Source organism: Lepidochelys olivacea (genome assembly GCF_965140295.1).
Source record: "Lepidochelys olivacea isolate rLepOli2 genome assembly, chromosome: 1".
Lineage (NCBI taxonomy): Eukaryota > Metazoa > Chordata > Testudines > Cheloniidae > Lepidochelys > Lepidochelys olivacea.
This window is the reverse complement of record NC_140411.1, coordinates 193761198-193821652: the sequence shown is the minus strand read 5'-3', so window position 1 is coordinate 193821652 and position 60455 is coordinate 193761198. Positions and strand designations below refer to the sequence as shown.

The 60455-nt window shown below is 41.8% G+C and overlaps 2 protein-coding genes across 2 annotated transcripts; both read left to right on the top strand.

Annotated features, from left to right (window-relative positions):
* Positions 1 to 1238: 1238 nt before the first annotated feature.
* LOC311519658 (suppressor of tumorigenicity 14 protein homolog) lies at positions 1239 to 29470 on the top strand (the record flags this gene model as incomplete). The annotated part of the gene is made up of 18 exons (XM_084626390.1): positions 1239 to 1322; positions 1514 to 1682; positions 2297 to 2421; positions 3448 to 3515; positions 4728 to 4924; positions 5028 to 5066; positions 7239 to 7458; positions 8811 to 8953; positions 11480 to 11577; positions 13836 to 13948; positions 14934 to 15067; positions 15760 to 15864; positions 16232 to 16339; positions 21619 to 21738; positions 23650 to 23833; positions 25456 to 25727; positions 27666 to 27802; positions 29312 to 29470. 18 exons carry the CDS (start codon positions 1239 to 1241, stop codon positions 29468 to 29470), a joined length of 2475 nt encoding a protein of 824 aa, XP_084482516.1.
* Positions 29471 to 34463: 4993 nt separating this feature from the next.
* On the top strand, positions 34464 to 50280 carry LOC311525553 (TPA-induced transmembrane protein). Its single transcript, XM_084637789.1, has 7 exons — positions 34464 to 34681; positions 41580 to 41706; positions 42765 to 42895; positions 43811 to 43881; positions 46877 to 47076; positions 48549 to 48704; positions 50231 to 50280. Coding segments are annotated over exons 1-6 (657 nt in total). The 5' UTR covers positions 34464 to 34555; the 3' UTR covers positions 48551 to 48704; positions 50231 to 50280.
* Positions 50281 to 60455: the final 10175 nt, after the last annotated feature.

Genomic DNA, 60455 nt, shown 5'->3' with positions numbered 1-60455 from the left:
GCAAGGATCTTGCTGAACTTTAGTAGGGTGGTCAAGTATTGTTTTGCATTCAACCAGCTATATGCCTGATCTGTAGACCATACTTATGCAAAAGTCATTAAAAATCCATGTACATTTTTGCTAAGTAATGACTGCAGCAAATTGGGTACTATAAACTAGAAACAAGGCTTCTCATGCATTTTTCTTTGTGAGTATCGTTTAGTTTATTTAGGGCTAACACTATTTAAAAAAAAAGAAAATCTAAGAGGCCTTCTTCCCTAATGCATTTCTTCTATCTCAAAGTTTCTTCTAACTTAAGTCAGACAAATACCAGTCAATCAGCGAGCCAGGTATAAAATGGGAGTAGGTGGAAAGGGGAGGAGGACTTGAAAGAGAAACGTTTGTGTGGTTCTTTTTTGCATTCCTGAGTCATGAGAGGGACTAGATTGCATTCAAGCAAATTCCTTCTGCATTCTATCACTTTTGGATTTACTTTTTCCCTGAATTGACTTTAGTACCAGGACCTTTAATATTTTAAGCACCCTACGCTCACGGGCGCTGGAATGGTTTGTATAGTGGGGGTGCTGTGAGCCATTGAACCAAACTGTAAACCCTGTATGTGATGTGAACCACTCCAAGCCAGAGGGTGCTGCTGCACCCCCAGCACCTGCTAGTTTCAGCATCTCTGCCTCCATTTTCTTTATTGACATGCGGAATTTCATTTCAGTTGCAGTAAATCAATTTACTCCAAAAAGGTAAACTTGAACACTAAGAAAAGTATTGTTAGTACTTCTGTTCTGTGCCATAGGCACTACATTGTTGTTCAGAATTGTAGAAGTCCATTTTCCTCAGAAATGGTGCGCCACAGATTCCTGTGAATATCTCCAGGGTTTCTATCAGGTGTTCAACAGAAGCTGCTGCATTTAAATCAGCTTGGATTTAATTTGTTTTTGATCATTTATTGAACACACACTGTTTGGAAAAGTAACTGAAAGTTTCTCTAGCTCATGTATTTCTAAGGGAGAGGAATAACAGATCTATCATTCCTTTGGAGGGATCTATTAAGCCTGTGTGGAAAACAAAGAGTTACAGCAGTGATGACTCTTCCTTCCCACCTACCTTGAACGCAGACTGGCTCTCTCTTTAAGCAGTATGCCGAAGGTGAAATGAGAGAGGCAGTAGGAAAAAGTGCACCTTATTCAAGTTCCTTTCAGGATTTTGATGTTTCGAATTGTCAGAAGCAAGTCTTTTGAAGCATAATGATGCAGTCTTTCCCCTCCAAACGGATCCCTGTGGTATACAACATACCCGCTCCCAGTGATTCTGAACATGGATCTGGACAGGTAAGAGATTGCAACTAAGCTTTATTGCACAAAGCACAATAAACATGTTTTACTCTTGGGGATGTAGCTGGCTGTGTTCACGTTTGGAAAACAGCTCATAAATGAAGCAAGAGTTATAAATTGGACAAGGAAAACAGCACCTGATTTGTTGTCTGAGATATTGATATTTTCCACTTGTTTTTCTTTGACAGAGTCCAAATCTTCCTCATCTCCAGTCTCCTCAAAAAGAAATCTCATGTGTGCAACATTCTTTCTTCAAACAGATGAATCTGCATTTCTGGAGAAGATGGCTTCTAGGAATGTTACCTCTGATTTCTTTAGCAGTCACTGTACTCGTGTTGGTCCTGTACTGTTCATTATGTAAGTGCCATTCCTCAATAACCCCATTTATTTTTCAATACCCATTTAAGTGCTGAATCCATTCCGTGTTTGGACAGGCACAACTTAAAAAGTAGGCTGATGAGTTAATGTTAATTCAACTATGTGTTGATTAGCAGGAGTTCGAGACTCATGACGGTGTGGACTGTGCTTGGACACTTGGTAGATTCCATAATCAGTAGGGCTACAATTAAGGGAGTTAGTGCCCGCATGCCACTGCAATTCAGTCATCTTTGCAGTGGGATTTGGATCCTATAGAAACTCGCCCTTTTCAAATCCCAGCCTAAACTCATCCAATTTCTATCCTTGTGAGCCAGTAATGTTGGAAACTTTGATTTTTAGCAAATTGAATGTATAGCTAGAAATCCAACACCTGGGTGCTGCCTACTCCCCTACAAATACAGTGTTATTCTATATTAAGTATTATCCTCGGCCACTGAATGGCAATAGTTTGATTAATTAACATGCCTTATTTTCACATAATTCTGTTGAGTAACATCAAGATTAAATCAATTCTTTCACAAGCATCTGGTTCTTGAATGTTTGGAGCAAGGCTAGGCTATTACCCTTGCTAATGCATGATCCTGTTTCTGTAGCTCCAGCATTCTCCTTTATCTATATTGGTGGAAGTGTAGAAATACCTAACTTGACCTATACAAGTGACCTCACTGATCCAAAGTCACAGAAATTTATAAGGCAAGCAGAAGCAATCCAGAACTATGTAAGTACTCACAGGTGACATAACCTATAACTCGAAAATATTTTATCACTTGTTTCGTTGAAATCCTTTCTTCAAAATTCAAAGGTATAGTAGAAAGCTGAGGTTTGAGTCATGGGTATTTGTTCTTTTCTTTCAAAGTAATAAAATCAAGGATTAGTCTGGGAGAGAGTCAAGTTACAAAGCTTAAGACAAGTGCCCTCTTTAAGACAGGGCAAGTGGATGGGAGACAATTAAACTTGTTACACTGCCACAGTGCATTAGGAATGTAACTAGCCAAATTCAACCTTGTTGTCTTACACTAAATAGCAATATTTGTTGTTGTTTTTTTAAAAAAGGGTAGTTCAAAGCTGAAAGCATTCAGCTTTTGTAAAAGAACTATAAGTGATTTTTTTTTTCAGCCTAGATACCCTGTATTGATTTGTTGCTGCTTGGGTGTGGTTTTTTTAATTACAGTTTTAAATTATTGCACAAACTCTTTTTTGGTTCCCCACTCCTCACCAGCACAACAATGCTTGCTTTCTTGCGCTTCTCATACAAGTTTGTATTTGTGAGATCAATGCTGTTTCCTGGGTCCATGCTAACAGAGGGCTTTAAGCACAAAGCCGCCCTCTGTTAGCCTGTATTTCCCAACAGAGTTAATCTTGTGTCTCAAAACTGCTTTGTGCATGGCCGACATGAGTTGTCCGTGACTGGATTATAAACCAGAAATGTCACAGAGTTTAAATAATTAAAACACATAATCTAGTTTTGAATTTTTTTATATTTCCTTACACACACACTTTTTTTTCTTGGCTAAAGAAGAGTTCATTGCAACTTTGTTCAAACTGAAATGGAAGTTGAAATGTGTACATTGCTTACCATTCTTACCTGACTCGAAACGCTTTATACTATGTAGTCACTTTCAAATGCAATTTACTGGTGAAGTGTTTATGGCATGATTCTTCAAAAAGTTTGTGATTAGCTGACAATCAAATTTAACAATTTCTTTTGTTCTTATATTTAGCTTTCTAATTATTTAACTGTCAGTTTTCAGAACTATACGAGTCTTCTACGTTAGGGAGATATTACTTGAAATCTGTTGTTGCTGCGTTTAGGTAAGTCCTTTTCTAGATGTACTAAATAAAGTGTGTGTGTGTGTGTGTGTGTGTGTGTGCGTGTGTTTTGCGGTGTGTGTTGTTTTTAATGGCTTTCCTGGGAGGGATATGTAGAATTTTATAATATGGGAAATAAAGCCAAGTACTGTAGCATACTTAAAACCAAGGGGTAAATGCTATGAGATAAATACTTAAGGTTTTTGCTTTCAATACTTTGTTTGTTACTGAGGAAAACTATTAGACAAAATCCAAGTTTGTTGGTTGTGGATTGGTTTCATGCTGGTTGAAGGGATTGCTTTTAAGTATATCCACCTACTTCAGATCTTATAAAGTAGTTTTCAACAGACATTTTTCTTTCTCTTCCACTCTTTTGAATAACCTGTTTATGTAAGATGCCTTCCAATGCAACACCTTTTCTGACGTCCTAAAACAAAATATACAGGGGTACATTCTGGTGGGGCACTGTACCTGCCAGGAAAACCAGCACACAGAGTAGAATGGTCCTACAGTCATTTCCATCTGTAATTTTTTGAAAGACTGAGCTACTGGCCATTTTGGGATGGAGTCTAGCGATCACGAGGCATGATCATCTGCCTTTTTGTGCATATAAATCGGTTGATCCAGCCATGGCTTCTTCATGTACATATGCACACAGACTATTTTTCCTCTTCATACAAATAATTTGAACAAGGGACTGTGTGGTTCTCTGGCTGGGCAGAATATGGATATACTTTTGTGGTGGCATTTTTCAAAAGGCAAATGAAACTTGACTTCATAGTATTACAGGAGTTTTACCATTGACTTCAATGGGAGCAGACAAGGCAATTCAAAGTTTATCAAAAAGCCACCACATAGGTGGCCCTTAGGAAAAATTGCTCTAGAGTTTGAATACATGATGGCAAATAAAATAAAAAAGTAATTATGAGTCTATAGAACAGTTTAAAAGGATTTCTCCTCAAGGGAATTGTTCTCAGCATTCATGCTTCACTGTTTTAGTGATGGATCTGTCTGTATCCAACTTCTGTCGGTCTAGTCTATGGGAAAAGAGGAACTTTGCAAGAAGAGGGCTTTGTACCTTTATATACAGCAGTAGCAAAACAGTTGTGCAGAAAGTTAATATTGACATATGCTAGCTGAGACTACAGAACTAATCAAAATCAAACTGAAAATGACAACTGAAATCCATTTATAATGTACTGTTTCCCCCCACAGCGAAGGAGAAGATGGTCTCCGAGCTTACTACTGGAATACATTCTGGGCACCACAAGAGATAGTGCACTCTTTCAAAAAACTAACCTCACTGAAACATAAGGAAATAATCAGAAAACATACACTTCAGACTACTAATTCTTCTGCTGAATCCTTTCCTGTGGAAGAGGATTTTGATCTCTTAACAATGGAGCTTTTTGGTAACAACCTAACTGTTGTTTGTTTGTTTGTTTTTTAAAGTCTTAACTCCTTCAGGTTGTGTTTTGCTCACATAGCTGACAAATGTCCCTTTTTTAATTTAAGTTTCAGATTCTTCAGACTATGATGTGACACTGAAGTCAGGTAATTGCTATTCTTAAATACACAACTTTACTACTTGCAAAACTAAGTGTTCTTTAACAATAAAACAGTGGCAGCACCATGTTAATAATAATTATTAATTATATTTATTCTGGTAATGTTTAAGGGCCTAGTGAGAATTGGGTCCCATTACGGTAAGCTCTGTACTAAGACAGAAGTAGACAGTCCCTGCCCTGAAGAGTTTACACATTAAATACGGTAAATTCCTGATGATCCGAATAGCATGGGAGACGTGGATTTTGTTTGGATAGTTGGGAGTTCAGATAATTGAGAGTGCAGGAGCCATTCAGCAGCGGGGTGGCCTCCTCCACAGTAAGGGGTTCCTCCTCCTCCTCCACCTTGCAGTCCTGGACGGGGTCTCTGCTCTGCCTGCCTTATTCACTCCTGTGACAACGGGGCTGCAGAGGGCTTACTGCACTGTCACAGGAGCTGTTCAGCAGCAGGGTGGCCTCCCCCACAACTAGGGGTGGATTTTCTTCACAGTCCTGGCTGGGGGAAGGGGAAGTGGGTGGGATGTCTCTGACCTATTATCCGGACCTCTGTGTTATCCAGATTGCTTCCTTCTGCCCCACCATGAGATGCAGGCTGCAGAGGACAAGTATCTCATGCTGTGGGCCAACAAAGGGATTCAGGTAATGCAGAGGTACAGATAATTGGATGAACAGGAGTATACTGTAATAGACTAAGTGAGAGAGTATTTTTTATAATTGCTGGTCAAAACTTTCTCGCATGTTCAGCTTTTAAAGCCATATTTAGCAACCCGAATACAAAGGTGTAGATGAGAGCCAGCAGCTCCCAGTGACTTGTACTGGGAGTTGGAGCTGCTCAGCACCGAAAAATCAAACCACTTATATATTGCTTAAATATATACTGAAGAACTTAACTCTAGGCAGCCAGTTTAGAAAATTTTGGCCGTTACAATTAGCGATCCTTTTGTATGTTATTTTCTACACTGATGGTATCCCCAAGTTCTTTATAGTGTCAAGAATAGTAGAGGGAGAGAAATGAAGAGGCATAGACAAGGTTTTTACAGCGGAGAGTTCAAATGATATGGCAAGAGCTGAAGAAATGGCTTGTCAGGCTAATGGAATGTGAGATGAGTGGGGAGCTGGTGGAGTTCTGGGAAGAATGTGAAATAATGGGCAGCCAGTATTTGTGAGAAGGCAGGTTGCAGCAGCCTCTGTATATGTTGGGTTGATGGCAGGGATAGTGGGGACACAGACTTGCAATAATCAAACACTGCAGATGTCGGTGTGGATAGAGTTTCCGCCTTGGTGGAGTCAAGGTAATGCCATAAACGAACAATGCACCAGCAGTAGTCTGAAGATTTGCAAAAGAAAGAGAAGAGTGCAGGCAGAGTCAAATAAAAGGTGAGAGACCAGAGGGAGCTATTGGATGCGGATCTGTAACTGAAGGGTCTCTTGTCTTGGAGAAGCACTTTTGTGTCTGGAGACTTGTACCTGAAAGATATTTAGATGATGGCAGAGTATCTCTTCTGAGCCAACATAAGCCCCAACTGACTGAAGGAAACGACGAAAACAATCCACTGGGGGCTAAACCTAAGGCACATGTGCTTTCAGCCTTGCAGTGAGATCAGTTATGTTGTGTTAGGTTTCATGTGGTGAGTTTTGGAGGGTCACATACAAAGTTATTGAGTTATGGAAAAAAAGCCCTAATTTGGGGGGTTTCATCTTTTGTGTGCACTTTGGTTGCCGTGATAATTGTTTAGTTGGTTAGAACGGATTGTGGCCTAATTGCACTTGCTAATGCTAAAAGTAATGAGTGCTGCTTTGGTCTGAATTAACTCTAGCACTGCAGTTAGCATTCGTGAAAGATGTCGGATTAACAGAAGTAGAAATTTGGCTTTATATTCACAGGCCAGGTACACAGAGCTCCCTTTACCATACCACTGTGCTTCAGCTTTGTCCCAAAGGGGGTCACCTCTGGGTATGAGAATGAATCACAGCATGGCTTCAGTGTATATTCAGTCCTTGTCCTCTCTGCTGAGACTGACAAGAATGCCAGCTGGGGTGGTCTTTGAGTGATGTGGACAACTGCTCACAAGGATCTGGACAGAGATTTCCCCAGTTAATTTCTTATTTACCCTTTTGTCTACATTTTTTCAGACACTGATCTAGTTTGTCTTTTGTATAGCGGTATCCTTCGACTTGTATGCAAAGCCAGGTAACAACAGGACTTTAACTTTGCTGAATCCCAAGAAATCTTTTTATCAATGGAGGCTGCGTGTTCCTTCTAACTATATTGTGAGACTTGTAGTCCTTACTCTGCATGGTGTCACTCCAGGGAGTTGTGCATCGCACAGATTATCTGCATATGATTTTCTTCTTCCTCTTCAGAACAAGATCATTACAAGGTATGATTATAAAGGAAAGCTACTTTTTTCTCTGGCAAAACACACACCAAATCTTATCTGTATGCATCACCTACCTGACCTTTCATGAACACATTTTTATTTTTTCTAAAAAGGAGGCTTGCATGGCTCAAAGGATTGGTAATGAAACATACAGGCTTTAAAAGGCTAGGTCAAGATCCAGCCTGGTTTAGCAGTGACCAGAACTCAGTACCATGTGAGGTCTCTTTGGTAACCTACCTGAAATAAGTATGTAGTCTTCTTGCAGTTCCTATCAAAGAGATATCTGGACTCATAAGTATCTGCTAATATTTGGCGTTCACATTCACCTTTGTTTATGCACTCAGCAAGGAGGCCAGGGGTTGAAAAGGGCACAGACTGGTTGACTCATTGCCTAGTAGTAGTCCCTCATTCCCTCCAAATCAGCACTGAGACACACAGGGTGAGCACTGTGGAGAACTCTGTGTCACTACTGTCCATGCTGTATCCATTCTGTGGGTAGAGATCAATTTCAAGGGCTGTCAACCCATCGTGTTTTACAAGCAGTAATTCGACTATTTAGAAAGCAATGAAGAAATGTGTTGGCTTGAATTCAGTTGATGTTAGTATCAAGAGGCTTGTGATATTGTCAGTTAAAGCTTCATGTCAGAGAAGACATTTTAATTTCAATTACATGTATTTATCTCGTACAAAGTACCTTGAACTCACCTGGGCACTCATGTTTGCCAACAGGAGTCTCAAAAATAGGAGCTGATACACGGGGAGAAATTAAGTATATACAAAGGAAAGAGAGACTCTCTCCAATCCCACTATCTGCAATGTACAATTCAAGTGCGGGAAATACTTTTTTTCACTTGTTTTGATGTTTCTATTGGGTACTAATAATCTGTCACACTTGTTCACTGACCGAATGTGTGTTTCTGTCTACCCCACAAAATTCAGGGGACTGTCACTCTGTTTGTACAGCACCTAACACAATGCAGTCCCAGCCTAGTTGTCTTCTAGGTACTATCACTATGTACAGGCTTAACATATCTGATGGCTTTGTAAAACTGCAAATCTCTATGTACCTATTAGCAGCATCCTTTTGGCAGTGAGACTGCATCTCTTAAAACTACCCCAGACCCTCACTTTGAGTAAATGAAATCTAAGATTGGGAAACTACAGGTCAATGTATTGGGCTCTCAAATGACAAACAGTTCACTGATGGGATGTGTCTAGGGGAGTTATGTCAAAGCAAGTGTCTAGGGGAGTTATGTCAAAGTTCAGCTTAATGTATTGGAAGAAATGCAGTCTAATTTCAGAGAAGGACAGGAATACAGAATGTTATCTAATTCAGTCTGTATATATTTCAGATGGTGTGGAGTACCAGGGGCCTGGAGTCCTCCTGTCATACGGTTAACTTCATCGAGTAATGTTATGCTGGTCACCTTCTCACTGGACAGAAGAAAAGAAAGTAACATGCTAAAAGCATACTTCCAAGCTATTCCTAAAGTTGGTATGTACTCAAATCAATTATGTATTTGAGGTAGGCAAGGTCATACTTTAGCCACTACTAATTTAGGACATTACTTCTTGGAGGTTATTGTTTCTGGAAAAAAGAAATTTCCATTCTGATCTCCCTGAAGATGATTTCAGGTAGCTGAGCAGAAGATGAGATTTGAGATCCTTCCATTTGGTAGGATTAATCTTCCTCTCTGGTTACTACTAGACCATCTCTCCAAATGGTTGCATTTGCCCCAGCTCAAACTCATTAAATGTCATATTTACTCTTCACATATACTACTCCCAAGAGAGCACATTGGCAATCTCAGTAAAGAGGCACAAGGCTCCCATACAATCTTGCCTCTCTTGGTACTCCTGCCAGCTCCAGTATGAGGCACACTGGTAGAGTGTGGATGGGGTAAGCTCGCAATTCTGTCTGGTTAGCGTGGAATACTTTGAGTTGCCATGGTTGAGTCACCTGCATTTTGCTGCAGACACTTCTGAAGTTAAACTAATACCAATAATTATTTACTCGCTTGCCATTACTGAATATTTCCCCCTTCTTCTGATACATAAGGGATCATTGGTATTAATGGACAGGATTAATGTCCAACGTCTTTTGTCCCTATGGAGTAAATTATGTGGAATAGCCCCTATGAAGCTAAATTTTCAAAGGTGACAGGTAATTTTGAGCACATCGGTTTTTGCATGCCCAACTTCATACCCTCAGTGGTCTTACTTTACGTAAATGCTCAGCAGCACCTGTCTTTTGAAAATCGGACCCCTTCAAGATTGCCCAAGGTGGGCACCCAAAATTACTAGACACACAAATTTTGCCATAGAAATGAATGCAATTTTAAATGTAATACATAAATGCAATTACTCATGGTTTCTTAATTCTCACACTGCTATACTGCCTCAAGAAAACAGTCAATAGGAATTGCGGGGCAGGGACTGGATGATTACAAGTATTGTCAGTAGGAAGTGGAGCTTTGCAGTCACCAGTTCAAGTGCAGCACAAGTCTTAAAGATACACAAACTGTTTGACTTACATGAAATGAATTGAAGATCTCCGTCTACTTTTTAATGATTCAGCATTAACATCATAAAAATGCCATCTTCATTCTATGGCAAGCTCCTCAGAGAGGTCAATGACCATTTGGAGAGGTTGTTTCTGCATATCAGTGTTGAGGTACATTCACACGTGTGGTGTGTGTCTGTGAATGCCTCTTTGCAGGCCACTGTGTTTACAAAGAGTGCACTGGGGGATTTTCCATTCTTGTATCCTCTTCTGTAGAATGTTTGCTCTTTCCTCCCACAGTGAAGTTGCAAATGAGAGTGTTAGGTCAAACAGCTTCTCTTTTTATTTGACTACAGTTGTTCTTTGCTGATGTGTGGGTTGATCTTTCCTTGTTACTCCTTCTATACATAGCCCACAGATGGAACCAGAAAGGAATAAAACCTGTGAATGTAGTCTGCTATAGTAATAGTGAAAAATTTCATGCAAGAGTATTTCCCATTACTACTAAAATATACCTTCTGTTTAATTTGTCAAAAAAACTCTATTATCTTCATGAAGTAAATCAATAGGTGGCCTCCCTACTGAAATGAACAAAGCGTGTCTTGGGGTATAACTGCAGAAATATTATTCTTGGAAAGAAGGAGGAAGCAGTACCAATATTTGCTATGCACAACCATATTGTATTCAACCATATTGTATTCAACCATATTGACACTTAGCAAAGTCAGGGGCCTGAGTCTACTTTTACTTAAACCAGTTTGACACCAGTGTCAGTCATTGACTTCAGTGATATGATTGCAGACTTATGTTTGTTGTACTGAGTGAGGAATTTTGCCTTGTCTTAATAATACATTAGTATAATTTCTCATTTGTGTTGCACCTCTGGTTCTAAGGGCCTCCCAAAGCATGCAAGTCTATATACTATTCTGACTTCTGTTCAGCACTTGTGTAACCCTGCTGAAGACAAGAGAGAGCAAAACTTTGAACCACTATACATACCAGGAGAAGGGAGGGGATGAGGCAGTGTGGTAGATACAAGAGGGAGGAAATGTTCACTTCACCTGCCACTGAAAGACTTCTGCTGCTGGGGTAGATGCACATATACAACAGTTAAAGACACAAAACTATCGTATCCAATATGAAACAACAAAATGGATGTTCAACAAGTACTTTGTAACAGGAAGCAAAGTATATTTGGTTACTCTTATCATGGATATCTAATATACCCTTACTTAGCTAATACTGGAGAACAGCACTTGGATTCACCTACTGCTCTCATTTGAAAGTTAATTGTTGTAATTATATCTAGAAATAGGAGATGTGATAAGAAATCCCAGAATGATCACAACGTAGGATAGTTATTCTCTGGGAACATAGGATGAAGTGAGATGGCAAGTGTCATGGCCCATTCTCCTATCTCTAGTCTATACTTAGAGAAGGAACAGAGAGTGAATTAAATACTCCTCTTAAGTGCCATTTATGTAACAGTGTAGATTTATTGGTATTTTTCTCTTCCAGTCTGTGGTGGGCGTTACATCTCTTGGAATGGGACAGTGAGCTCCCCTTATTATCCAAGCTACTATCCACCAAACATTGACTGCAGCTGGCTAATCAGAGTAAGTGTGTGCAAATAGTAGTGATTTCATTAAGTTTTCATTTTACATACCAGAAGTAAAAATGGGAGAACGTGTCTTCCATTATGGATGAAACAAGGGAATCCATGCCAAGAACCCTGCTAGCAACCATTGTGCATTAATATGGCAGCTGATTGCATGTTTTCATCTGTGCTGCAGACTAGGCTTTAGGTACCTCTGCAAGTGGGGCAAGAGATGACAAATTAGCCTGTGGTAGCGACAAAATACTGGACCAGAAGGCCTATTAGTTTGTTCTAACTTGGCAGATCCTATTATTACCCTCTTGGCCTAAGCAGTGAGTGGTTATTTGGGGCCTTGCTGGATCATTTCCACTAGGAAGAGAAATGGATGATACAAGACACATATTACTTTGGTACAATCCTGTTCCTTTCCAAAGGATGCACACAGTCCTGTTTGCTTGAACATAGTAGAAACAAACAGGAAGAAGCTTTCTTGTTCAGAAATCTAAGTCTGCTTTTCCTAAAGATGTGCGCAAAAGAAACTCTGCCTCTCGGCTTCCTCACAGGGCCATGTAAACTTCTGCTTCTCCCACTACCTGCAGGCTTTCTTGGAGCTTTCTGCCTGTGGTTACAGCAATGCGTGGCTTTCTATGTCAATCAATGCCTTTTCCCCTATGTTTGCAATCAGTCCCAGGGAAACTTTGCAGTCCACTGACCTTAGCTTCTAATAGGCTTTGCCATGCAGCCCCATTGCCTTGGGCAGTGGATTACTATTATTTCTGGCTATCATTACATAAAGGCCTGAAACTGTCTGTAGATCAGACTTCTGCTTGATGGCAGCCATTAACACTTGACAGTATAACACTATAATCTATGCATAGGGCCCTACCAAATTCATGGCTGTAAAAAACACATGACGGACCGTGAAATCTGGTCTCCCCTGTGAAATCTGCCAGGGAGGGGCAGGGTTGGGGGTGCCTCAGCTGGGGATCCTACCAGGCTCCAGCTGCTAGTCCTGGCAGGGCTGGGGAGGGATGGGACTTCCTTTTGTCCTGCGGAGGCTGCTCCTGGGGCAGGGTCAGACCCATCTCCAGAAACCTTCCCACAGCTGCGGGAAGCTCCGCACCTCCACCCCACTTCCTGCCCCCATTGCTCCCCAGCCAGGTCACTGTACAGGTTGCTCCCCAGGGGTCATTACAGGGAGCAGCTCCCAGGGGTGGGTCTGACCCGGCTGGGATTAGCAGCTGGAGCCCAGCACATAGTAGGAGCCCCCCGGCTGGAGCACCCCTAGCCAACAGTGCCAGAACTGGGGGACTGAGGGCCATGCCCTCCCTTTTTAACATGGGCATAGTTTTGGGAGGAAGGGGCAATGTTGCCCCCCCAAATTGCAAGCCTCGGGCAGGCACGCAGCCCCTGCCAGTGCCTCTCTGACCCTGCCCAAGGCTTGCAGTTTAGAGGGGGGAGGCATGGCTCCTGGCCCCCCCTGGAAATGGCACTTGTGTCTCCCCACTTCTACAAAGGTTCCGGCACCCTTGCCCCATACTTGCTCCTCCCCGGCTCCAGACCCAGGGCTTCATGGTTAAAGGGGCCTTGGGCTGGCAGTGTTTGGGTGGGGGAACCACAGTGCCCCCCAACAACAGGGCCCTGGACTGTCACCCCACCCAGAAGGCTGGCCCTGCCCCCCCCAATACCATGTGACCCTCGTTCTGCACTGCCTGCTGCCCAGCTCTAAAGGCAGCGCCTCGATCAGCAGCAGCACAGAAGTAAGGGTGGCGATACCACGACCCTCCTACAATAGCCTTGCAATACCCCCACAACCCTCTCTTGGGAGGGCACTCCCAAGGTTAGAACACTGTGACATTTCAGATGTGAAATTGACTTTTTTTTAAAAGCCTATAGCTGTGAAATTGACCAAAATGGACCACTAATTTGGTAGGGCCCTATCTGTACACCAATATTGTTAACTGTAAAGGTTTAGGAGGAAAATTTCAAAGACACAAATGGCAGTTGGGCTTCCAGCTCCCTAACGGACCAAAGCAGTTGGGTGCCTAGCTGCAATTTGTGCCTGAGGAAATCTCCTTTTTATTACATACCTTTCTTGCCTATTGCTGGGAGCAGGTGGTGGTGGAGGTATTTTCTTTTATAATCTGATGACGGGAATGTGATTGATGAATGGCTGTCCACTTGATTGTGAGGTAATAGAACAGAATGTATTAACCATATGTAAACTCCTTGGTTTGGATTGGTTTTTGTTTATTTTCTTTAACACTTTGCTTGTAGGCACCCCTGCCTGGGTATAAGTTGTCGCTAAAAGTCCTTGTCATACAAATTCAAGAGAAGTCTCCAGGGTCCAATAAATGCGATAAGGACTGGTTAGAAATTGATGGAGTTAGGTGAGTTAAAACACTGCTCACTATTTTATTTGACATTGACATTCATTGGTGATACTCAGCGAGGACGCAATTTGTCATTCTACAAAACGTTCTGTACTCTAATCTTGGATTTCTCCAGCTACTTCCAGTGCAGAAACATACAACTTTGCAGACATTGAGACATCTTTATTCAGGCTTTCAAAGGATGTATTTTTCCTAATTATGCCATGCAGCGAACAGGTCAAATAGTTGTCACCAATGGTAATAAAAGCCTCATGCCCATTTCACATCAATAAAAAAATACTTAATCTATACATTTCATGACAAAGGTTGGTGGTTCAAGAGATGTTGAGTGCAGGATCTTGCATTGTTTTACTGGAGATGTGAATTCTTGGCTACCATCTTGAACTAGCTTCTTTTCTAGGGAGTGAGATCCTTTGCCATTTTAAAGCTTTGTTTTCAGTTTCCAATGTCTCTTTAATGATTGCTCTTTGCCTTGGTTATTGAAAACAAAATTAGAAGTGGCCAGTCATTCATCCTTCAGAAGGAAAAAAACCAAGGTGGCAGTACAATGTTTGGAACCACGTCTAGGAAGTGAAAATGCTGGGTTTGCAAAACGGAGCTGAAAACCTTTAAACAAGCTTTCTTAGTTTTCCAAAGGCAGAGGATGTGGTTGCAATATTGACCTTCTTGCTATATTTTTAGAACTTTAGGCTTCCAGTCTCAGTGAGAACCAGGAAATTCATTACATGCAAAATAGTTTTGGGGAAAAAAAAAGTTACACACACTGTATTTTCAACCTCCAAAGATAAGTTTTGGGAGCACATGTTTAATGTAAAGGTTTATCCGAACCTTATCACCCTCTTTACATGTTAGTAGTTTTGTACCTGTAATAATAGTAAGGGTAGCTGAGCTGGCAAGATACAGTAAAGTAACACATACAAAAAGTGTTAAGACTTGGTGAAGGTGAACTGTAGTTGTAATTATTCTGTTCTACACTTGACAGATATTGTAAAGCTATTGCTGAAAGCAACAGAAACAAGGAATATGGCTATTCAGTTGCGATTAATTTCCATTCAGATGAACTGGTCACGCAGAGAGGGTTTTATATTGAATATAAAGCTTTCAGTCACGTGGACCGTAAGTGAATACAAGCGCACTTTAATTTTTAAGGGGTCCATGTTATAGCTTTGGGGGAAACCTTGCTTCATAGGCCTACGTTCCACACTCTAACTCATAGTAATTGTGGAATGAACAGGAGTTGTCCTTCAACCTGATTGGTTGCTGATCCTGCCTGTCTGGTCCAGAGGTGAGGGGAAAAGAGTCTCTGCTGACTTGATCTAGGCATAGAGAGCAAATTTTCAGGTAAACAGTATTAAACCTTGTCCCTAAGAATCTAGAGGCTGGCGTGCTCCAGTTATTATGCGAGGGCACTCGTGTTACTAACAAATTTTTCTAGTAATGATAACCTACAGGTTTCAGTCTTAGTGTTGCTGTCCAGTTGGAGATTCTTGGTCTATTTAAATCATTAAACATCTGCATTATTAGTGCTCACAGCAAACAGAACTGTGTGGCCTCCACCTCTTTAATGACAATGATAAGAAGGTTAATACTAATTTAAATTCTCCTTTCTATCCATTCATTTAAATTCACGTAAATCAGAGTGCCTGTTAAAATCACTTACCTTTTAAAAAAACAAGAAGAAGAAGAAGAAAGATGGCATTTGCCTTAGTTGAATTTTATAGAACAAAAATAAATGAGGTACTACTGTCCTCAATGCATATTTGGTCCCTAACACCATTTTCATTACTTCTATTCTTTATTTCTTCTAGCATGTCCTCGACAATTTAAATGTACAGACAGAACATGCATTCCTTTAAACAATCAGTGTGATGGCTGGAAAGACTGCTCAGATGGCAGTGATGAATTAGACTGTGGTAAGTTTATTCAATTTCTATTTTTAAAAACAGTCCTTCAGCAAGGCACTTGGAGGGCTATAAAATGCTTTTTTTTAAAATGTGCAATCAGAGGGAATAATACTTGAAATAATACCCTTCAATAATACCATATAACCCTGCACCTACCAAAAATAAAATACATATTGCATAAGAACCAGACCTTCCAAGAAACAGTCAATAATGTTTAACATATTTATTCCAGAGCTTCCTGTGACAGGACTAAAATCATGGGAAGGATAATCTTAGCCTACTTCAGAATATTGTGTTCTTGAGTGTTTTCAGATCCTTGGATGAATGATGCTGTGACTGGGAAGTGCCACCAAAATTATAGATCTCTCTTCTTCAGGCTGTAGTCCAGAGGAGTCTAACTGTGGTGATGGGAAGTGTAAACACCGTTCAAAGACATGCAAAGGGGACGACAGTTGCGGAGAGGATAGTGATGAAAATGATTGCCGTAAGTGTGTTGAAAAATAGTTTAGAATATCGGTGGGGAGTCGGGGGATAGGGATATGTTCATTTTCTTACTGTCTAAAGTTTTTGTGAATCATCTGATAAATAGATGGAATAGCCTGCATTGTTATATGTGTGGTGTGAGGATAATTAGAACTTTCATATGCATGCATCATGTTATGCTTTTTAGACTATTAGCATGTGTTGATCACACTACGTGCTCTCCATTTTGTTACATAACAACTGAACCTTAGATTGACTGGGTGAACCGGATGGTTTTGGATACCGATGAGGGTAGAGATGAACTTGCTGGAGGAACAGAAAAGAGTGATGGTATTTATACATGTGGGAATAAAGACTGTTGGAGAATCAAAGGTGTCAGCGATGGAAGAGAGTGATTTACCATCATATCTATGGCTCTGTCAGTGCCGGAATGTTCCTTGAAAAAGTGCAGGAGAGTTTGAGGTTCCGAAGATGAAATTGAAACTAAGTCAATGTCTTTGCTGAAAAAAACAAAATGTTTCTTGCTTGAGTGTTTTCCCCTGTCCCAAGCCCCTGGGAAAAAAATAGTATTTGCATAATCTGGGAGGTTGAGTCCTTCATAGAATGTAGCCATCACAACGATGCATGCTCTGTGACTAGGGAAAAGGAACTACCAGCAGGTCAGGTAATACCTCAGGGAATCCACAGTCCACTTGATAGCCAGAGCTTTCTTCTCAATAATAGAATATGTTATCATGGGGTACAACTTTCTGCTTAAATATCGGATTGGGTGCTCTTTGCCTTCAAAGTCCTCGGAGAGCACCACTTCCAGGCTGGCCTCTGGCAAATGAATTACTGCTGGGAGAAGTCTGCATTGGCGAGGTTAGGCACCTAGACCAGCCATGCCTTCAGACTGTTAAAAGCTTCATCTCATCAATCATCTCACCAGACCTTTTTGGTGTCTCTGCCTTTTAGTAGATCATTCAGGGGAGCCGCAATCAATGCAAAGGTGGAGATGAACCAGTAATAATATCCTTCCAGACTGAGGAAGCAGCGTATCTGTCTTCTGAGCCAACATGTGGGGCATGAATTTAATATGTGGACTTTAGCTAGCACCAGTGTCTCGAGGCCTCCTCTCAACTGATACCCTGAGTAAGACACTTCTGTCACGGCCAACTTACACTTGGCAGGATTAGCTCTGAGGCTGGCCTCCTGTAGGGAACCAGAACCCCTCTTAGGGTGGTCATCCCACATACGACTATGGCTACAGTGTTGTCAAGGTAAGCCCCAGCGTATTGGTGGTGGTGTCCAAGGATTCAATTCATAAAGTGCTGGAAAGTTGTTGCCACCCCCCTTGGAGACCAAATGGCATGGTTTTAAAATGGAAATGGCCAAAGGCGGTTGAGAACACATTCTCTTCCTGGGAGAATGGAGACCAGGGGATCTGCCAATAGCTTTTTGTAAGCTCATCCATGCTGAGGTATCACGCCAGGCCCAACCACTCTAACAGCTCAGCCACCTTTGTCATTGGGTAAGTGTAAAACTTTGTGATGGAATTGACTATAGAAAAGCTTGCCCCCGTGTATTGTCGAGGTCTTCCCCTCTCCGTGCAGGTAGCTTGGGTCACTGGGCTGGTATTTGTACACGTTTTCTGTCATGCCTGGGGTTCAGTATCTGCTGGCAGGCATCCAGCACCATGAGTGGCCCTAGTTGGCTAGCGGACAGAGGTTGCACAGTCCCATATCTAATGACCCATCAGCTGCACCATGTGATGCTGGAGCACCCAGTCCAGGCCCCTTGCTGGAAGTCTGGATACAAACTCTGCATCCTGGACTGGCTCAGAGCTCTCGCCTGGGCGCAGCTACCACCAGCAATGCTCTGTAATCAGTGCACCACCACCAGGCACCCGCCCCCTTGTGGTACATCTCTGCTTTAAAGTGCTGCCAATGGGCATCTTCACGAATAGCCGGGTAATCGAAAACAGTGGTCTTCACCCAACTGTAGTCTCTGTCCGGTTCTGGGTCAAGGTTGCAGAAGGCCAGCTGTGCCTGTCCCATCCTGTAGGGAGCTAAAACTAAGTCCCAAAGTTCCAGAGACCATAGAGAGACCAGCGCCACCCTCTCAACAGTGGTTCGGAATGCCTCAGGATTGTTGTTAGGACCCATCTTAGTTAACGTCACAGCTGACAGAGCTCCCTCTAGGGGATTGGGTGCTGCGGGGCCTCCCTGTGCAGCAGTTGTGGGGTGGGTCTTAACTGTTGCAGAAAGTCCCTCTGGAATTTGTGCTGCTGGACACAACCTCCTGCAACAACTGCTGCTGGGACATCCAATGCTGCAACGTTGGCTGCTGGAATTGCTGTTGCTAGTTGGCTTGCTGCTATTGCCATTCTGCTATCCATTTACACCAGTGCTCAGGGTCTATCACAGCTGAAGTCCCCTCTCAAAGGGCTGGTGTGGAACCTGTTTCTGTCTCAGGGTCTTGTATCAGGCGCAAGGCTTCATGCCTGCCTTCTCCCTTGGTTGTGGTCAGCCGACCCTCAGCCTGGGCTTGGTTTTAGTGTCATTGAGTCTCTTGTCCCTGGGTCCCCTATGGGAGCCCCACTGCTGTGGAATCTCACTCCTCCCACCGGGAGTTTAGGTTACTCCTGGGGTATTCTCAGCATCTAATTACAGTTCACTTACCCAGGTCCCTGGGTCCTGCCACAGGTAGTAGGCAGGAAGCAGCCTTCTAGGGCTCCTTGCCTGTATCATGCTCATATTGTCAGTCTGCCCCAACCAAAAGGGGTTAAAGGGAAGGCGGAAAGGCTAGCCAGAGCCATGGGCTGGGTTCCCCTTGATACTGGCAGTCCCTAGCAGTGTGAGCAAACTCCTCCTGCCCCCCATTCTGTGGTCACTTTACCCATTTTGAGCTCCCCTTCTCCAGGTGGAGCATGTCCTTCAGGCATGCCTAACTGGCACTAGCCTTTCTACCAGTGGGATAGGGGTGTATTTTATCACAGGAGCCACCATAAAGAGATACAGATCATTAGAAGAGAGTCACTTGTTTCTGTTGTAAATTAAAGATCACAGACTCTCTGCAGGCAGGATGTTTATTTAGAGGGAAATGCTAGAGGCCTCAATTATGGTTGGGTAAATTTCTTTTTGTTTGTTTGTTTTTTTACGTATCTGATTTGCAATCTGTGTATAAGACTATTAATCTGAAGTAAATTGTTAGTTTAAAACTGCTTTGTGAGAAACTAGCTATAAAATATAGCTTTTTTTTTTTAACTTACCAAAGTAAGCCTAGTCTCAGAATCCAAATGTGTCTCTGGTGTCCTTCAGTAATGTGGAGGAAGCTTTAGAATATAAAATAAGTACATTAACAGTATACCGTTTTGGCTTATAAGAATGTGTGAGAGTAACATCTTCGATGCAAGTCGTGCTTTCTGGAATGGGATTCCACAGTATAATCAAATGAAATCACATGTCTCCAGACAACTCACTGTTTCATTGATGTGAAACTTATTACTTTACCCTCTCTCTATCTCTCTCTCTATATATATATATCCATCCGAGTTGCTAGATGTGCACAAAAATATGTGTATCCATTATTTGAAAAAGTTTCCCTAGAGAACTAGTAGAAATCCTATTTTTAATGCATTAAAATCTGGACTAGACAAAGCACTCAAGTATAGTACAGGGAACAATGCTATTCTGACTTAAGGCCAGAATGAGCAAGATGATGAAATCAGGTATTTTCCATCTCCAACTTCTGTGGGTTTTTTGTTTTTGTTTTTTGACTGGAAGAGCTGTGTAGTATGAAGGCAGATGGACAGTTAAATATCTAATGAATGACAGACAGTGGCTGATTTTGAAATATCTACTTTGTTCTCTTACTTGCCATAGGTTTTCTGTTAGTTTTTCAGGACAGTTGAATACCCACAATATGACATACTAGCCTTTCCGTTGATACATAATATAAAAGGAATGTCTAGGAACTTGGCTCCATTCAGCAATGCAAAGCAGTACAGCGACAAGCTTTTTGGACAGTAAAACAGCAAGAGGCATTGACTACTTTAATTGTCATTACCACACAAATACAATACCTACAAAAATGCCACAATTTGGGGCATAGGAATGGATAAGAACTTGTAAACAAATGTCATTTAGTATACTGATCAATAAAGTTTAGGATCTTTATAAACACTAACAATCTGATGGTGTAGAAATAGCTCTACTTACATGTTATATTCCTTCCTCCTAATCTCTGTTTTCCTGTAGATTGTGAATTGCTTGGGGCAGAGGCTGTACTCTCTTGTCTGTCTGCAAATAGCTCAGTATACTTGGGATGTTACCATAAAACAATAATAATAATAAATAAATGCATGATGCTGAGGTTTCTGGAAGGATTTTCAAGTAATAAATTGTAATAGATTTCTAAAAATGTACCTGGAAAAGGAGGTGGTATCATAAAAGGAAGTCATTTACTCAAATTTGAAACCCCCAAAGCCCCTTTTATGGTGATGAACTGCCACGTAATTGGACAACAGGCTGATCAGATGTTGGAAGTATTCGGAATGCTGAAAGTATTGGTGATGCAATAAAAGTAATAGAGTGCCTTAAAGCTACATAATTTAGAGGTAAAGCAGGGTGGCTTTGTTTTGGCAACGTAGGCCACTTCATTCTTGAATGACAGCAGCCACATGGGACTAATGCACTTTGCACTTTGACTTTTGCACATTAACTTCATATGGTGACTTAAATGTCTTGAGTGTCCCCATACAGACATGACCTTAGAGGTCATGACCTTCAATGCCCTTGTCCAAATCATATTTATAAATAATGTGACAAAGCTTCCTCTCCGCCTCGGTGGGTCCTATGCTTCCGTTTAGCAGCGGGCTGGGGTATTCCTCTTTTCCCTCAGAACTTTCCCCCATGCCCCTGGGTTTACTGTCCACACTCTGTCAGAGCAGGGTTCCTCCCAGCCTTCCTGATTGGGGAGTTGCAGGGTGTGTGTGTGTGTGTGTGAAGGGGAGTCTCTCGGTCTCTGGTAGCCCCTCCAGACGTGGTGGCAACAGACCAGACACCTGGTTCAGTCTCTCCCCTATGGCAGGGTCTCTTCCCTCAGACCTCTGTGGCCCAGAAGGGCTGTCCGCCCTGTTGGGCAGGGATTCTCCTACCCTTCGCCTCTATACCTCCGTGGCTCCTCTCGTAATGCTTGTCAGCATCTGCACTGCACTGCACTGCCCAGCTCTCCAGTAGCTTGCCTTCCTCCGTCCGCTCCTATACTCCATTTTTTCACCTCAGTTATGTTTTCTTTCAGCCTATAAAAGTTGTTCCTCATATGCATATAAATGCCTGAATGGAAAATGCCCCACAAAACCAAACCCAGAATGTGATGGAATAAGAGACTGTGGAGATGGATCTGATGAAATGAACTGTGGTATGTGAAGTTTAATTCATTTGAAATACATTTTAAATGAAAGTTAATTCATGAGTGAATTATTGCAGCAAACTTAAATATATATTTATGTATTTGGCTCAAAAATTGGGTCAAATTTAGTATACATTTAAAAAGAAAAGATAGGATTTATAAAACCACATATGAATAAAAATAATTCCTTGATAATATTTGTATGAAAACATTTCCTTTACATGTTTCTCTGCTTTATCATCAACCCAAACACAATAATCTTGGGCCAATTGAGGACGCCGAGAAAGTGACAATTAGTTAAAATACTGCACTAAGTGAAACTGACGTGTCGAAGCCAAGTGAAGTTAAAAAAAAAATTAAGAAGTCACATATGCGGTGAAAAGTAAATTTAATATTTAAACTTTGTTTTAAGTTAGATCTTACCTGTAATACCTGTAAGAATAGTTTGTTTAGTATTATCAAGAGCGTCCACTTTGTACCTTAGCTTGGATAGAACACTGGAGCAGGATCAGTAGACATGAATTCAATGAGACCTCAGGAGGTCATCTGGTCCAACCCCCTGCTCAAAGCAGGACCAATCCCAACTAAATCATCCCAGCCAGCGCTTTGTCAAGCCGGGCCTTAAAAACCTCTAAGGATGGAGATTCCACCACCTCTCCAGGTAACCCATTCTGGTGCTTCACCACCCTCCTAGTGAAATAGTTTTCCCTAATATCCAACCTAGATCTCCCCTGCTGCAACTTGAGACCATTGCTTCTTGTTCTGCCATCCGCCACCACCAAGAACAGCCGAGCTCCATCCCCTTTGGAACCCCCCTTCAGGTAGTTGAAGGCTGATATCAAATCCCCCCTCACTCTTCTCTTCGGCAGACTAAATAAGCCCAGTTCCCTCTGCCTCTCCTCGTAAGTCATGTGCCCCAGCACCCTAATAATTTTTGTTGCCCTCCGCTGGACTCTCTCCAATGCGTCCACATCCTTGCTGTAGTGGGGGGCCCAAAACTGGATGCAGTACTCTAGATGTGGCCTCACCAGTGCCAAATAGAGGGGAATAATCACTTCCCTCAATCTGCTGGCAATGCTCCTACTAATGCAGCCCAATATGCCATTAGCCTTCTTAGTAACAAGGGCACACTGTAGCAGTGCATGGGATTCTTCTGTCCTACGTGCAGGACTCTGCACTTGACCTTGTTGAACCTCATCAGATTTCTTTTGGCCCAATCTTCCAATTTGTCTAGTACCCTCTGTATCCTATCCCTACCCTCCAGCGTATCTACCTCTCCCCCCAGCTTAGTGTCACCCGTGAACTTGCTGAGGGTGCAATCCATCCCATCATCCAGATCATTAATGAAGATGTTGAACAAAACCGGCCCCAGGATTGACACCTAGGGCACTCTGCTTGATACCGGCTACCAACTAGACATTGAGCCATTGATAGCTACACGTTGAGCCCGACAATTTAGCCAGCTTTCTATCCACCTTATAGTCCATTCATCCAATCCATACTTTTTTAACTTGCTGGCAAGAATACTGTGGGAGACCATATCAAAAGCTTTGCTAAAGTCGAGATATATCACGTCCACCACTTTCCCCATATCCACAGAGCCAGTTATCTCAGAAAACAATCAGGTTGGTCAGGCATGATTTGCCCTTGGTGAATCCATGTTGACTGTTCCTGATCACCGTCCTCTCCTCCAAGTGCTTCAAAATGGATTCCTTGAGGACCTGTCCCTGCCTTGCAGTCACTTCATCTCATGTGTAACATGGGAATGATGATACTTAACATTCCTTTGTGAAGCATTTTGGGATCGGCAGCTAGAAGAACAAAGTATAAGAGGCAAGTATTAATAAACCTAAGTAAAATGACTCAGTGCCTTATGTGTATTAAATTCTTAATCCTCCCATTCAAAACTTTCTTTATTAGCTTGTGGAAGAATCCTGTTAAAAAAATCTAGAATTGTTGGAGGTGAAGATGCAAGATCTGGAAAGTGGCCTTGGCAAGCAAGCTTGCAGATGGGAATGTATGGCCATATTTGTGGTGCATCTGTTGTTTCAAATAGGTGGCTGTTATCTGCTGCTCATTGTTTTCTGGACTCTGATTCTATAAGGTAAGTACAGGTTGTACAATCCAGAGTACACACAGTTTAGTTTAACAGTTTTAGTTTCATTAATTTATGTATCCATGTTGCTGGCATAGTGGCTTTGAATGCATAGTTCTGTGCATATGGTCTAATTGGTATGTTTTGTAGACCCAGAGCACACTTCATCCAATAATCAAAAGTATAAAGTATCCAGAATAATTATTGTTAGCCTCTAAAGTACTCCTTTTCTTTTTGCGAATACAGACTAACACGGCTGCTACTCTGAAACCTATACCACCACTGTAACCAGAAAGTAAATCCTGCTTTTGAACCATGGAGTTAATTGTGAACACAGCTTAAAAAAATGTTTCCAAAATAATACTCCTAACCATTAAGATTAGAGCACCGCTAACAGTGGAAAAGTATGGAAACTGGCTGGTGTTAGGGGCTGGTGGTGTAGTGAAGACAGGCATGGTGATGCATAATATCCTGCAAAGTGTCATCAAGATTACTCATGTGTTGTATCCTGGAGGGATTTGGAAGGCTGGACTTCCTGAACTGTAGATGGATCCCAAGTACCCATTCTATGTTTAAAATGCCATCCTCCTATCAAGCTAATGAGTGAGTGGTAGCCCATCAGTGCAATGTTAGGAGGAAGCTGTAGTCCCTCCTGGTTTTAATTGGATGGTTAGGTGAAATACCTGAAGTTTAGGACTCAGAACTCCTGGGTTCTGTTCACAACAAGAGTCATAGTGAGGGATAAAAATGGCAATATTCCATTCAGACTCCATCTGCATTATCTGAGCAGCTGGAAGTTCTGCCAAAATAAGTAGTGAAACAGTTGGCAATGTTGATGTTTAGGAACCTTGATTTTTCAGATTTGTACAATGTAATTACTGCAATTATGTTCAGAAAAAGGGTAGCTATACATCTAACTGGCCACTTGGAAGCACAATTACCCACTTTGCATAAAAAAAAATCAGACAAAATAGGCATAGATTATCAGCTGCAATTATGAATAACGTGCCTTTAAAGTATTATTAGGTTTCAGAGTCAACACTTCATTGAGATGAATATGAGCAATTGTTGCTTATGTGTTTGAGTTATTGTTCCTGTTGGTTTGCTGGCTGGTGCAGCAGTGACAATGGTGGTATTAGTTCTCAATCAGAAGGAACAGAAACTTTATTTCTTAAGAAAGCTTAAAGGATGGGGCTCACCATATAATTGGAACTGTAGCAATCATTACTGGCTCAATCTGACTGGGAATCCCAGCCCTGCCACTAACTCGGTGAGACCCGCGTAAGTCACTTAACATATCTGTGCCTCCGTTCTCCACATTAGTCACATGGGGATAACTCGCCTATCCTGTAAAGTCCTTCAAGATCCTTAGATGAAAAGTGCAAAGTATTAGTCATATTACTCCCAGAAAGCATCCCTTTGGAAACCATGAACAAAAACGCAAACTAATATTCTACTTAAAATAAAAATGAGATGTATCTGTCCTACTGATTTCATATTGTGCCCCTTGGGCCCCCCTCTCTCCCCGACTTTGGTATTTCTCACAAAATATTGTGAATACCTCTTAAACAACAACCTGGCATGATGATGTTTATCCGATGGGCATTTTATAAATATTGTCTGTTTTGCAGATACTCTGTGCCTTCTGGCTGGAAAGCGTATATGGGCATAAGGATCATTAACAAAAACAGCAATCATGTAGCTATGAGATCAATCAAAAGGATTATTGTCCATCCACGGTATGACCAATATATCTCAGACTATGACATTGCCCTGTTGGAAATGGAGACACCAGTATTCTTCAGTGAGCTGGTACAGCCCATTTGTTTACCCAGCAGTCCTAGAGTATTTTTTTATGGAACTGTCTGCTATGTAACTGGCTGGGGAGCCCTAAAAGAAAATAGTATGTTCATTTCCTGGATATGTTTCTTGCAAGTTTGACTCTAATTTTAAACTGTAAGAGTGATGTGATTATGCTAAAAACAAATATAATCACGGTTTACTTAGCACAGTGGTTTTCAAACTTTTTGTGTTGGTGACCCCTTTCATGCAGCAAGCTGCTGACTGTGAAGCCCCTTAGAAATTAAAAACGGGGGTGTGTCTAATTTAATGGCGGCAGGGCGGGGGGTCAGGGCTGTCAACCCCAAGGAGTTGACAGCTCACGACTGCCATGGAACCACCTTGCGACCCGCTGAGAACCCCTGACTTGGTTGGTCTTTTAAAAGCTAGAATATTCCTTCTTTGTCAAAGCAACTTCAGTGGTTTGGCTCAGGTGCAGCTGAACATCTGTGGAGTTTCTTAATGTGGGCATGTAGAAATAGTTTAGGTCTATTAGGAGTCCTACCATTAGGCACTGAAGACTGTCATAGGCCATTAGAAAGATAATTACCCTGGATTAGCACTTGTTTCTCACATGTACGACTCATTTAATTTCTGCAGTACTTCGAAAACAATTCTATAGATAGAGAAATAGGAAAAAAGTTGAGACTAGCACAAACTAGGAAGTAGTCTATATCTGATCCAGAATTAGAACTCAAGTGCTTCAAGCTCGCAGTTTTTTAAATTAATCTCTTAAATTGCATTATGATCTAAGACAGTGGTGGGCAACCTGCAGCCTGTCAGGGTATTCCGCTGATAATCTGCAGGCACGGCCACCCGCAGCTCCCAGTGGCCACGGTTTGCTGTTCCTGGCTAATGGGAGCTGCGGGAAGTGGTGCGGGCTGCAGGGACATGCTGGTCACTACTTCCCATAGCTCACATTGGCCGGGAATGGTGAACCGCAGCCACTGGGAGCTGCGGGCAGCCGTGCCTGCGGATGGTCAATGTAAACAAACTGTCTCATGGCCTGCCAGCAGATTACCCTGATGGGCCGTAGGCTGCCCACCACTAATCTAAGGTTTTACATTGGACCCAAATTTATCTACCAGGGTATCTTTGGCTTTCTTAACATACCTTTCATCTAACATCTGAACCCAAGACTGGTTATTTATACCTAAATATACTTTAAGTGAAGTTATAATATAAAAACAGCTATTATACAGTGTCCATTTTTCAATAAAAATTGAGATATATATAATTTCAACTTAATTTGAAACTGTGAAATTAAAATATTTGAACACCTTCCCCTCTGATAATTTCAGTTCCCCCCCCCCCAAAGCCCTAAAAAGGTCCTAAAGACCAGGTTGCTAGTACAAATTGTGGGACAGATGAAAGATATTGATGGTGAAACAGTTGACACTCACACCAGTCTGGTATTCTGCAGGGTGCCAAATATGGCCCATGATGCAATTTAGCAATCAGCTACTATCATTGGGAATTATAACTAATCAAAGCAGGATTGTTTTTATCCACATCTTCCTTCCCGATTCCCTCTCTGCTAGGAGCAGCAGTGGGTTGCCAAATACTAGGACCTGAATGGGGCTTTTGGGTACAATTTCAATACAAATAACACAGAAATATTAAAAAGCCCAAGTGAGGGCAAAGCATGTAACAAAACCAAAAACCTGTTAAATTTTGGAATGGGTGTCACATGTTGTACTGATAATTCCTGCAGATCTCCATGCCATCCCCTGCTTCAAGGTTTGGCTAATCATTATCAAAGCAAGAACTAAGGAAATGCAAGAAGGCAACAATGGCAGAGGGTTGTAAACTTTCCTGCCCTCCTTATATGAAAGCAGCATTAGTGACAGACATTCAAAAGCTGTGGGGAAGGGCAATTTAAACTACAGTACATAGTAATCCTTCGGCTCGGTAGATTCTAAACACATTCCTCCCTTCTGATGTATCTGCTTTTTCCTCAGAACTGTAAAACCGGCATATGTTACATTTTATATTGTTCTAGGTTACCTTGCCAAAACACTGCAAGAAGCTAAAGTGAAAATAATTAATCAAAGTATTTGCAACAAGCTATATGATGATCTGATTACATCTCGAATGCTGTGTGCTGGAAATCTTAATGGTGGCATTGATGCATGCCAGGTAAAAGTGAAAACTGTAGGAAAACTACCACTATGTATTTCCTTTGTATATCAGGATTGTTTGGCTTTAATGCAGTAATGGAGCACAGTGTTTTGGGAATGTGGTTAATTAGTAACATGACATAAGGATCTCAGAAGCAGGGAGGTAAGTTTGACAGGCAATACTTGCATCCTTTGAAACATGGGCGGCAGATGAACCCCAGGCTCGCGGAGGCTAGCCCCTGGCCCGGCCTGCTCCTTCTGCCTGAGTCCTGCCCCTCCTGCCAAAGCCCAGAGGCCACCCCCAGCCCTGGAGCACCAGGCAGGTGAGCGGGCGGTGTGCCCTGGAGCGCCGGGTGGGTGGGCGGCGCAGCCCCCTCCCCCAGCCCCAGAGCGCAGGCTGGTCCCCATTAACTGCAGCCCCAGTCTGGGGCGCTGGCCACTAGGAGAAGAGTCCCCTGCAGCACCGCACGGAGAAGCAGGAACGGGCCTGGGGATGGAGCATGGGTGGGGCCACGCAAGGCTATTTGGGGAGGCTCAGCCTTCCCCTGCCTTTGATATCCGCTGCCCATGCTTTGAAACAAATGCTGCCTTTCAAAACAATAGGTAAGATCCAGTCTGTTGAGATTGTTTTGCCATAAGAGGGCTTCTATTGGTTTTGGCTGAACAGGGATATAGCGATCAAGGAGTTTGAGTTAGGGTTCTTTGTGGAATCTTAAGGATGAATTTCTTATTCTTGAACTCATGGGCTAGTCAAGGTGGAATTCCCTCTTTTCATCTCTTTCTACTGTCCCTGCACTGCCCTATGGCCAGCTGCTTGTTCAATGGGATGATTCGGAGAAGAGAGGTAAGTCACCATTCATCTTCTTCTCTTCTCCTTTGCATCCCCTTGTTGTTGCCATTGTGTTCCATTTGGGTTTGGCAGAATTAGATTTTCATTTTTTTAAATAATTTTGATGGGTTATATTGATGTTTGTTTTAAGCATTTTTTATTTTTATCAATTTTAAATGCTCAGACTTAGGGACATTATGGGTGGAGGGTGTCGGACAATAATTGTGTAATGACAGTAGATCCTGAGATTCAAAAAGTTAAAACTTTCTAGTAGTTAAAAAACAAATTGTCAACATCACACATCAAAACACACAAAGTAAATATCCTTAAATCAAACTCTCTAATAAATTCTCAAGCAGCATTTTTCTTTCTTTGCCTAGCTGTAAATTTTAATGATTATTGTTGGAAATATTTTTTGTCAGTTTGTGGTGTATATGGTAAAACTAACATTTACTAGCCTTCACTAATAAAAATCTAATCCTCCCTAGCAGAGTTCTATTAATTTGCATTCTTTGGTCGTCTTGGTTGTAATGAAATGTCACAACGTGAATTGGATGCATGAACAAATGTACAGCCACTGTCCAGAAATAGAAAATATAATAATTTGGGGAGAGTGTCTTTTGTCCATATGTTACCTAATCTTCGTATTACAGTGCAATGTGTTTTGTTCTAATGACTGAACTGTATCCTTTGCTTTAGGGTGATTCTGGAGGTCCATTGGCCTGCGTAGGAAAGGGAAATAGATGGTATCTTGCCGGCATTGTCAGCTGGGGTGAAGGATGTGCTCGGCGTAACCGCCCTGGTGTATATACAAAGGTGACAGAGCTTTATGACTGGATTCGTCAGTACACAAACTGATGTGCTTAGAAGAAAACAAAAGTCACTATTTTTACCGGAGTAATCCATGAAATATGTTTTTCTGATATCATAAGGAAACACTGTAGATGTTTGTGCTGAAGTTCATAAATATAAATATAAATATTTAAAAATTGTAATTAACTTCTCTGCACATTTCAGGAACAGTTTGAACTGAAAGTAATTGTTTCTCCATCTTCATTGTCCATTTCTGGTGATGAAGACAAACAGGGCTGAATGAAGTAAGAATGGAGTGGAACCTTGGGCCAAATTCTAACCAAACCTTATTGGATATTTGGATCATTCCTTTCCTCTCCCCTCCTCTCCAGCCCCAGCACATATAAATATATACATGCACTCTCTATATGCAATGTATTGGGGTTTCAGACAGGATCAAGGGCCCACTTCTCACATCTGGTCAAAATATACAAACTGCAAGTCAGGGTGGTGTGCAAAAGTGGGTTAAAGCTCTCCTTTGCTCATGGTGCTGCTATGCAGGACTGCTGCCTCCTGTGCTGTGTTTAGAGGAGGTCTCAGACTGTTCTACCTTAATACGGTTTTTAATAGCCGGAAGAGGCCAAAAACATAGTTCAGGTTTGTTGTGATGTAGGGGCACCACAAACTCTCTCCCGCTTTGGTAGCCACGCTCCCTTTCCTTGTTAAGTTAGCAGCAGGGAGGGTGTTTGGCATTCAAGACCAAAGATAACACTAAGCTCTATGCCAATGTTGGGGGGAGGGATAGCTCAGTGGTCTGAGCATTGGCCTGCTAAATCCTTGAGGGGGCCATTTAGGGATCTGGGTCAAAAATTGGGGATTGGTCCTGCTATGAGCAGGTGGTTGGACTAGGTGACCTCCTGAGGTCCCTTCCAACCCTGAGATTCTATGATTCTCGTGATGCTCCCTGGGGTGGTTAAGACAAGCATACAGGGGAGCTGGAACAATTTTTATAGTGGGGGTGCTGAGAGTTCTTGAACCAAACTGTAAACCCTGTATAGAATGGAAACCACTTCAAGCCAGGGGTTGTGGCAGCACCCTCAGGTATCCCTAGGCCAGCGCCTATGTAAAGGTGATCAAATTCCATCAGTAGTGTAGCATAAATCAGTCATATTAAACCTGAAGTTCTGGCCCTAGACTTGCAAGGACTTAAATACCATTATTGGTGTCTTTGGAGTGACGGTATTTTAGAACAGGTGAAAATGCTGTTAAAGGATTTAACATGCTATTAAAAGGAGCTCAGTTCAGTTAATCTAAAGGGAACTGCACCTATTAGATGGAGAGAGAATTCTTTTTCAGTCTGGTACAAACAAAACTTCACACGCACAAGCTCCCTAGCTGCTATCAAATGTTAAACTATATAATCACAACACAGTCTCATAAGCTGATTATACTTTGTGAGAACAAACCTATTGCTAGCTACTTATGGTAATAGCCTTATTCAAATTAACTCTTTCGTGGGTGTCAGACTGCAATAAGAGGCTCATCTTGAATTATCTCCTATACAAAGAAAGCCAGGAGCTTGACCTTAGGATATTCCAAACTAAAACAATTGGAGTACATTTTAATAGGAATCTACACTTTTTTGGATGATTATCTTGTAGTCAAAACAGCTTGAGGTTCACCTGGATCTATAGCACTTGTTAGGCTGCAATTATTCTATCTGCTTAGGGCTGTAGTACACCCAGCCTCTAAGGTACTAGTAGTGTGTCAGGGATACTGCAACTGGCAGGTAAGGGATGAGGTGCTTCAGTTGCTAGGCCTTGTCATGCTAGCCCTGGCGTGTCCCAAGAACCCTTCAGACACTTGGAGAAAGGAAAGGGGCATTTTACTCGGGCTGGCAGGAGAGGGAAAGGTTGCAAATACCCTAGGTATAGTGGCTTAAACAGTTAGAGCTCAAAGTGAAACTATAGTGGTTCTTATTTGGGCCCACTAAACAGCTTTTCAGGCCTAGTGCCCAGGGTGCTTTCTCCAGTCCAGTTTTCTTTTAAAAGCTAATAAGACTGTGCAGAGTTCCAGGCCTGGATCAGTTAGTGGTGTGGCTCGTTAGAACCCTTTATGCTGGCTCCCGGCCCAGCCTCTGCTGCATCCACACGTACCTGAACCTGGCTGCAATGTCCATCAGTCACTGTTCCATATGTGGTTTCCCAGCTCCTGCTGCAGCCTGCTCTGAACACAGTTACCTGGCAGTTTCCCTCTGACATCAGCTTCTCTGCTGCCCCACTTCCCCAAGTGCCAGCTTACTTCCTGGGTCAGGGTTTCTCATAGTTTCTGCCCCTTTTCCCTACTGGCCCACAGAAGGTGATGAGCCTGCCTGAATGTCCATCCCAGGGGGTTATAGATCAGTGGGGAGGGGGTTCCTTCTTAGCAGACTGATCACAAGTTTTTCTCGTTGCTTGGTATCAGTAGATAGATCCTGACTGAGACTTCCAAAGCTGTCTAGGGGATTTAAAGCACCTGTATCATTAAAATGAATGGAAGATATGTCTAACCCCGCTAGACAGCTTTAACTGTCTCCCCTTCTAGAACTTGTAGTTTTAGGTTTTCAGACCTGAGGTAACATGATGATGGCGGCAGTTGGCGACATGGCTGCCACTCCCTGCCACGCTCACAAATGCACAGCTTGCTTATGGTTCGATGAACGTGCCCCTCATAGTGTGGCCAGCTCTTGTGATTTGTTTTTTCTTTGTCATGAGTGATGGGATTTTGGCTGGGCTGGAGCTAGTCTCACAATGATGCAAGTAACTCAAGCCCTCTAGTGTATTTGAGCCCTCTGCTTGGTTATTTTTCCTCAAGAGGTGGGCAAATGGGGCAGGCAGCCAACCAGAGCTGCCACAGGAAGAGCGCTGTCTCCTCCTCCCCTCTGCAGCAACCCAAAGCCCTCCTCATAAGAGGGGCATGGGGAGGAGGTAGCAGAAAGAGCCCAGCAGCTCAGGGCAAGTCCACTGCTCTTCCCTCCTCCCCTCTGCAGCACCTGGCCTTGGGGGATGGAAAGGAGCAGCGGGGCTGGGGAAACTGAAGAACCCTGGATCTGTCCCTCCAGCCTGAAAGTGGGAAAGAGGACCCCTTTGGAGCCCCCCCACACCTGGGAGACGGGGATGAAGAACCCCGGAGGAGAAGAGGGGAGGCCGGGTTGCTCTGATGTGGGATTTAGGGGCGGGGGCTACGAGGGACTGAAGTGATTCAGAGGCTAGGGGCAGAATGAATTGCTGGGCAGGGGGTTGGCTGGTGTGGGGATGAGCGCTCCTGCAGCAACAGCCAAAATCTACTTATCTAATAAATTTGGAAGAGTGGGCCCCGGTAATTGTGGCTCTCTCTCTTGGGGGTGGGGATGGGAAAGCATTCAAAAATCAAGACTGAAACCACTATGTAATCTTTTCTCTTTTTTTTAAACCCTCATACTTTGAGTCTAACTCATGATTTGTAATCTCTCTTGAGGTTGGCAATACTACCCTCACTTATTTTTAGCTCACTTTCGTAGTCTGACTCATTGTACAGTACATCGGGGAAGGCGTTCTGTAAATTACACTTAGGTACAGGAATGAATTTTATTGTTGTCTGCATGTTACATAATTCATGTATTTAAGATTCATTTTTTTAATATAATTCTCTCATTAAAATGTGTGTTACTTTCTCCAGGTTTTTTAATTGAATGTAAAAGCACTGTCTATTCTAAACTCGAAAGACATTAAAATTCTAAAAGTATTTTATTAATGTACAGGTTTTTCTTGAATCGTCATTCACTTCCTCCTTTTAAATAAAATGTGGAGACTAAGTATTTATGAGCTTTATTGCACTACTGAAATAAAGTAATTCACCCTGAATTATTAGTATGCTTAGAATTGCAGTCACAGCTTTTAAGCTGCAGATGAGTTAAAATCAACTGAAGTTTCCTGATTATTTAAATAAAGTTGAACTGAGACGCGCTTAACCTGCCAAGGTTTGAGTTTGTTTTATATTGATAAGACTCTGAATATCATCACCAGAGAATGACGTTGCATTCCTACAGTTTTAGATAAGACGTGAGCCTTGGCCACAAAGTTCAGATCCAGTTCTCAAAGTCCCTTACACTAGGAAGGTGGGGTCTCAAAACCTGGGTTTTAGTTCAGCCCATTACATATAAGTGTGTGTGTATGCGAGAGGTAAACCACGAAGTACGCATCTGGATGCATATTTCAGGAGTTAGTGTGCAGGTCTAACTTATTAGTTGTGAATGAACTAATGTTGGCCTTGACAGGTAAGTGAAATAGGAATGACATTTTCACAAAGCTTACACCAGGTTCATGATTGCAGATCTTAACATCTGAAAGTGTATTGCTGAGTTTTCCTACTTTTCTAGGAACTGCTGGCTTAAGAGCAAAAGGAGCTCATATCCATCAGGAATATTCTGAGACCTCTCCAGGAGCCTCTGGGTCAGGCAATCACTACATGAAACAAAGCCATGAACGCAGGTGCCAGAGTTTTAGGGTAGTTCAGAACTGAACTTGACAGTTCAGACCTACTTTCTCTACTGACCCATTTGGTTTCTTTTCTTTGGGAAAAGTGCTGTATAAATATCAGCTTGCTTTAGTTCCTTTGTATTGTAAAGGTATAGTGGTATTCAGAATGTGACAGGGGGCTGGCTTGCTTGCTTGCTTGCCCTGTCGGAAAACACAGTCTTCTCTTCCGAGACGAAGATAGATTGCTTCATCTGCTGACTTTGTTGTTTTAGCAAGCACCATGTTGCCTCAGGTTCACTTAGCTGCTTATGCTGGCTAAGGGCTGGTGTGGTAAGGTAACCAAACTGGAAAATCTAGTATGACACAACTTGAGAATGAACATTTGTGTTTCAAAAGTACAGGCAAATCAATACTTCCGCCTCATTCCATTTCTTTTTCAGAGGATACAGTCCCAGTCCACTCCTTGCTCCATGGAATTTCCCTTGTTTACCCAACATACTGAGATCACTTGCTTGTAAATTATGCTGACCCTGGCTGCTGACATATCAGATCTTGTCCCTGAACAGACACCAATATTATTGCAGCATAAACAGGAAGGAAGTGTATCTTGTTGGTATTTGCCATAAAGTCAAAATTCCTCACAGAAGTGGAAGCGATGAATGGTTGTGTTCCTGAACATGAATGTCAGGCTATTGAATTACAGGGGGGGAGAGAACTTGAGGAGGAAAATGAGGCGGACCATAATAAACCTCTTAATCCTGAAGCATCTATCACAAATAAGGTAGGACTCATATTCATTCACTTTCTACTTATAAGCATGTTACCTAAACATTGTACAGTGATTGAAATAACTGAGGAGCATTCTGGTGGAATAAGTTGCTTTATTGTAAAATTTATTTTACATCTTTTTTGTTGTTGTTGACTTATAGTTAAATGTCAGAAATACTAAGGTTAAAAGCAGATTTCTTTTCCTCCGCTGTTAATGACATCTGACTGAAACAGGATATTTAAAATCTAACTCATTTACCATTTTTAATGCTGTTTGTTCATTTCATTTTTTGGAGTGAAATGCTAATCACACTTGTAATTTTACAAGTTTCGCTTTCAGTTTGTCATGATATCAGTATTGCAATGGATGAATTGCAGTCACTAAAGGGAGATGTTAAAATGCAAATTTAAAAGCTTTTCATTTGGAAAAGAATTAAAATGTCAGGAAAACACTACTACTAATATTAGGATTTGTTTCTGTTTAAAAAAGTTTCTTCCTTTCCACAATCTAACCTTTGGGCCAAAACTATTTAGCACTTCTCCTTTAATATATAAGTAAGTGTGTAGTGTGATCAAAGGAAGCAACGGCAGATATAAATTCTGTATTCTAGATCATTAACATCACCAGCAGAGGGATATTGTCAGCTATTGTAAACTTCTTTAACTTTGCTAAAACGAGAGTAGGATTGTTAATAACAATGCTTGTAACTTGTGAGTGCGAACGATTATTAATTTGTATGATGAGCATGTTACATATACACATAGTAGGATGACTCCTGCCCCAAAAAGCTTAGTCAAATACATGAAAAGAAGTAGTATCACCATTCTGCAGATGGAGAATTCAGACGCAGTCACATTCAGTGGTTTGCCCAAGACCACAAAGGAAGTCTGTGGCAGAGCCAAAAATTTAATCCAGTTTCCTAAAACCCAGTCTAGGGATTTACCCACCAGACTCTTGTGGTTAGTTTTTGTTTAGAAGTGTGTGTCTGTCTGCACTGGCAAATCAGGCGTTGAGCTATCGACGAGATCTAAAGCGTGATTGAAAATGATCTTGAACATGGTTACTCCCGGTTTCTTCTTCTGCCTCACTCCTGTTGCACAGTAATCAACCCTACAGCACTGCCCAACACGTCTGTGAAACTATTCATTGTTTTCAGGCGCTACCTTTCCCCCGAGCTCTCTGACATATTGATTTTTCTTATCTAAGTAAAGAGGGTGTTTGTTCAGTTCTAGGGAGGAATCCAGGATTTGAATGTGTACTTTACATCAAGTCAGTTAAAACTTCTTTACTCAGCATTCTGTAATGGTCTGAGCACAAGGCTGGAAACCTGAGCTGAAATCCGTGCCTTCATGTCTGTAGCCTTGGGAAGTGTCTGTCTCGGTTTCCTTACCCATAAAATGGGTATTGTGCCTTCTGATTACACAGAAGTGTTGTGAGAAATAACGTGATACACTAGCGTCAAGCGTTAAATTAAAAGCTAGAAAATCCCTGTTTCTTTTTTTTAAACACAACATTACTATTAATTTTACTATAAACCTCATGTGTTTAAATATCCAAACAAAAATAGTACATCCTACACATGTGCCTTACTCACTGTCTCCTTTGCCAACCTCCTGCAACCTGCCCTCAAAAGTGAAAACCTAAATGTACAATAATCAAATGGTTCTTGTCTGTCTCTCCATATTTTCTTCATTTTTTTAATGTAGACATCAACACCTTAACATTAGCAATGCCCTAGTTAACAATGTAAATGATTTCTACTTCACCCCACAATCCAAAAAACAACCCCCTCAAAACTTCTTTCTGCTATTTGCTATGACAGTTTGTATATAAGGGCTATGTGGACTGATATTATAAACTTCATAGGTGTGGATGTTTTTGTAAAGTTCTCCATGAATACTTTAACACCCGGAGGAATCTATAAACTTCATAAACCAAGTGGTCTGGTCCAAGAAACTTTGAAATGACGCTGGGTATTACAGTATAATGTTTTAGTTTTGATTCGAGAATAGGAAGTCTGTAAGTGCAGCCTGACAGTTTTGGGTTCAGAAGTTCCACTGAATAAAACTCCATACATAAATTTAATCCCCTTGAAGAACTGTGTACCATTAGGAAGATGTTCTGTTACCCAGGTACTATTATACACAGGTAGCTTGCAAGGTCTGGAGGGGCAGCCTGTTCCTTACTAAGTGTCACAAGTTCCTGGGTAGTCTGCCCCTGCTGAGACCCTTTTCCAGTCACCAGATTGAACTCCTTTCAAGGAATAGGCCTATCCCTCTACCTCTCTTTGTGTATTTCTCGCTGAGTCTTTAGGTTATAGCCCCTAACTAATTCAGCAGGTCACAGTCATAGAGTTTAAGGCCAGAAGGGACCACCAGATCATCTAGTCTGGCATCCTGTATTTCACCAACACCAACCAGCCCATAAACACCACCCAGGACCTCTGCATTAAATCCAGCCATCAAAACTAGACCAATGTGTGTCAGCCCACAGAAAAATAGACTATTATGTGCCAGAGGCAGAGAATAGGAGGGACCAATGTGCACAAGTGCCTACCGCCCCTGCAGTGGCAGGGAAATGATTAAATGAGATTTAGCTAGATAATCCTGATGACTAACTCTGACCCATGCACTACAGAGGAAGGTGTAAAAATCTGAAGGTCACTGCCAATCTGACCTGGGGGAAAACCTGACCTGCCAGTTTTCCTTGGGAGCCTGACACAGAATGCATTGGCAGTGCTACAGAAACGACGTCTTGCACAAAAGGCATAATTTATTTTGCTCAGAAGATACGCAGCACTTAGAGAGCTGGAGTCAAAACAAGAGATGTGCACACCTATTCCCTCACCTACGCTTAGCCTCTTTATCCTCAGCTTAGTCAGGTCTCATTTCCCACCTCTGAGCTGGGAGAACCAGCTGACTGCTTGCATCCTTCTCCTTCTGTCTGTGTATGTGTCTGTCCAGGCTGCCAGGTTTTTCACTCACACATAAGAGTCTAAGAATGGCCATACTGGGTCAGACCAATGGTTGAGAGGGAATGAACAGCACAGGGCAATTAGTGAGAGATCCATCATCCAGGCCTAGTTTCTGGCAGTCAGAGGCTTAGGGAAACCCAGCACATGGGGTTGCATCTCCATTTATGGACCTATCCTGCAGAACTTTAACTCTTTTTTGATCCCGGTTATATTTTTTTGCCTTCACAGCATTGCCCAGCAGTGAGTTCCACAGGTGGACTGTGCATTGTGTCAAGAAGTACTCCCTTCTGTTTGTTTTAAACCTGCTGTGCATGAATTTCATAGGGTGACCTCTGGTTCTTGTGTGTTGGGTTTATGTAAATAAAACTTCCTTCTTTACTTTCTCCCCACCAGTCACCATTTTATAGGCCTTTATCATATCCCAATCTTTTTTTCTGAATCTCCCCACATACAGAAGCTGTTCCATATCCCTACACATTTCTGCTCCCTATCTCCATCCTTTGTCCAATTCTAATGTTCCTTTTTTGAGATGGGGCACCCAGAACCGCACGCAGTATTCAAGTCTTCAGATATCCTGGCTGTTTTCTCGGCCCACCCCTTCTATGTAGTCCATGAGCTGTTTGACTCCTCTTTGAGTCTAGACTTCGCCTTGGGAGGAGTAAAACATTTTGGTCTGGATGGAGCCAGCTAAGTAACTTCTCCGTTCAATTGATGGCCCATCCATTATTATCTTAACTTGTTTAAAGCTGGGTACCTGAGGGGCGGTCTTAGAATTGTAGAAGATTAGGATTGGAAGAAACCTCAGGAGGTCATCTGGTCCAACCCCCTGCTCAAAGCAGGACCAACACCAACTAAATCATCCCAGCCAGAGTTTTGTCAAGCCGGGCCTTAAAAACCTCTAAGGATGGAGATTCCACCACCTTCTATAGTGGGGGGCCCAAAACTGGACACACTACTCCAGATGTGGCCTCACCAGTGCCAAATAGAGGGAAATAATCACTTCCCTTGATCTGCTGGCTCCTACTAATGCAGCCCAATATACCATTAGCCTTCTTGGCAACAAGGGCACATTGTTGACTCATATGTAGCTTCTCATCCACTGTAATCCCAAGGTCCTTTTATGTAGGACTGCCGCTTAGCCAGTCAGTCACCAGCCTGTAGCAGTGCATGGGATTCTTCCATCCTAAGTGCAGGACTCTGCACTTGTCCTTGTTGAACCTCATCAGATTTCTTTTGGCCCAATCCTTCAATTTATCTAGGTCACTCTGGACCCTATCCCTACCCTCCAGCATATCTACCTCTCCCCCCAGCTTAGTGTCATCCGCGAACTTGCTGAGGGTGCAATCCATCCCATCTACCAGATCATTAATGAAGATGTTGAACAAAACTGACCCCTGGGGCAGTGCGCTGATACTGGCTGCCAACTAGACATCGAGACATTGATCGCTACCCATTGAGCCCCACAATCTATCCAGCTTTCTATCCACCTTATAGTGTATTCATCCAATCCATACTTTTTTAACTTGTTGGCAAGAATGCTGTGGGAGACCATATCAAAAGCTTTAGTAAAGTCAAGATATATCATGTCCACCGCTTTCCCCATATCCACAGAGCCAGTTATCTCAAAAAACAATCAGGTTGGTCAGGCATGATTTGCCCTTGGTGAATCCATGTTGACTGTTCCTGTACACCTTCCTCTCCTCCAAGTGCTTCAAAATGGTTCCCTGAGGACCTGCTCCATGATTTTTCCAGGGGCTGAGGTGAGGCTGACTGGTCTGTAGTTCCCCGGATTCTCCTTCTTCCCTTTTTAAAAGATGGGCACTATAGTTTCCTTTTTCCAATCGTCTGGGACCTCCTCCAGTCTCCACAAGTTTTCAAAGATAATGGCCAAAGTCTCTGCAATCACATCAGCCAACTCCCTCAGATGCATTAGATCCAGGCCTATGGACTTGTGCATTTCCAGCTTTTCTAAATAATCCTTAACCTGTTCTTTCACCACTGAAGGCTGTTCGCCTCCTCCCCATACTGTGCTGCCCAGTGCAGCCATCTGGGAGCTGACCTTGTCTGTGAAGACAGAGGCAAAAAAAGCATCGAGTACTTCAGCTTTTTCCACATCATCTGTCACTAGGTTGCCTCCCCCTTTCCGTAAGGTTCCCACGCTTTCTTTGACCGTTGTCTTGTTGCTAACATATCTGTCGAAACCCTCCTTGTTACTCTTCACATCCCTTGCTAGCTGCAACTACAGTTGTACTTTAGCCTTCCTGATTACACTGTTGCATGCTCGAGCAATATTTATATACTCCTCCCTAGTCATCTGTCCAGATTTCCACTTCTTGTAAGCTTCCTTTTTGTGTTTAAGCTCACCGAAGATTTCTCTGTTAAGCCAAGCTGGTCGCCTGCCATATTTGCTATTCTTTCTGCACATGTGGATGGTTCATTCTTGCACTCTCAATAAGGCTTCTTTAAAATACAACCAACTCTCCTGGACTCCTTTCCCCCTCATATTAGCCTCCCAGGAGATCCTGCCCATCAGTTCCCTGAGGGAGTCAGAGTCTGCTTTTCTGAAGTCCAGGGTTCGTATTTTGCTGCTCTCTTAGATGTCATTCTTTTCCCTTTCTTAGTGAGTTCTGTAGCAGCCCCTTGACAGCCTCCTTTGCCTGAGCTCTGGGGATTCAGTCAGGCACCAATATGCAACTGAACAGGGAAATGGAATCACACATAATATTCATAAATAGTATATTTTTCCAGTTCTTCTCACTAAGAACAGAGACCCATCCTGCAGACCTTGTAAGCTCCATTAGGCAGGTTACAAGGTCTGAAAGATCTAAGCTCCATGTTGGGTTCTGAGAACCACTCATGAGACTCTAGATACTTAAGCCTTTTTGCACTGTTTCAAGAAACTTGGCTCTTGTCTAAATATGAAATTTGTAACAGGTTAATTAAAGTGGGTTAGTTAAACTGGTGAAAATCCCGTGTGTGTAGAGACTTTGGTTTAAGATGTGGCTTGTTTTGGTTTATTTTAAACCTATTCCTAATTGATTTAAGTTTAGTGAAAGTAAGTCTGATTGATTGAAACCTCAGTAAGTGTGTTCACACTGTTTTTTGCAGCAGTTTAGCAGAATCAGTTTAAAATTATACCTTAAACTGAAGAGATGCAACTGTGCCTAGAATCAAGCCCTTGCAAATAATATAGACGCAAATCTCCAAGGAAAAACTCAGTTGATAGTCAACTAGATTATACACAACCACTTGGTTTCATCATTGAGTTAAAATTGCATCATTTCTACAGTCTTCACTTATCAGAGCAGATTGATTCAAAAGTAGACAAGGTTTTACTGCTCTACCACTGTGTAACCTTAGGCAAGTCAATTTACCGACTGATATTAATTATAACTAATGCTGGTTTACTTAGGCCACGTCTACACTACCCGCCGGATCGGCGGGTAGTGATCGATCTATTGGGGATCAATTTATCTCGTCCAGTGTAGATGCGATAAATCGATCCCCGATCGCTCTGCCGTCGACTCCGGAACTCCACCACTGCAAGAGGCGGAAGCGGAGTTGACGGGGGAGCAGTGGCCGTCGATCCTGTGCTGCGAGGATGCGAAGTAAGTGATTCCAAGTTGATCTAAGATACGTCGACTTCAGCTACGCTATTCTCGTACCTGAAGTTGCGTGTCTTAGATCGGTCCCCACCCCCAGTGTAGACCAGGCCTTAAAGTGATACATGATCCTAATGCTTCTGAAAATATTTTCATATCCTTGAATTAAAAGCACAGTAAAAATGCAATATATTATCTCCTGTCTCTATATAGATTTTTTTTATATTCTTTATCCTAAAGATAAAGAAAAGCTCTTTTTTCTCTCTTCCCCCCCCCTCCCCTTTTCCATCCTAGTTTCTTAACAGACAACTTCTTTTATTCTTTGTATGATTAGGGGAGAGCCTACTACCGGAGGTCTTGTGGTGACACAATTTTTTGGAAATGTAAACTGTGGATGGTTATATCTTCAGTTTTCCTAGGGCTCCTTCTAGTGATTATTATCAGCTTAATTCTTTATTCAGGTATGTACTTTACTTTTGATAATTTGTGTCTCACAAACTAAATGACCTGTGGTTTTCTTTTAGATGCATGCTGCAGCCTGTCTGGAGTTTGGCTGTAGAGTTTTGTCATGAAGGTAGTTTATAATATGTGGTGGGTTGAGCAGTTGGGTATTCGGTGTATTTGAGGAATTTTCTTCTTGCCATGTTGTAACTAGTACTGATTTTCAGTTAAGGCACCGAGAGATCTTAAGGGGCTGATGCTTGTACATTTAAATCTATTACTCTTTTTTCTGTTAAACTATATTTGCTTGGTAGCTTGCCTTCAAGATAATTGCTGTTTGAATCCAATGGCAACATGCCCGTTGATTTGAATAGGGGTATGCCAAGGTTGTTAATATAATAACTAAGTCTAGACAAAAGGTTCTCAAACTGTTATGCTCTGGGCCTTTTCTTAAGCTAAAATCCTGTGACGGCCAGCTCCCCAGTCTGATCCCATATCTTCTCTATGGCAATTGCAGACCATGGTTACATGAGAAAATAATACTAGGACAAGGTCAAAGAGACAAGATGAAAATCATATTTGTGTCAATGCAATGAATGCAGCCAGATTGGTGTTATCCTGATATTTTGTATTGGTGCAATTCATTAGCTTTGCCTGGGGGTCAGTCTTCCTAATATGAGTCAGAGCAGTGCCTGCACCCGCAACTGCTCGAATTTCTTCGGATAACTTATGTGTTGTGACTGTCAGCCTGTAACCCTCCAGTTTTCACTGTGGCTAAATTTACATTTAAGAAACACCTGACAAAGCAGTCATAGGGGCTGCTTCCAGGCACAAGTTCCTTTGAGTTCAGCCAGTCAAAATGTCCCTGGAAATAGGTCTGGGCTACATATGGCAGGAAGTATTTTATCTGAGCACTAACAAATACATCTCCACTCTGACAGTGTCAGTTTGATGCTCCCCTCCCCCGGCAGTGTTCTGTTGACCATGCTTTGAGAGCTGCCATTGTTGGATGATACCAAACTTTTTCTATCTGTAGCAGCCAATTGGGAACACGCTCTTTCATTTTTTGGTATTACAGAGGTTTACATCGATGAAGATGAATATTGGGATCCTGAATCAGTATCAAGTGGAAATTACCGCAATTTTTCTGGAACACTACAAGTAAAGTGTGCTGCTCAATCAAATTATTCTGAAGATCTTACTAGGAGGGTAATTATGACAGAGCTTTCACCATAGCTGATTCTGACCATAACACCTATTTGGTGTTTCCTTTGTGTATGCTGACATTAAACTTTCATCCATGCTATTTTCTTGGGTCAAAGGGTTCTCAATTTTATCTCTGGGAGGAAGAATTGATTCAGAAAAATGGAAGTGATAGTTGGGAATTGTTTAAGAACACTTTACTATGTGCTCAAAATCCCACAATCCTAAGATTGAGGAAGAAGCCATACTGGTTAAAAAACTGACTTGGTTTAGCAGGGAAATTAAAGCAGCTGTAAAAAAACTTTTATTTTTATTTTTTTTTAAACTGTAGACTGGCTGGTTTACATCCTGAACCATGAACTTTCCCTTAGCTTAGCTAAGCTGTTTGCTGTATTTTTACTTTACAAATTTGCTACACAGTTCTATTAAATGTCGATATAACACAACCTCAGGCTTGCTCCTTCGAGTATTGTAAATCCTAGAAGGCTTGAGAAGCTAGGATCAGTTTTGCCTGGCCGGTCTGACATTCCTTATTACTATCAAGGGAGCAGCATCACCTACTTTCCTATCCTGGTTTTTAGTTCAGTCAATGCAAAGGATAAGTAGAGATTGTTGAAGTCCCCACTCTAACATCAATCCCGAGTGATTTTTCCAGATAAACAGAAAAGTATTGTATGTATTTAAAAAAAAAAAATTAGTTGGCACAGAGACAATAAACTGAAATTGAACTCCCAAATGAGAGCAGAAACTGATTTTTACCATTAGATTTTAAAATAAAATGAGTTCCTTGTACAGATATCTGCCAGGACTTGACCTCAAGGTTCCATACACTCCCTCATTCTGAAAACTTAAATTACCCTATTTTCTTCTACTTGTGTTGGAAGGTATGCCATGAAAGAAATATTTGATTCTCTTTTCAAGCTAATAGATGTCTACAGTTCATCTCCAGCCCTGGGGCGCTATTTTATCACTGCTCAAGTGGATTCCTTCAGGTAGGAAATTAATGTCAGAATTTTCTTTAAGTGTTTGTTTAGCAGAATTGAATCTGTCACACAGACATACAAAACATTCTAAAACTCTGAAATAATATTTCTCAGGAGAAATATCAGTACAATCAGTGAAGTTATGTTTCCACCAAAATTAACCAATTACATTTGTAAAGGATAAGTTGCCTACCAATAGAACATGTTATTAAGTTACAGGATATCTTTAAGTATTGTCCATATGCTCAGTCCTTGGTGGTCTCAACTGCCAGCTTTATCACACTTGTTGAAGTGAGAAAACTGGAATTGCTTCAGAGCAACTTTGCTTTAATATACATTATTAGGCCCAGATATTGCAAAGGTATTTAGGTATTGCTGTGCTCAGTGTTGAAACACCTAACTGATTTGATAAGCTATTACCAGCAGGAGAGTGAGTCTGTGTGTGTATGGGGGTGGGGGTGGGGGTGAGAAAACCTGGATTTGTGCTGGAAATGGCCCACCTTGATTATCATGCACATTGTAGGGAGAATGGTCACTTTGGATAAGCTATTACCAGCAGGAGAGTGAGTTTGTGTGTGTGGTTTTTGGAGGGGGGTGAGGGAGTGAGAGAACCTGGATTTGTGTAGGAAATGGCCCACCTTGATTATCATACACATTGTGAAGAGAGTTGTCACTTTGGATGGGCTATTACCAGCAGGAGAGTGAGTTTGTGTGTGAGGGGGCGGAGGGTGAGAAAACCTGGATTTGTGCTGGAAATGGCCCAACTTGATGATCACTTTAGATAAGCTATTACCAGCAGGACAGTGGGGTGGGAGGAGGTATTGTTTCATGATCTCTGTGTGTATATAATGTCTGCTGCAGTTTCCACGGTATGCATCCGATGAAGTGAGCTGTAGCTCACGAAAGCTCATGCTCAAATAAATTGGTTAGTCTCTAAGGTGCCACAAGTACTCCTTTTCTTTTAGCTTATCTAGAGTGACCATTCTCCTTGCAATGTGTATGATAGTTGGGGTGGGCCATTTCCAGCACAAATCCAGGGTTTAACAAAAGCGTCTGAGGAAGGGGGAGGGAGGGGGATGAGAAAACCTGGATTTGTGCTGGAGATGGCCCAACTTGACTGTCATGCACATTGTGAGGAGAGTGGTCACTTTAGATAAGCTATTACCAGCAGGACAGTGGGGTGGGGGGAGGTATTTTTTCATGCTTTGTGTGTATAAAAGATCTTCTACACTTTCCACAGTATTCATCCAATGAAGTGAGCTGTAGCTCACGAAAGCTTATGCTCAAATAAATTGGTTAGTCTCTAAGGTGCCACAAGTACTCCTTTTCTTTTTGCGAATACAGACTAACACGGCTGTTACTCTGAAACCTAACTGATTTAGGAGTCTAAATCTCATTTTCTGAAGCAATTTAGGTACTTAGGATTTTAGGGAATGGGATTTTGGCCCCTAAATCCCTTTTGAAAATGAGATTTAGACTCCTAAATCAGTTACATGTTGCAATGAGCGAAGCATTGCTTAAATACCTTTTTTAAAATCCAATCACAGTGCCCAAAAGCATGGTAGGTGTTTCTGTAAATGAGAGGTATGTGCTCTAAAGAACTTAAAGACAGCACAGACACACACAAGCAACAAGAAAATCACACTTGATTTCCATTTTCTACATGGCTTGCTCAGAGTAGCAGGAGCAGATGAGAGTAAAGTAGCAGTATTTTGGATAGATTGGAGAGGTTGAAATGAGAGGAGGGTTTGCTGGAGGTTCAGGTCACAGTAATAAAGGTAATGGGTGGCTGAGCTATGGAGAGAAATTTAGCAACAAGGTTGAAAGGAAGGGATGGGACAGATTGTGGTGGTGGTACAGAGTAAGAAGTAACAGGACTTTCTGGAAAGGCAGGAGAAAGCTGCAATCATGGGAGACGGGGGAAGACAATGGAGTTGTCAGCATCAGTATGGCACTGGAGGGAGGTTAAGGGCTTAGACTGAATTTGAGGGCAGTGTTTTAACACAGAAGAGGAGGTTAGAGAGGGGATTGAGAGGTAGATTATAGAATTGTCCACGTACAGATGGTAGTGGAAATTGTGGAAACTTATGGAATCACTTACTGAGAGGGGGTAGGAGGGGAGAAGCAAAGGAGACCTGGTACAGGAGATGCCCACAGAAGACATAAAATGACATAAAAGGCTAAAAAAAAATAGGGAGAAACTAGGAGAACATAGATTTGCAAAGACTATGATGAAGAGCATGAAAGGCAGCACAGAGCTGAAAGCCAGGGGACAGAGACAAACCCCCTCAGATTCACCTAAGGAGTGGTCATTAGTGATCTTGGTGTGATGCTTTCTTAGGGTCACACTGGGTGAGGATGGTTATGGTAGAATACCGCAGAGATAGGCATGTGCTGAGGCAATTTGCTCTGCATGCTATATCTTGTGATCCTTTGGGATAAAAGATACCAGGAAAAAAAAGCAATCTGTATCTATCGAATATAAAGTTGTGATTCCAGTTCAATGAATTCACAAATCACTCCAGAATTGAACTTCAATTCAGTGGTTTACATAATATACTCCAGAATTTGAATTAGAAACATTGGCTTGTTATCAGATATTGTTAGAGGGAAGAATGGAAAATGTTATCAGAAAAGTAGTCACTTCTGTGAGCTATTATGTAAAATAAAGGTGTCCTATTGCAGCAGGTCTCCTGGTATCACCATATTTGGATTGCTCACAATAATGTCCATATGGGGGAGATTTTTGACTTCTCAGTGCGTTTTTGTACTCTTTGAAAGTCTTACCCGTGCTATATCTGGATTATATGTACAAATCCCATTAGCGTCAACAGTAATTGCACTTGCGGGGCGAAGGCGGACAGCATGTTAGTTTAAATATGCCGTTGTTTTTAATGTTTTCTCCTTAGGTCATGTTTTTTCAAAATAAATGCTCATGTTAAAAGGAAAGGCAATTCTAAAAGCTTTCAGTGCTTATTCCTCCTGAGGTCTGTTTCTTTTTCAGACATGAAAATGCCACTGCATTCTACCAGCTGGTGTTCTCCTTACCACCAGTGGCTGATGAGTTCATGAAGTACACGATGAGTGAAGAGTTTGTGATGAATGTCTTGCGACAAAATATTTATGATCAGGAAGATACTTATGATCAGGAAGCACCTGAATGTACTAAGATAAGGCTTGATCCAGCTTCTCTCACACTAACTTGTAAGTGCCATATATAATAGAATTTATCTCTAGAAAGAGAATAAGTACTCACAGTTTTTTAAAATGAAAGAAGTATTTATGGAAAGATAATGAGACTTGGCAGTTAATATATTTATGCACATAGAGGTACTGGTAATGTTCTAAAATATCAACAATCAGTGTTTATAACATTGTTGTACTCTTACTTTAATTTATGCGTACATTCTGAGAGAGATTTATTTAGTACTAGATGGAGTAGATGCAGAAAGAGTTGTGAAAATATCACAAACATTTATTTGAGCATAAATGGGGTTTTTACCCATGAAAGCTTATGCTCAAATAAATCTGTTAGTCTTTAAGGTACACTGGACTCCATGTTGGTTTTGTGGGTACAGACTAACACGGCTACCCCCTGATACTTGAAAAGATCACTGTGCTCCACCAGCCTGCCCTATCTCTCCAGCTTCTCACACTACAGTTCCAGCCACGGTCCCAGACAAAGAACAATAAGTTTTGAAAACTGGTTACAAGAGGTCTCAGTAATGAAGACTTCATTATATATATAATATATTATAATTATATTATTATATATTATATATATTATAATTATATTATTATTATATATTATATAAGACTTCATTAGTATAGGCCCTTCTTTCAGATGCTTGTAAAAGAGTGTTAAATCCTTAATGTAATGTGCAGGAACAATATTGCTTCATATGTACATAGGTGTTGGATAAAGCTTATGGAAATTGTCTGTTATGATCAGGTTTTTATAAAAGACCCTGAGTACTGACTTTCCTCCCTCCTTCCCCTCATTATATTGTGGCCTATTGGAACTCATGAGATGACTATCCCCTGTTTTCAAAATGACAATGTATACATACCAGCTAAAAATCCTATTGCCTTAAAGTTTGACTGAAGTCCCAGGGTCAGGTGATTTTTCTTCCTTATTGCTGAATGTAAGCACTGTAAAAAGTACTGTGTTGTAAAAAGACTGTAGAAGTACTTTATCAGGAGGGAAATTCAAACCAGACCCTGAAAATGTTTTGGTCAGTTAGGAGATAGTTTATTCAAAGCTCTAGACCCTCTTCTTACCTTTTCCCAACCTGTCTGTAAAGCCTCATTTCAGTGATTTTTAGTTCCTTTGGTGTGGGGGTCTCAAAGGAGGAAGTTCAATGCCCAATTCTCATTGAAAGGCAATGGCAGTTGGGCAACCTTGCACGCTTTCAAAAATCCCAGCCTATATCATGCCATGTAATGTGTGTGTAAAAAAGGCTCTCACATTAGTTGCAAGAAATATAGTCCAGCTATTGAAGCATGGGACAGAAAGCCGACTCGTGCTGTCATTTTAGATCTTGCACTACTTACTTCATTTTTCAAGTAGTAATGGAGTGAATGAAAAAAACCACAAAGTAGTTAAGAAACGTATGTATTGAGATTGTTTTAACATTTAATTTTAAGTTTTTTTTAATGTACTGTTTCTGTTTCAGAGTAATAGCGGAAAGACTCCTAGTTTACCACGGCTACTTGAGAACATGTGCTTCCCGTATCTAATACCATCCTGAGGAATGAGAATTACTTTAATTATTTTGAAACATTTCTGAAGAATATGGCTCTATTGTGAACACTTTACATAATGCAATAATGTATGTAGCAAATGCAGTATATTTATCACAGCTATTTACACTTTGAATACAGCAATCTCCTTCACTGCTGCCTGACACTTACTCCACCCTTCTCCAATCCACTTGAAGCTTTGTTGCCAAAAATCATGTAACTTGATGTTGATCACCTTCATCCACTTTTGCAGCACCTTCACTAGTTTTACATTGCCTTTTCAATTGACTCCAGAACTTGTTCTTTCCCTCAAGCTCCTTTGTAACATTCCACTCTTCCCACCCTACTGCCAGTCACATTCTCCTCTTTGCACATGCTAAGTTGTCCATGCAGTTGCCCCCTGAACTTTGTTTCCCACACTCACCTCCTGGCTTCTCTCATGCTGACTGCATCGACCATACTTCATCCCTCAACCGGAAATCCCTCTCCAAACCCATTTCTTGCAAACTGAACACACTTAAATACTTCACCGTTTTCCTGATTTTTTTAACTGACCTTCAAACTTTTGCATTAGTCTCTTCCAGAGACCTCTGTCATGTTGCTCTCTTGTTCATCTTTCCCTTTTCTCTCCCTCCCTCTGGAGATGTCTGCTCCTGTTTCTTGCCTTAATTTAGATTGATTGTAAGCTCTGATGGAGCAGTGACTTTATCTTTATTGGTACAGTGAAGTGCCATGTATATTTATGATGCTTTACTACTGTCCCATGGCCTGGCCCTGCAAGCACTTAGACACAAATATTTCCATTCCATTCAGTGGGATTATTGATATGAGTAAAGTGAATTTAGGATTGCTTACCCAGAGGTATGTAGGATAAATGTGCTCCTCAGTGACATGTTCCAGTATGCAGTGTTCTAGGAATTTCTCATGGGTCAATATACCTGTTTACTTGCTAACTTAATACAATTAGTCCACAATATGTGTGTCAAATGGCAAGTATTTGACACAACTATCATTTGTTTTTTTAAAAACCCTTCTTTGGGTCCATATCCTGATTGTCTGCAGGGGTCAGGAAATACTCACCAACACTCCATATACAGATATGATATATGACCGGAGATGGGGTTTTTCGGCCTTTTGTATGATCAAATACTAGTCACAGTTCTAGGCAAAACACTGGACTAGATTGGTCAGTGGTAATATCAGGCAAATCCTTTGTTTCTAAGCATGTCACATCAGAAAGTCAACATGTGATCATGTAATGACAGTAATACTGCATTTGCACGTGGCAGAAAAATTAAGGAGAAACTGAACTATGACTTTTGTGACTCATGTGGGCTGAAGAGAGAACTTCAACATTATACTATGGAAGTGCAACTTCCTGCAGTGAATTCTGAATTTTGAAGTGAAGGTTTATACTGAAATGTGAATTTTAATACATTTTTACTGTAAGATTTATCTTAGGAAACTTTATGGCATTACAGTAAGAGACAAGTATATGGGAAATCACTTTTTAAAAAGAATTGTAATCTATTTTTAGAAAATGACAAAACTGTAGCTCATATATTAAATTATTTTTTGCGATATTATTTAACATTTGTTTGAATTGTTGTATCAGTTCTAGGCCTTGACTGGTGACTTTGAGCTGAAAGATGACGATAAAGATAGAGCCGTGCAAAACTTGTGTAACCAGCAGTGACTCAGAACTTGGGCTAGGTCAATTTCGATGAGGAAGTCTGGTCAGTGGTGCAGGATAAATGAGCGAATCACCTGATTCTCCCATTTGTCACACAGCTATTGCCACCAGCACCACATTGGTAGGTACAACGTGGCCGGGGCTTCATGTTTCCTTACTAGGTGTCAGTTCTCATTTTTAATGTGGCTGATGTTAATGCACCAATGTGATATAGGTGCTTTTAGAGCCATATTCTGCACGTAGGTGGTATATTGTCTTCCTGATTCTTAGCCTGAGGAAGATAAAGTTCACTCCCACCCTCACAGAAGTGACAGGTAGTCTTTCCTGCAAAGCAACGGGCCATGAAGATCTTCCAGAGCAATGGGAGTCATGCCCAGTCCCCTTGCCTTTGCACTGCTGCTTGGTCCTGTGATGCATTGTCTGCGGTGACTGTACCTGCCCTTGGGCCCTGCAGGGAAGCAGCACAATTGATAATCTTTCTTTGCCTGTTTTCCACCTGGGTTCAGTGAGAGGAGCGAGAGCGGTGTTGGAGTGAGAATTAATGGGAGACTCACCACTCTCCAGTCCTCCCCTTATCCCAGCCAGCTTTGCCATACTTGGAGAAAGGAGTAGCTCCCAACTGTTGTAGTACAGAGAGGGGGAGTTGGGCCAGTAAGAGTGCTGTGGGGGAAATGCACCAGGATCCTAACATGGAGTAAGGCTTATATACAGTAAACCTGAAGGGCTGTGCACAAAAGGGGCTGTCAGCAGTCTTCACACAGTCAGGCCTCCATTATAAAATAGATCCTCCAACTGTGCACTTCATTTACATGAGTAACAGATTTTTTTTTAAAATGATCTTTACCTTTTCCTTTGAGTTTAAGTTTAAACCATACAAGACAATAACAGGGCAGATGAATGGGTTTTAATGTTATCCAACATGAAAATATACAATAATTTGGCTAGTATATTTTTTAAAATGCTTTACTAATTTGAATGTAATGTCCAAGATCCTGGAACCAAAATGAAAGGGGACGAGAAAATTTAGTCCTGATAACTCTGTCTATTGTCCTCTGTACAACAACCAATGGTAGCATGTTCTCTACGGTGCTATAAATGCAGCTCTCCTCTCTGCTGGTGTGCAGAAACTCCAGATGCAGATAAGACTGCCTTGCCTTAGCAATGTCTGTGCCATGCTGGCTGAGTTTCCATGACTCATGAGTCCTAGCTGTCTTTCAAAGAAGTAGCACGGAGATGTGACAATATTAAGATGAATGAGCTGCAAACGAGGGAGGAGTTAGGCACAGAAATGCTAGAGGTATTGTCAGCAGTTATGTACATGGGAAGTTCAAAACCAGAAAAAAGACACAATATGTGTTTTTCCAGATGTGTTCTAATACAGAATTTGAAGGCATTCAAATGTCCAGGCAAGGATACAGGGGGCTTAGTGTCACAGCATTAACTCTTCTAATCTGTTTAATACTTGGTTTTCAGTCTCGCTGAAATTGCAAGACAAAATGAGTTCAGCTGTCTCATCTAGTTGACTGTAAACCTTTATCCATCTCAAAAATGTCATATTTGTGTGTCTCTGGAAAAATCCCAGGACTGGAACAGTAGGGAGGTAGGGCTTCTGCTGGCCAGGACTAGTTACATTTTCAAAACTGCGGGCAGAAGTTATGACTCCATCTGTAGGCTGTGCTGCAATATGCAAATCTGCAATATGGTGCTGCAAGCCAGGAGTGCAGTGAATTGCAAGAGCTGTGTCCCAGCGGAGCTCCTATTGGAAATGACAGGGATAGCACATGTGCATTTGAAGGCAGCATTAGGTTCCATGGTAAGACTTCATCTTCTTTTAGGTGGTGGCAGTGAGTATGACTAGCGATAGCATTATTTGCACATGAATCCTCAGCAGTGTAATTTTATTTCTTCATTCAAATGCAACTTCATTAAGACTTCTCTGAGATCTGGGTCACAGGTTGTAAAACCACTGTACGGATGGTCAAATTAACCACCACAGCTCTGTACCCACACCATCCTACAGCAAGATCAGCCAGTGCAAGGGCACTCTAGGTCTTTGTTTTATAATTTAAGTAAACAAGCATTCTGGTGAGGTTTTACCAGAGTCACTGAAATTTTCACCAACAGTTGGGTCACTGGAAATGTTCACTAGTCCCCTTCTAAAATAAATTGTGCAATTATTTAAAACTCTGCAAAGAGGACTGAAAGCCTTAGCAGCTTCTAATAATGAAGCTCCTAAATTACTATACCATCTTGCAATGGGCAGATATTGTTGATTTGTGTTGCTTTGTTACCCAACTAGTCCCAACATCATGTTGTGTAAATTTCATTGTGTTAAATCTTTTATGGTAAAGTGTCACTTGAACAGTGAATGGCAGGACTACCCCAAAGTGTAGGCTGTGTATGTTAAAGGGATGCCCCTGGGTTTATTGTAACTGTTGATGTTACTGGGAAAATGGTTTGGAAGACGCATCCTAGTTGCTTAGAATATGCAGGCTCCTTTGGTGCAGTAAAGAGAGGAGCAGATTTCCTAACTTATCAGGACATAATCATATTCATTGTCCTGGTGACCGGTAAAAGTCACTTTCTTGGCAGGCATGCAGATTAAGGTATATTCAGTTTCATGGTTGCTGTTTATCATGGGGAGGTTTTCCTTAAGGCCATGATTGATGGTGGCGTAGCATATCTCATTAGGATGAGTCAAGTCTCTTTCTTCAAGATTAGCCTGATAATGAGAAGAGAGAGCAGTATTGAAAATCTCTTGCCCTGCACTGAAACTGAAGACTATACAGTGAGTGAGACTCATGTGGTAGCCCTGTTGCTAGCCCAGTACTGAGTGACTGACAACACTATTCACTGTTGTGGCCAAATCTGCAATCACTTCCGTATTGTGTAAACTGCAGCTTACCATGCGTAGGAGCATCCAATTATGCATGCTTGTTGTCTAATGGAATGTAAAATTGCAGACCTGATCTTCAGGGTCATTAAAGTTTCCCATCTTGTTTTGGGGGGCAGTCAGACAGTTACCCCCAGTGGTAAAGAGCTCAATTGTGCTTCAGAAGTAGTTGCACTTGGAAGACTATTCAAATACTGCTTATGCATATGCAGGGATAAATTCAGAGGTGAACACAGTCTAAGCTGGTGTAACTTACACCATCTCTGTGTTCCCCACAATCAATATATACATTAGCCTAACTTACACTTAGTCTAGGGGCCATTTAGAATAATTTAAGAGAGACACACCCATTTACTAGCATCTAACATACACCTAACTCCTTTACACATCACCTCTGTGTTTGACCTTCTGAGTACGGGGAAGCCAAAACTGGTGCAGCTTGCAGGCTGTTGTGCAGAGGCTTGTGCTATAAGTTATTCAAGATTACAAGAGTCTAGCTGTCCCTGTAACACAGAACTGCTTGTACAAGTCAGCAAAAGTCAAGGACGAAGACTGACTTAATCCAAACCAAAAAGCCTCTTGATGCCACCCAAGGACTGGAGTGAGATCAAATCAGGTAAACAAGAGGAGTGTTGGCCTGGAAACCATGTAGGTGTGTCATAAATTGGACCTAGCTAGTAGACAAAATAATGAAGAGATGGGTATTCCTTCCATCACTCCTTTCAGGGTTGTTAATAAAAGGATTTCAGGGGAAGAATCAAGTTGGTGGACTGGGAGGAAAGGAAGGAGCAAACTTCACCATAATGACTACGATCACCACCATCTCCTGGGACCCCCAGGTCTTTGTTGTCCTGACCAGATTGAGCCAGAGGGAGGGATACTGATGATACTGCCACTTGACTGGCTCTGGCTAAATCCCAGACGCCACCTGGAATGTGAGACTTTGGTTCCTGCTGTCCTCCATTCCCCCATGTGTCCTTTTTCTTCCCCACCTTGTTTCTTCTCTTTTCTAGCCCTCTTCTTTTGCCTTCTCTTTGATAAGTCTGGATTAGCTGGCCACTACTGCATATTTTGGAACATTTCTGTAAGCTTATGACAGAGAGCTAAAAGTAATGCCCTAAACAGACCATTGCTGGTATGAGTTTTCCAGATCTTGGAGTGGGCCTACGGGGCCTATGTTTGCTTGAGTAGTGAGAATGAAAGTAAGTCAGTACACAAGACAAAAGCTGCATTTTTCTCTCTTTGCTGTTCTTTTTTCTCCCTTTTTTTGGTGTGTTCTTCTTGTGTGCCTTAAAGGATTGGACTTTACAGCAACAGCTTCAGCCCATCTCAATTAACTTCCTCTCTTTTCTCCCCAAAAGGAGTTATTTGCCCTCTTTAATTCCATCTAAGAGCCTGTCAGGCAGGGGATTTTCCTTCTAAAAGCTTTATACAGGGAAAGAGAAAGGGAACAAGGGCTATTAACATGAAAGCCTTGTTTAATACTTCAGTTAAGGCCTTTGTAATATGTTTTTCTGTATCTTAAATAAAAGATTAAGGTTTTTAATAGTATGGTGGCCATGGGAGTAAGCAGGCAGAGGTCTCTGTGCTTGGAACTCCAAATCTGTTTAACTGTTTAGTGTTGTACAGCAACAGGGTCATGTTAGTACTGTTGACTGGTTGGACTCATTAATTCTATCAAAATTAACATAACAAGGCCAAGGGACCGGAAGAGTGAAGAGAAGCAGGAAAAGCCACTAACAAGAGAACAAAAGGCGTAGGTAGAAGTATCACTTGCTCCTCCTCTGTCTATTCCGCATGCTCATTTCTCTGTGTGTAAAAAGAAAAGGAGTACTTGTGGCACCTTAGAGACTAACCAATTTATTTGAGCATGAGCTTTCGTGAGCTACAGCTCACTTCATCGGATGCATCCGATGAAGTGAGCTGTAGCTCACGAAAGCTCATGCTCAAATAAATTGGTTAGTCTCTAAGGTGCCACAAGTACTCCTTTTCTTTTTGCGAATACAGACTAACACGGCTGTTACTCTGAAATCTGTTCTGTGTGTGTGTGTGTGTAAACAGATAATCGATGAAAGAGGCTTAACTTATCCCAGGGGGGATATGTGAGGGGGCAAAAGTATTCAGGGCTGGGCATTGCGGGGAAACATATTTAGTTGTAAACAAGATCTGAAATCATTAAGCAGCACTAAACATGGACCTCTATGGTGCCAGTTTTAGTCATTTGTATGACTAGAACTGTACTTAAGTAGGTCCTACTCAGTTAGGTGCTTTCTGTAGCCACCCTTTATATTATAGAGATAGAATGGTAGTCTGTCCTCCACTATGCTAATGTCTTCAAGGAATCATCCTCCATGTTCTCTATCAACAGGTATGAACTGATGAAGAAAACACAATCCCTGAAGGCTTTCCTAGGTTTTATACAATATTGGACACAGAAGCGGATCATCTTTGTGTTTGTACAATACCTACCATAGCAGGGTCTTGGTCTGCGACGGGGGTTCCTAGATGAGACTGCAATACAAATAATTAGTAGTACATATTTGGTTAAGAGCTACTTTTTACAGCTACTTTTTTGTTTAATGTAGCTGTCTGACTGGATTGCACATGCTCAGTAAAGTTGCTTCCCTAAATGGGTACTGTGGCAGAGCGTATTAATCAGAGGGTGGCTGGAATCCGGGACACAGTAAATTATTCTCTTCGTAGCTGGCTTTGTCTGGCAGTGTGAAGACTGGAAGCAGCAGCAGCATGCCTCCTGCTTGACTGTGAAATGAGAATATGCAGATTCTATGGTACCCATGAGTCATTATCACCAAAACCTACAGGCTTTTTCCTATACTTTCTCCTCTTCACCCTCAGCCCCCTGATCAGAATATCAGCCCTGACTAATTCTGCATAGTAATGTGAGATGGACCAGTTCCCTTATGCTTTAATCCAGCTGTTTTCTGCTCATCTGCGGAAAACCTACTGAAGGGTACAACTTCAACCCATCCTTCCCCATGACAAGGTTCTAAAGACCTCCCAGATCTGGTCTGTTTACTCCCCTTTTCTCCCACCTTGGGTATTAGGGAAGTCCTACCAAGGATTTAGCCAGCCACTCAAAGATTTCATACTTTACTCTTATACTGGAAGGTTTAATCAAAAGCTTTCCAGCTCCAAGGCATTGTCTTAAAACTGCAGAAAAGCTTTCATTACCTTAGTGGCAGCTAGGTCACTTCTGTGGGCCTGTGCTGGAGAGAGAAAAGCAAAACGTGTAAATTTCAAGCCTTTGGCACAGGCACATCATGGAGGCAGGAGAGACAAAAGTGTGAGAGACTGGCTATCAAAGGGACAAGGAGAACTCTGTTCTATAACAGGACTCTCACAGATACAGACCTTGCTTCATCAACACAATCCCTGGAAAACTACCAACCTGTGTGAAACTGACCGTGGAAAGAGATTAGAAACTTGTCACAGACGGATGAATAAAATTCACATGTATAAGCAGTTTTAGTTACCTTTTTCTGAGCTTAGTGTGGACTTCAGACTGCTCTCACTGCATTATAAAACACAGCTCAAAGCCTTTTGATGCTTTCCCTTTTGTTTTTGACTGGGCAGGCTCAGAGACTGCCCCTGATAGAGATGGGGATCCTCTGTACTTTCCTAGCTCAAGTGATGCTCTGTAGTTCGTGTTGCATAATCTTGTCATCCTCAGTAACGCAAGATTGTTCCTTTTGACTATATAGTTTTATCCTGCCTACGTTTGTGTAGTAAATATGGATCTAAGCCTGGTAGTGTATGGGATGTTCTATATGGCAGTGAGTATGTTAGCCGTTCTGCACAGTGGTTTGGTGGACTGTATGCAGAGTTCATCCTGGTGACTGTTTCTGTTCCAATTGTTGATGTATAAATGGGGAATTGTCAACATCATCTTTATCAACTGATTTACACTTCAGTACATGTGGTTTGTTTCTTGTTCTTAGGCTTGCTAGACTATTTGCTGTTTCTGTAAACTTGGAAAGCCAAACTTTCAGTTTTGGGCACCTAAAATATACATCAAGTCTAGTATAAGTCAGTACGGTATTAAGGCACTGAAAACAGGTATTTAGGCTCTGGCATGTATCTTTGAGTGGCTTGCTATATCCTTCGTAGGACAGGCTAATGTTTTCTTTCTGATCTCCTTATACTGTACTCACTTTGGTGCCTACATGTGGATATCTTCCCCCTTTGAAATTTGGTTTCACTGTGTTTTATCAATACTAATATTTTGCACTTTAGCAGCACCTTCCATCTAAAGATCTCAGACACGTTAGTAATATTACTATTAGTACTTACTTGCTGAGCACCAAATTGGGGTTGCCACTGCACAGAATTAAGTGGAGACATAATTTCTGCCCTCAGCAATTAGTCTAAGTAAAGCAGTAAGAATTCCAGTGCATTTGCGGTAGGGAAAGATCATGCCTCTTGAAAAGAACAGGTAATAGATTTCAGGTAAGTCATGTAACCTCACTATGTGTCAGAGAGAAACAGTGGCAGAGTCTGAGCTGAAACTCAGATGATCTGACTCATGTTCGAGCCACTAGACAATTCTTCCCCTTTTCTACATTTCAATTATGAAAAAATGTTACTCAGAGACCTGATAGTCTGTGAATCCTCAAATGATTTTGATTCTTAGAGTAAGGTTTTGACCATGAGACTATTTTGTCCAAACCTAAAATTCAGGGAATCTCACTTAAAACTCTTTTTTTAATTGCATCTTTTACCATGCATTCCTTTTCAGGACCTGAAACTTAACTTTGGTGCCCTTAAAAGTCAACCCATCTTAAAGAAAAGGTTTTCATAACACCGTGAGTCATCAACACTGTGAATTTTGTCCTGTTTAGGGGTTTGTTCTAAAAGACTTGCACAATTCTAAATGTGCTCACATGCTGACATGCATATGCTCAGGCATGTACTTAAAGTGCCAAAACACTCATCCATATTTACAGTAATATTAATATCACTAGTTCTTGTGAGTTGATACAAGTGCCTGAACGCATTTCCAAAAGCACAAGCATGGTTCTGTACTTGTTGGTATAGACCGTATAAGTGGGCATGCCCAGACAGTTGCACAGGAACACTGCTACGTCCATGACCTAATGCAGTAAACAGCCTCTCTTTCATGATACCTAGCAATCTGGAATTCTTCCTCAATTATCATGTGTGATCTTGGAGGCCTTAACATTTCACCTCTCGTGTAAGGTGGCTTCCCTAAGTTCACAGTGAATTCCCGTAAAAATGATTCTCCCTTCCTGCAATGGTATTTCCAGGCTAGAGTGTAACTGTTAGTGCAAATAGGCCAAATCCACCATTGTTGTAAATGGCAGATACTCTTTGGGTATCAATTGGTCAGTGAACAGGAACAAAGTAGTTTAACTTGCATTCCCTGGGCATGCCAAACCAAGGGTAACTGAAAAATCAAGGTGACTGGGGAGGGTTTAAGATAGAGCCGGCACTCTTCCAGGTTTATCTTATCCTCTGTTTCTAGCAGTTTATGCTACATGTGCGTCACAAATGACACTCATTTTGCATACCCGTGCGATTCCAGATAAATTCAGGCTATGCTACTTTATATCTTTCACAACTAGGATGAAAGCATAACTGCCAGTTAAACTGTGGGCCTGGTATAAAGCTGACAGTTGTAGGCGTGGGCACTATTCAGCATTGGATGCCAGGTGTTCCAAGACAAGTACTAATTCTACAGCAAATTAGTGTTGAAAACAGCCCTGACTATCCTGCATGTTGTTACTGTTTCTTTAGTGTGAGTCTGGCAATTGGTCTATGGACTGTGGCAAAGGGGGAGTATATTCCCCATCTGTGTTGAGTGCTTGTGCGTGGACCTGTAGCCTGACTAGGATGTGAAATGCATGAGAGGTTTCCCCTATGTGTCGTAGTTAATTATGAGAATTCTGGGATACCATGTTGACAAAGGCACTGCACTGCAAATGGCTAAATGCTTCTTCCAGTGTTTAGGAACGGCTGGTCCTGCCTGAGAGGGGAAATCCGCTGAAGCCACAGCCACATTTTGCTTACCATGCTGGTGTGGGCGTCTCCTCCTCCTGAGGTCGGCACATGATTCTAAGCTGGAAAATAAAAGGAGGCATGTTAAGCTTGGTAGTGATGAGAGAGGTGGTCAAAAATGTTGTTCGAAAGACTTTTGACAGTTTCTGTGAGAATTTCAGTCTTGCTTAAAAAAAAAAATAATAAATAAGCCACTGGGGAAAATTAAAATGTCTCTCTGGCTGCCTACTTGGAAGGCTGTAGACAATTTCACTTTGCCACAGAAAGTGACAAAAGCTTTTATTGAAGGCTGCTAAGGGAGAGTGTTGGGGCACTCTGCCACCCCTCCCTTCCCCCACAGTTCTGAGGAAATGAGGCAGAACACAGAGGCCCTGGTTCTGGTGAGAGAGAGACATGAGACTTGTCCCAGAAATTGATTCCCTTTTTTTCATCCACTTCTAGCTGATGGTCCCCCACAGCATTCACTTTCTCCAGCCAGATGCACACAATCTGTGGGGATGGCCTGCTCTCTTCTCCCCAAGATAGGTTGACGTGGGTTATCGTCCCCAGCTTCTCCCCTCTCTCACTTTTTTTTCCATCTTGCCCTCGCTCTGTGAGCATAGCTCCTGACACATGGAACTGTTAGGAAGAGAGGGAAGAAGCTACATGGCTCTTTGTCTATGGTGGGCCTGACAAGGGAGGAAACAGGAGCACTAATCCTGGCCCCCATAGTGGTAGTGTTGAATGGCCATAGCAGAAGGAGCTGAGAGCCACTCATGCCTGCCTACAGTGGCAAGTGGGCAGAGAAAGAAACTAGGAGATGGCAGATTCCGATCACATTTCATGGTTGCTGAAACCTGGGGTCTTATCCCCAGCCTGGTAGCAACTCCCTGGAGATTTGCAGCAAGGACATACAGCTCTGGGCTCCTGCAGGTAATCTGCTCCAAGTTCTGACTAGTGAGAAATTGCTCTAGAAAGTTGGTAGTGACCACAGGCATTTAAATTGAGGATGTTGGAGAAATGCAAAAGGTGCTATAGGGGCTGATTGTAGCCGTGAAACAGGAGGTGGCTGGAAGACACAAGTCAGTGACAGCCCAGCCCTAGTGCATGTAAAGGGAAGTGTTCCATCATTTTTGATATAATTCTCAAGCACTGTCTAAATCCAAGTGCTAATTATTGTTCGTCCTAATTAATAGCATTACAACAGAGTCCTGCATTTTTAGGCACCTAAATGTCTTT

Coding starts and splice junctions, on each gene's coding strand:
- LOC311525553 (XM_084637789.1), top strand. CDS start 34,556: ATGAATGGTTGTGTTCCTGAACATGAATGTCAGGCTATTGAATTACAG. Junction 34,682..41,579: donor AAGCATCTATCACAAATAAG/GTAGGACTCATA, acceptor TTGTATGATTAG/GGGAGAGCCTACTACCGGAG. Junction 41,707..42,764: donor CAGCTTAATTCTTTATTCAG/GTATGTACTTTA, acceptor TTGGTATTACAG/AGGTTTACATCGATGAAGAT.